The sequence below is a fragment of the Schistosoma mansoni genome (assembly GCF_000237925.1).
Source record: "Schistosoma mansoni, WGS project CABG00000000 data, supercontig 0041, strain Puerto Rico, whole genome shotgun sequence".
Classification (NCBI taxonomy): Eukaryota; Metazoa; Platyhelminthes; class Trematoda; order Strigeidida; family Schistosomatidae; genus Schistosoma; species Schistosoma mansoni.
In genome coordinates this window covers 969806-1041894 of record NW_017386027.1, presented here as the reverse complement: position 1 = coordinate 1041894, position 72089 = coordinate 969806, and the positions used below count along the sequence as shown (strand labels likewise).

Here is a 72089-nt window from a genome sequence, read left to right as displayed (position 1 = left end):
TGAAATCATGACTGACAGTCACCCCAAGATCCTTGTGAGACGGGACAACGGGTACAGGCACTTCCCCTATGTTGCACCTATCTACTTTTGTGTCCCCGAAGTGCATGTAGACACACTTTGCCGCGTTGATAGGCATCAACCACTCCCTAGATCAGTTAATCACAATATTAGCGTCTGGCTGAGGTGCGTATGTATCTGCATCTGCCGCTATTTCTCGCCAGACTTTAACATTGGGGACTCTACTATACTTTGGAGATCATATACATACAACATGAAAAGTAAAGGACCTAGTACAGAACCTTGAGGTACCCCACTAAGTACTGGTCTTCAAGTGGAGTACTTCGAATTTATTCTTACTTTCTGTCTACGACCTACTAGGAAATCCTTAAGCTATTTTAGGAGAGGTCCGGCAATACTAAGGTTTTTTGGCTTCAATAGCGGTCCATTAGTTGGCACCTTGTCAAATGCTTTGCTGAAGTCTATGTGAACAACATCTACTGATTTTCCGTTTTCTACGGCCTTTATCCAATGCTCTCTTGCTACAAGGAGGTTTGTTGTGCAAGATAAGCCTTTTCTGAAACCATGTTGTTCACTGTTTAACAAGTTGTTGGTTTCCACAGATGTCATTATGGTCTTTTTGACTATTCTTTCCAGTAGTTTAACTAAAAAACTGGTGAGTCTACTGAGAGGTCTTTAGTTCGGTGGAAGTTGTATTGTTCGTTTTATGTATGGGAGTGACGATTGTGTCCTTCCAGTTCGTGGGTAACACACCTTGGTCAAGTGACATATTGAATATCACATTCGGTGGTGCTGTGATATATTGTGCAATATGTCCCGAGATTTTGGGGTGTAATTCATCCGGTCCTGTTGACTTTTCCATATTTAAAGTTCTAAGAGGTGGTTGTTTGTGTCAGACTATTTTTTTAAATAGCTGGTTTACCAAGTTATGGATACTTAGATTTCTTGTTTGGTAGGGTTGTTTATGTTTTTGAGGAGGGGAATATTTTACAGTAGTAAGATACTCTATACAACCGTTTGATATCATCAGCTTCAGATTTTGAAGTTGATAAATTGCGTGTTTACTAGGTTATTGAACCTTACCCACCACTGATGTAAATTATGTAAGTTTAAAGTATCCTGCGTTATTTTCATGATCTGTGATAATACGTGACTTTTGGTCTTTAATTTACAAAAGAATCGATTCAATCATAAATAGTGGTAAATACATGTGTCCGACAGCAAGTAGGCTTAAGTTAGTCAATATGTCCAAGTTCGAACACTATTTGATTATTCCAAAAGCTGTAGATAAAAATGATTTGTTAGATAATATACTGCCTAGTTTCTATGCATAATTTCTCCAGAAAGACCAATTTTTATGGGTACATGGAACGTCCGGACATTGTGGGAGACCAGAAGAGTCTTCCAAATTGCTGCAAAAATGAGGAAGTACAACCTGGGGTGTTTGGGAGCAGTGAAACACATTGGACAACAACGAGTAGCTTCAGGGGGGTTTCTGTTATACTCCATTTATGAAGAAGAAAATATGCCCCACATACACAGGGAGTTGCATTGATGCTATCCAAACAAGCACAAAGTGCACTTATAGGATGTCAATCTCATTGACCAAGGATCATCAAAGCCTCCTTCAAAACAAAGAAAGAGAGCATTACAATGAACGTCATCCAATGCAATGTGCCTAACAACGATTACAATGAAGACTTTAAAGACCAATGCTATAATAGGCTGCATTCGATCGTCGAGAAGTGCCCAACAAAGGACCTGACCATTCTGATGGGAGGTTTAAATGCTAAGTTTGGAACGGACAACAGCGGATATGAAGACATCATGAGACGACATGGACTGGAAGGAAGGAAAAATATGGTGAGAGGTTCACAAACCTATGTGCTTTCAATAAACTGGTCATAGGCGGAACTATATTCCCACACAAAAGCATTCACAAAAACACATGGATTTTACCGGATCACACTACGCAGAACCAAATTGACCATATCTGCATCAACAAAAAGTTCAAGGGGACGATGGATGATGTGAGAACCAGGAGTGGAGCTGATACACATCAGATCATCACTTACTGGTCGCCAAGATGAAATTAAAACTTAAGAAGCACTGGACAACGGCGCGGACAACATCACAAAAATTAAATTCGGCTTTTCTTCGACATACTGACAAACTCAACAAATTCAACATGGACCTCGACAATAAGTTCCAGGCCTTTCATGGTCTACTCAATAGGGAGGGAACTACTATCGAGAGCAACTGGAAAGGGATAAAAGAGGCAACCATTTCAAAATGTCAGGAGGTTCTGGACCACAAGAAGCACCATCACAAGGAATGGATCACTGTTCTTACACTTGATATGATTGAAGAAAGGAGGAACAAGAAGGCTGCAATCAATACCAGTCGAACAAGAACAGAGAAAGCCAAGGCACAAGCTGAATACATAGAAGTAAACAAGCAAGTGAAGAGGAACATCAGAACCGACAATCGTAAATATGTGGAAGATTTAGCAATGACGGTGGAAAAGGCTTCAAAAGAAGAAAACATGAGACAACTGTATGATACAACAAAGAAACTCGCTGGAAATTACCGTAAATTAGAACGACCAGTGTAAAGCAGGTTAACAACTGAATAAGATCTTAGCAAATGTGAGATACACAGAGACATCGCACTACTGACAATACTGGGAAAACTTTCCAACACAGTTTTGCTGAACCGGGTGAAATATGCAGTAGACGCTAAACTTCGAGATCAGCAGGCTGTATTCAGTATGGATCGGTCGTGAATAGACTAAATTGTGACATAATGGATTATCGTTGAGCAATCAGTTGAGTGGAATTGTGAAATGAAATAAACCAACTTTCAATTGAGAAGGAAATTAGGAAAAGACATTGAAGGTATATATGACACATTAAAGAAATCATCGAACTGCATCACGAGGCAAGCGTTAAAATGGAATTGTCAAGGGAAACGGAAAAGGGAAAAGCTCAGGAACATACTACGTCGGGAATTTGAAGCAGAGATGAAAAGGTTGAATAACAACTACAAACAACTGGAAAGGATTGCTCAGTACAGGGTTGGATCGAGAATGCTGGTCACTGCTCCTCCGTGGGGGGTAACAGGTGTATGTAAGTAGATAAGTAAGGGGTGGTAGTCTAGATACTGGAATGTACTGATTCTAGTTCATTTTGGTTAGACTGAATTAAGATACTTTTCAGGATTTGCATTGTTAATTGAAATATTACTTATTTACTTATATACCTACGCCTGTTTCTCCCAACGGAGCATAGGCTGCTGACCACCATTCCCCAACCCAGTATGTTCTGGGCCTTCCTTTCTCGTTCTGTCCAACTATTGTTCATTCTTCTCATGTCTGTCTCTATTTCTCGGCGTAATGTGTTCTTTGGTCTTCCTCTTCTCCTTTGGTTTTCAGAATTCTGAGTGGGGGCTTGTCTTGTGACGCAGTTGGATGATTTCCTCGATGTGTGCCCCATTCACTTCCAGCTCTTCTTCGTTATTTCTTCCACCCCTGCAATCTGGTTTGTTCGCTCTCAGAGTAGATTGTGGTTTATGGTGTCTGGCCAACGGATCCGAAGTATCTTGCGTAGATAACTATTGATAAACACCTGTATCTTTTAGATGATATCCTTCGTAGATCGCCAGGTTTCCGCCCCATACAGTAGAACTGTCCCGACATTCGTATTGTAAATTCTGATCTTGGTGTTGGTTGACAATTAATTTGAGTTCTAGATGTTCTTCAGTTGTAAATATGCTGCTGTTGCTTTGCCGATCCACACCTTCACATCTGCATCAGATCCACCGTGTTCATCAATGATGCTATCCAGATATGTAATGGTTTTCACATCCTCCAAAGCTTTTCCGTCAAGTGTAATTCGATTGGTGCATGCTGTGTTGTATCGGAGAATCTTGCTTTTCCGTTTGTGTATGTTGAGACCTACTGTTGCTGAGGTTGCTGCTACACTGGTCGTCTTCTCCTGAACCTGTTGTTGCGTGTGTGATAAAAGAGCCAGATCATCTGCGAAGCCCAAATCGTGCAGCTGCATCCCGGCTGTCCATTGTATCCCGTACTTCCCACCAAATGTTGATGACTCCATAATTCAGTCGATCGACAGGAGAAAGAGAAAGAGTGGGAGTAAGCAACCTTGCTTAACACCGATCTTTACCGGTGTCCTCCATACACGATTTTGCATTTTAATCCATCATAGGAGTTCCGTATGATATTGACTATCTTCTCAGGCACGCCGTAGTGTCGAAGAGGACTCCATAGTGTTGTCCTGTTCACGCTATCAAATGCTTTCTCACAGTCAATGAAGTTGATGTAGAGTGATGGGTTCCATTCAATTAACTGTTCCACAATGATCCTTAGAGTTGTAATTTGGTCTGTACACGATCAATCCTTATGGAATCCAGCCTGTTTGTCTCAAAGTTGGGCGCCCACGGATTCTCTCATTCTGTTTAACAATACCGTGCTGAAGACTTTTCCTGGTATTGAGAGAAGAGTGATGTCTCTGTAGTTACCCCACTTTCTGTGATCTCTTTTTTTGGTATCTTGATCAGAAATCTTGTTTTCCAATCTGCTGGCACTTGTTCTTCATTTCAAATCTTGCTGTAAAGACTGTCTTTGCAATGCTGCTACATCTGCTTTCAGTGCCTCTTCTGGAATGTTGTCTGATCCTGCTACTTTGCCGCTCTTGACTTTTCCGATGGCCATGCTTATCTCTTCAATTTTTGGTGGGAGAAACATAGATTGGGAGGTTCATGGGTTCTACTTCGATGTTGGGTGGGTTCAGTGAAGCTAGTCGATTCAGGAGTTATTTGAAGTGTTCTACTCACCTGTTCCGTTGTTCTTCAATGTTAGTGACTGTCTTGCCTCCCTTGCTTTTCACTGGTCGTTCTAATTTACGGTAATTTCCAGCGAGTTTCTTTGTTGTATCATACAGCTGTCTCATGTTTTCTTCTTTTGAAGCCTTTTCCACCGTCATTGCTAAATCTTCCACATATTTACGATTGTCGGTTCTGATGTTCCTCTTCACTTGCTTGTTTACTTCTATGTATTCAGCTTGTGCCTTGGCTTTCTCTGTTCTTGTTCGACTGGTATTGATTGCAGCCTTCTTGTTCCTCCTTTCTTCAATCATATCAAGTGTAAGAACAGTGATCCATTCCTTGTGATGGTGCTTCTTATGACCAGGAACCACCCGAAAATTAAAAATACTAACTGGGAAATTTCCTGACGAAGCCAGTATGTATTGTATTCGTTGAAAGTGAGTCAGGATAGAAGACGGAGGACAAAAGTGAAAACTCGAGCCTCATGTTGTGTCAACCATCGTAGAATATGCTAGTATGTGTAACATGCACTCAATAAGTGGGCAAGAAAATGATTGATGGTTTACGGGTATTAAACATTGATACGTGTATGCACTACAAATTCACAAACGCGTATCCAAATCCTACAGAGAATAGACTTTGATTAATCACATTGAATTTAGAATAGAGCTGTTAGTTCTGTTCGAAGAATTATTATCTCATTTCAATACTACACTTTAGGTCTGAATTTCCGTGTTTTCTTTCACGTCTTCTCCACTGATTTGTCTAGTGTCTATCGGACTACCATTGATGATGAATCGCTATAATCTATGATAAGCTCATTGGAAGGAGGGTGGAATTAGTGGTCAGAATGCATTGATGATAAATACGACGACTTTAGTCCCTTCATGTCGAGTTTGTCCCTTGAAGAATCCTAGGAATTTGATTGAACCATGTCAGTCGGTAACGAATTCCAGGAGCTGGCTACTCGTGAACAGTTGGAATCGTGTGTACAATTTAGTTTCTGTCATTTACCTCTAGTCGTCGGACATTACTACCAGGAGTTTTGTTAGAGCTAAGATAAAGAATGTGTTTTAGAGGATACTCACGAGTATCGAGAACGCCATTAACCATCAAAGGTCACATCACAGCCACTTATGCTTCAATGTATAAATAATCAGTGACTTAGGTCGATCTCTACAAACTGTAATCTTTATTCATCGAACTGACTTTCTGACTCACCCTTGAACACGTTTCATTGAACGTCGTAGCAGCAGTGGGATCAGTATAAGTTTTCGATGAATCTGTAACAAAGTGCGAAATTGTCAGCTACTGATATCATGGCTATAACTTCTCGGTCAAGCACTTCTCAATACTCGTATAGGGAATTTAGCGCTTGCTGAAGTCATGACAATTTAAATCCTCCACACTGTTGTCATCCAGAATAATTCGTGTTTGCTTCTGCAGGATACACGAGCGAACCTACGCCCATATGTTTGCTACAGGATGCGTAGGTAGATTTGAAATGTGTATTTGAGGTGTGCACATAGTGTATACTCGGACAAATGCTGTCACAAGGGTTTCATTTATGCAACGTATATGCTTTAGAATGCATAGGCCTTCACTCAGGTTTTTCAGATCTTCACATATTGTGTACTTGCTAAAATAAAAAGTTAGAAGCCCATCTTACTCTTGTAGCAAATCATCGACAGACATTTATCCACACTTAAAATATATCCCTTCCCAGGTATGTGTGCAGCTAGAGCAAATGAAGTCTTATCCAGGTAGGCAATATGCTTATCAAATGGGTTCCACTAATCTTCGTGGCTAGAACAGGGATGTAGTCCACCAGATTAACGTCGAAGAACTAAGCAGTTGAATTCGAAAGTGTTGTCTCCGAAGTAAGAATAAACAGACGATAACTTTCATGAATTATATATGTACTATCATTATGTATATACCTTTCGTATAATTATTGAATAACTAGGCCATACATGTGTATATTCCTATTATCATAAGCTTTTCATTTGACTTATGATTAATATTAACTTCATTCAATATTATATGTTTGGTACAAAATAGATTTGTCATCACAAAGTGCTTCAGCGAGTTTCCGTTTCTTGTTTCTTGATCGACATTGACGATGATGTCAAGTGTTCGCTAGTTAGATGTTAACATTTCAGAAATCGACATCTGCATGATGTTCATTCTTTTCAATCTATGTTACCAGTAACCACGATGTCTCTGAGTGTACATTTTTGTAACTTGTATCGCAAAAGATCGTAAACGTTTCACAAACGTACCTGAATAGGTTATGAAATTAATTTACATAATGATCTGTTGAAGCAAACGAGGAAACAGATAATTTGTTGAAACATCTAGGTGGCACGAACAGGTAGTCCAGATATTCAAGCAAGCCACCGTTATACGATTTGTCGCTTTTGAATGTTCGCCAATCTACTAGTTATAATCTTCTATACTCATGACCACTTCGGGTTTGATCTTATGTAATAAATATTTCTCAGTTTATGGTGCGATGCGGTATGGTCTACTTGTATGTAATCCGCGAATATCTGAAATGTGTGATTTATATAACGAAGGTTGGTATTGGTGTTCTGTACTGAAGTGGCAGATGTCGAAGGTAAAAGGACAGTTAAGGACGCTAGGCTGCTCATACAGGTTGAACGCTATTGGTTTGTCACAGTGCTAAGATTGTATAAGTCGTATTCCTATTAGCGAACAAGTCAAGTGATAATAAGCCGGGCTTGAAGACAAAAAAATCTATCCTTGAATTTCAGTAACTGGCAACTTCTTCCATTGTCGTTGCTAGTTCTTCCACATATTTCTGCTTGTCGGCTCTAATGCTCTTCTTCACTTACATGTTTGCTTCTGTGAATAAGGCTCGTGTCTCGACTTACTCTGTTCTTGTTTGGCTGTTAATTGCCATCTCCTTGTTCTTCCTCTCTTAAATATTATTCAGGGTTTCGACAGAGATCCTTTTCTGATGGTTGATGATGCATCTTGCGGCCTAGAATCTCCTGACACGTTGTAGCTAATGCTTCTTTGACCCCTTTCCAATTGTCCTCCATGGTAGTTTCTTTTTCTCTCAGTAGATCCCGTAAGGCTTGGAACCTGTTGTTGAGAGTTATCTTGACTTTGCTGGGTTTGTCAGTATTTCGAAGGAAGACTATAATGCTGTTTGTCCAGTTTTTCGATACTTCTTTAGCTTCAGTTTCACGTTGGCAAGCACCAGGTGGTGATCCGAAGCTATGCTAGCTCCTCTCCTAGTTCTCACATCTTCCACTGACCTGAATTTTTACTGGCGCAAAAATGATCTATCTGGTCCTCCATGATGTGATCTGGTGGGGTCCATATAAAATTGTGTATGCGTTTATGTGGGAATACTTCACCGTCTATAACCAGTTTGTCGAATATATATGGATCTGTAAATTTCTCACCATTCTCATTCCATTTTCCCAGTCCATGTCGTCCCACGATATCTTCATAACCGTTGTTGTCCATTCCGACTTTGGCGTTTAGGTCTCCCATCAGGATTGACAGGTCCTTTTCTGGGCACTTCGCTATGATCGATTGCAGCCTCTCGAAGAACTGATTTTTATCGTCGTCATTGCTATCATTGGTGGGTGCACAACATTGGGTAATATTCATTGTAATTTCCTCATTCTTTGTTTTGAATGATGAGTTGATGATACTGGGTCCATGAAATTCCTATTCTATAAGTGCTTCACGTGCTTCTTTGGACAGCATCACAGCAACTCCCTGAGCGTGCGGAGTATTTTCCTCCTCGTGATCAGAGTTGAGCAGCATCTTTCTCGTACCTAACGTTTGCTATCCAGTCTGGGTACAATGGGTTTCGCTGATTCCAAGAACCGTCAAGTTGTATATCCTAATTTCCGTTGCTCTTTGACCGGTCATTCCAGCTCCCTGCGTTGTCCGAACATTCCATGTACCAATGTTGATCGTTGCTTTGGTCATAAGAAGAGGCATCAGTCTCATGACTTCCAAAGAATCTTGGCTTTCATCACGAGACGTCACAATTCTCCCCCCAGCTGGGAGGACAGAGCTCAAACGGTTTAAATTGTTTATTCTGGTTAGCGTTCTTTCAGTACGTTTTTCTCAACGGGATGTAGACGTCGACCCTATGCCTGAAACTCCTTCCTTGCCCGGGTTTGGGACCGTTAGCAGCCCTAGGAGAGCTACAGATGAAGTTACAACCCACTGGACATCATCAAATATCTAGAACCATATAGAAATAACAAGAAATTAGCGCGGATAAATAAACTGACTCATAAGAAAGATATCGGAGATATATTAAGATCCCTCACAGTAGCAATGTATTAACTGCGCCATATTAAGAAACTAACTTTGTTCAATAGTTCACGGAATTGGATACACAATAACAACTGGTTCTTAGTAAAAAATATGAAGGTTAAAAATTGTTCCATGTTCAACTATTTTCAACTCTCGTCCACGGACTAATCAATTTGTTCTAATGTTATAAAAAAATCACATCCCAATTGCCTCCCAGATAAGGTATTCGTCAAGTATGCATTAAATGATTATTCCTTCCGCTTTTCAGTGTGCTGTTTTTTCACATAGAAATCTTCGACTTTATAGCACAAACTGTACCGTCTGAGGTTTTAGCGGTAAACTGTTCCCCAAAATAAATACCTCGGTGAGTCTTTGAGATTGATTCTCACCTCGTTTGTATGCTGAGAATACCTTTTCTGATATCTCTTGGTCAAACGTCCACACTAAATCGCCACTGGGTACGCCGTCTTAGATGTCCCTTGCAACAATTAGCTGGCTTAGATAACATGCTTTTCGGCATATAGACGACCTTCCAAATCAGTCTTCAAACTCTATTCATGACTTTTGTTTCAAAAGAGTTAAGGATCCTCGATTATAAATGGGTTGCAGACGACAGCGTTGCCTTACGAGGTTTACCTTGAGGGCCGTGGCGAAGACGTCCTGGCAATGTACTCGTGTTGAAGTGGTTTGACTCACTTAGTAGTTGGTATCACAACATCAGAACACGGTTTAATATGCTGTAGCTCATCGTGAATAATCCTAGGTGTTGGAGTCTGTCCCCGTAAGATTTGTGTTTTAGACCCATCACCCACTTGGTTGCTCCTCTCTGCACTTGGTCTAAGGGACTTACGTCTCTCTTGAAAAGATGGGGCACAAAGACATTGTGGACTTTAAGATGAGGGTTTGAGTACGTTTGAAACAGTGCTAGTAACAACTCTGAGGTGGTTGTGCTAAGTTGTCTACGCATACAGTACAGTTGTGTTTGACTTGGTTGCATACCACATGTAGTTTGAGCTGGTACCTAAGCTCTCTTCAGTTAAGAGCCCAAGATCACTCTCTGAGGAGGCAATCAAGAGCGAATTTCCATGGATGCTGTAAGTGCTCTATGTCAAATGATGCAAAATGTCCATGAAGTAACATTCTGACAGATTAAGCTTTAACCAATTTTCTACTGACCATTCCTTATATATATATATTTTAACGTAAAGAAGCACTTCATTTTATGTACCCGTTATTTGTAATCAATATTGTTTTAGTTTACTAGGTCATCTGACGTCGCAAGGTTGTTTATCTCATGCGTTATGCATCTATCAACTTTAGGAAATGGAACGAATACTATCTCTCACAGATGACGAGTTAAGAGCTGAGTTATCAGAAAAGGGATATTTCCCACCACCTATCCAAGGTTTGTCGCACTATTGCTACGTCTTAAGTTCACAAAGATGATGTGACTAGGAGAATATTGCGCAAAAAGCTGGCACTTTTAATTGACCGTATGTCCTATTTCTTACCATTAATGACGCTGTACGTTTTCCAGCTTCTCTGGTGATTGAAGAGCCGTAAGTGTCTAACAGAAACTTTAACATCATATAAGAGTTCAAGATCCAGATTCTTCAGATAATAGCGATACGTCTGATGCAGCTAAAGATACAAGTGTTCGTTCGAGAAATCGTGTCAGGTTTTCTGAACCTCAAGAAACTGTGTACGAAGTTATTGACAACCACAAACGTGGTTTCTTTTGGTACGCAATATTCTTGCTTACTGCGTTAGTCGTTGGATTTCTTGTGATGAAAAACATGGATACCATTTCGTTGTTTATTAAAATACTGGTTTATTCCCTATCCCAGTGATCAATAATATGTTTTGTTCTTATGGTTGTTCGACATATATAACATCTGCATGGGACTCAAAGGGGGAAAGAAATAAGGACGTACCCTCAGTATCTATACAAGTGGACCCACTCAGAGGAACAACTAAATGACACGATATCGTAATGGCACAATGATTTTTCTCCATGAACTCGGGACAACTGCCTCATTTTTACGTGGTTTTCGACCATTGATATGATATTCAGACATTTTTCTTAGCACATAGGTGGTTACTTTTGCCCCTCATCATCATCAATGAACAGTTTACAAATGTTTGGTTTATCAAATCTTGAAGATTATTAATTTTAAAATGTTTTTGGAAGGTGTCTAACGGTTTAATTTTACGCAAGAACTCCAAAGATTACAGTAGAATGTTCATGATAAGGGCCTTCACAATGTTCGTGAATCCCCAACATGAAACTTTCAAATACTTGAAAGCCTGGTTTGGAGCCTAAATGGCGAGTTAGATTGCGCACTCAACACAGTGCTTTACCCACTAAGAAGAACTCACTAAATAGAAACCAATATCCCGTTGTAATTATTTGGAAGTATTCGGTCGTGAGTGTAAACCAAACTCTGGAGGCCTATAGAAGAACCACTGAGTAGGTGATGCTGGTGTGTCCATGCAGTAGCCTTAACCAGTAGGGTCACAATCGGGTCTAGTCGTGCAGATGTGTTTCATTCCCGCCTGCCACCACAATTTTGTATACTACGTGGCCCCAGACGTCCTTCTCACTAGTTCCATTTGCTAGAAACCTATTCGTATTACTGCCGCGACTCCCTTATTATGAAAAGTCTTATCCCTCACTATAGCGTAGTGATGTGGCAATATAGGCCTAAGTTAGTGTGACCCTTCTGTAATTGTTACTGATTGGTATGGAACGTAAGACACTCGGTAATCGTTAGTTTGTGAAGTAACATCCTTCCAGGTGGTTCGTTTATGTCTATTCTGTTCACAGGCTAATGCAGGTGCTAATCTTAGTAACGTAGGAGTAGATTTGAAGAATGTTATGGGTCCCCAAACCAAGATACGCTACTAGTCTATGAGGTCAAGGACTGTCGCCACAACCGTACTGGAAGCTGCGGATTCGCTGACCTGGGAGATAAACAGTATATGTTAATGAGGACAGTAGGAAAATTCGAAGTCCATTTGTTCTTGCCCACCTTAATATTATGACCATGACTCTTCTGATGGTTTTATTCGACGGGAGTCCTCCCATATTTTATTTCATCGTTGTTGTTCTTACGTACTTTTTGTCTCTTCCTGCTTTCTTTGCATTTTACTGTCCTGGATCTATAAATATTTGGAACAATTGGTCTGCAAATGTTTCAGGTTATGATGGCGTAGTGGATCTATCTGTTAAACCGCGCTTCACATAGTCCATGTTATAGGTCCCTACAGCGTCTTTATGACAAAGCCCTTTTATGTATTCGTAAATGTATATGGACTCTTCATACCACCGTCGGTAACTAGGAACATCTGTCTCGTTTGAATCTAGTGTGTTTATGTGATTATGAGTTATTAACCTGGCGAAACGTTCTTATCAATCGATTTTTCCGTCATTCTGCCCGCTCTACTTGGCGACATGTCTCTGACTAATTATTCAAAAGAAGACTAAGTTATTTGCAGTTATCGTAAAAAGATCGTTCTCCATGTATTTCGCGGTCGTCGAATGCTTATAAGTGGCAACGATGTTTTTGAGTAATATTTTGGATCTGTAGTATCTTTTCAACTTCTTAGTATTTTGCTCTTAAATCCAAATAGTAGACTGTAACACTCCAATAATTGAATAAACATTGATTCTATGGCTAAATAAAAAAATACACTATAATCATTATCGTGAACTTAGAGTCTGGGAATTTAAATGTAGATGTGGATTAGAACTTAAAGAAGTGTCGGATAATTTGACCTAGTTATGTGTAATATGAGTTCATTTATTCCATTCTAAGCAGTGAATTTCGCTGTAGATCGATTGAAGCAAATAAATTACACACATATATCTCTAGTGCTAATCATACCTGTTGTAGTAGACTGAAGGTAATACAATCATTCGTACGGAGCTACCATTGAGGCATGGGGAGAAGTTCGACTTATTTCTCATGATGACAAAATGTTTGCGAGAAGAGAAATCTGCTGCGACAAAGAGATGGCCGTGTTATATATTTGTCTTCAGAAGCTGTATTCTATGACGGTATAAGTCAGTTGAATTCTGTTCGCAGAGTGTAATCTGTTACCTTTTTTGTTTACATGGTGTAGAGTTATTTGATTCCCTAGCGTCGTTGCGTCATTCATTTCAATAGGGTCGCAGAGTTTTACAAGTCATTCTTGAGACTAAAAAATTCTTTTAAGAGGTCACAAAAAACATAATAGTACATGTAATACAAAGTAGTCGTCAGTATACCTTCGACGCGGCCTCGCGAGGTGTAGGTATGCAATTTCAATGTAGTTTATAATGGATTATATCCACTGATGAAAATGTATTATAGTGGAAAATAGATATATCACAGGCAAGTTAGATTGTACATTTCAGTGGAAACACAGGAAGACATTGATTAACTCAAATGACTGTAAGTATAAAAGTTAAAAGTAGAAACATTTTGTCAACCTCAAACAAATGACAAGAAGGGCATTTACAAAGAAAGGGCATGTTAAAAGTAAAATCAAAAACCAGGAGCTCCCCAATCCACAAGCTATTTCTTTTGTGTAATGAAAAAGAACTTTGATAGAGAAAATCATTTCTGCGTACACAGAGTGTTCGACAACCTGGATAAATAAAATATGATTTTTAATAAAATAGATAGTATGTTATTAGCAATAATACTGTTAAATAACTCTTTTACTTCCATATAATATGTATATTCTACCAATATAGATTGAATTCGTTACTAAACAATGCGACCAGCGAATCTATTAAGTTGTTTACTTGGTATCGACAAAAACGAGGACACGTTAAGTATGTCGAGCCACCAGTCTTCCATATTTTAACTTTCAAAAGTGATTAATGCGTAATTCAACTCCCTACGACATGGCTTAGAATATTCTGAAATGGGCACGTGCATTCATTCTTTGTCTTCCGAATTTCGAGATTCTAAATCTTCATAACTTTCTCGTCTTCATTTCATTATTTATATTGTTTTCCGGATTGTATCTCCGATGCCTGGTTTTCTCTTATTACCATGGATACTGCTACCACCTCTACTATTCTGGTATTTGGTCTGACAACTTCATCTCTGGATGAAAATGGGATATGAAAACTTGAACCGATGTACATACGTGCCAGGTGCTACTTTATGGCTGACTGACTAAAATGTTAAGAATGAACAAACTGCGACATGATATGGACTCACAAAGATATTTACTATGGTCACCTATCTAATTATATAAAGGTTAAGTATATTACAAACTGTGTATAAAACGCTTAGAGGTAACGATGTGTCGCAGTCACGAAGTACGATACAACTTTAAGTTGCATTGCTTGTATTAGGGGTGTAGTGGTGAAGTAGGCGGATTGAAATTCAAAAATGCAACTTGTTGGTTGAGAGCCGATTGCTCAAATCGTCAAACCACCACTGCAACTGTGTAAATTCTCCGTGGTACAACGTCTATCAATTTTTTTTTTGATAGTTTAAGAAACATTCACGCCTTGAAATCAATGTGAATAAAATATCTTCAGAGATAAATGCTTTACGTTTTATAGAAGCAGTACTATTTAGAATGTCCGACTCAGTTTAGCTCCGCTCCTTTTGCTACATGTCTTAGAGTCAATTAACCACGTGAGAAAACTTTTTGTTTACAAATTACCAACTCAATAAATAGTATCATTATGTAAAAAAGCGTCTTATGAAATCTGAAACCTTAATACAAACGAATAGGTTTGATTATCAGCGGATTTATGGTAAAGCATATATAATCTAAACGGCTGTATATGTGAACCAATAAAAGGCATATTGTATTATGTTGACGAATACAATAGTCATCGTAGCTTTTGACTAATAAACGTGAGTAGTTACACAAAGTTAACAATCTAGTGCACAATGAAATGCAATTAAGTTTTAAAGTAGAAACGTCTAGGGAAATATCTAAACTAGTTAACGGTATTGATTCGACGGAATTAGTTGGTTGACTTGATTATTTTTAAAGTGTCATAAAGTGTACTCAAGTCCATTCTGTTCTACTTTACGGCTGTGAAACATGGTCATTAAGAGTAGAAGATACTCGTAAGTAGTATTTGACCACAGATGTCTTAGAAATATTGCTCGCATCTGCTGGAATCACCGGGCAAGTAATATTAAGGTTAGATACAGGGTATCAGGGAATGATGGTAAATCAGTTGATGAGGTCATGAGTCGTCATCGACTGAGATGGTTGAGCCACGTGTTACGTATGCCTAAACACAGATTACCACGATGCGCTATTCGGACTAGTATTGGGGATGGTTGGAAGAAAGGAGCGGCCAAACCAAAATGTGGCATCAGAGCTCGAAGTCACTAATTTCTAGTCTGAGCCATGTTGGTCGATACAGACTACTTGGTTGGGGTCCGCGTGACTATCGTAACCTATGGTTGGAGACTGTGTGACATGGCTCAGAATCGATCAGAATGGCGCAGGTGTATACACTCTTTATCTTCCCTTAAACCTTGAGATTAAAATTGCTTCATATCTGTCTTCGTTCCTATACTATATCCTTATATACAACCTTTCTTTTATATATTACCACCACTAAATTAACTACTTCTATGAATCCGGTGTTCATCTTGTTGTGCTAACGAGGTGTGGCAACTTGGACCGATGCTTATATGTGCCTGGTCCTACATTGTAGCTGACTGACTGACTCAAGTCCTGAAATATGAGCGTAGTCTCACTCATTATCACATGTAGAAAGATAACGAAACTTGAAGAGTTCATTGGTAACACCTTTAACTTGTAAAATGAATGATCCAAGTTTGAATGTTATATAGAGCATTAATTTCGATAAGATTATAAATATAACTTGCTCTTGACAAGTGACAACTAGCGCAAAACCCAATTTAAGTAGGTGGGCCATTCAATTCATCACCAGCCAACTAATATCTTACTATATACATCTCCTGTTTACTTATTTACCAAGTACAATTACATTTTATTCGCTTCGAGTTACGCTCCAAGTACGAAGGCTGGTGATACCAACTAGTTCTTCAAAGTTAAGTACGTGGGGCGCAAGGTTGAAATATATGGCTTAGTGGTTAAGAGTCAAACATCTTAACCACTCTATGTAACCATAAGGAATATAGATTTAAAGCAAAATTAATTATTCATTTTATAATAGAATGAATAAAACTCACCAATCCATGGCTTCTTCTAATCCTTCACCCTTTAATGCAGATGTTTTAAATAATTGGTAACGTCTATTTTTAATTGCAGCTAAGCCAAGTGATTGTGCTACTTCACTGATAGTCATACAACCAGATATATCTTGTTTATTTGCCAATATCACCAGTACAGCACCACGAAGCTCTTCCTCCTGTATACCGAGACAAATTAAGTAACGTTATAAAGTTTCTCAAGTATGAAAGTATATTTAGTTGAAAAGAGTTTTTTGATGTCTGGAAATATCTGTCATCAGAGGCTCATGAAACTGGGAACTCTTAGTCTAGTACGCAATAGAGTTTTCATGGAAACATCCAGATGGTTGTCACGTTTTGGTTGAATAATTACTTACATCGTTGCTATATTTGGCGTTTCCAGAAGTTTCTAAAAGGTTAAAGTGATAAGACGCCATAAATGCACTTGACTTTTTGTGCATAACTATGAAACAAAGCCCTCACATTTCGTGTCTTTTCCTATTTTTCGAGTTGAGATGTACAGCTGTTCTGGGGTTATACGTAAACAGCTAGAAAGTTAGTAACAAGCGTCCAAGTAGCAAATTTCTCAAGACTCCCAAAGATTATGTAGACACAATATGAGAGAAACTCATCTTAGAAATTTCTATAGTTTCCAAACAAAATTGTATTTCTACATTTATAAACTTCGTTCTAGCTCCTTCTTTGGAAGATTATTTGTTGTTTTCAACTTCCTCACTCTTGTACTTATTTTTGTCAAACCGAGTGAAGAATACTAACCTAGGAAAGAGTGAAACAATATGAGACAAAAGTAAGATTAACACATTAATCGGTGGATATAAGTTAATGTTCTATCGTCTAGTCCTCCCTCCTTATGTGTTGATGTAATTCTACTAATTAATCTTTTAAAAGTTCATTAGATGATTTAGTCAAGTTCTTTGATGTTAAACGAATGGAGGATAAAAGTTTTGTGTTGGTTGGGATTAGGAGGTCAAGTGATTAGTAAAAGAATCCAATAGATACTATAGACAATACAATGAAGTTGGGTTTTATTCTGATCATTTAGTAGTAATAGTGGCAAAATAAATCGAATGTATGTATTATAATCTTTATCAGGATTGCAGATAGATTACGCTGATAAGTTTTAGTCAGTACTAAACCAATGGTCTATGGATTCCATCTGGGTTATATTATTCATACAAAACATCAAACGAAACGATGTCATTAGTGACCGCATGAAAGATAGTAAGTTTATGTAAACTTATTTATATTATCGGGAAATGAATGTCCGGTGCTTTAACCGGGTTGATAGACACGGAAAGTCCACCTAGGGAAGTAGAAAAACCCTTATTCCAAACCAATGGTGCACATGGGCTCCAGTATCCTGAAGGAACAAATGGCGTATGAATCAATCGTTGATCACCGGCTACCATGGGACTGCATCTCCTCATGATGCTCCACTGCCTTGTTGATCAGATCTTCAGGTCAAAGGCTCCGGGTGTGGTCCCCTAAGAAAACCATCTGCTTCAGTTTGTGCACCTGGGCAGTATCACAGCCCTCACATAAGTCAAATGAGATTTGTGTCGCGCATATATATCTGGTGCTTCCTTGTACCAATATTTATGTGTTTAAATAAATCAATCATAGTGTACAAGTTTAACCTCAGTCAATTCACGATATTAGTAGGCCATATTTCATAGTATTTGGTAGGTGACTTCCTTACACCCAACACGGTTGAACTCCACTGGTCGTGTCCTCAGGTTTTCAATAGTTCTCTCTAACCTTGATCGGTTCGTGATCGAAATAAAACTGAACGACAGCCCCATACTTACAACTGTAAGTCATCTATTAGTTAAGATATGAATTAAGTTAAAATTTAAAAATTTACCTCAAGCATAGAAAATAATTCTTGTTTGGAAATTCCAACTCGATCTTTATCCATACTATCCACTACATAAATAATAGCATCAGTATTCGCGTAATAACAACGCCAATATGGTCGAATACTAGTTTGACCACCTAAATCCCATACTTGAAATTTAAGATTTTTGTGAACAACCGTTTCTACATTGAATCCAATAGCTAAGATTTTGAAAAAGAGAATATGAACATCAATAATTCTAAAGAATTTTACTGGGCTTTGTTTTAAAAAAAGAAGTTATACTGATATCTAGTGATTATCTCGATGATAATAATAATAGTAGTATTATCCAATACCATACATTTTGTCATAGTAAGGAATTTTAGCACCAATAGTATAATTTCGCAACAAATATCTGTTTATAGGGTTGAGATCATAAGTCAATTGAAGCTAGACCATCGTCGAAAACCTGGAAGCACTGGAGAGCCGTTTTGTCCTATTGTGCAACTCCTTAGCCATGCGCATCCACGATCCCGCACTCGCGAGATTCGAACCCAGGACCTATCAGTTTCGCGCCAGAGCACTTAACCTCTAGACCACTGAGCCGGCACCCAACGGCGTTAATGTCTAACTTCAACCGATCCACGAAATTGAGTAACCATTGACCAATGTCATCAGTGAGTTGATATCTCCCAACAGACCTGGTTGAACTCCACTGGTTACTGTTTAGTTTAGTATCTATTCAAATTTTAATTATTCAGGAAAAGGTTTATCAAATTTTTTAAATAGACAGTATCTGTCATTTATTTTCAATCACGAGTATATACAGTTAGCATTGAGACTTAAAAAATTTAAAATAATTGATCCCAAATGTTAGAGCAGACCCAGTAATTTACCTAATAGCTTCTAAAAACAGAGCTAAGAACTAATAACAGACGGGATATTGGACAGTTACTTTATTCATACTTCGAACTTTTTAGTATTTAATTCAAATGATCTCTAGAAATGCATCTAGAAACTTTAACATTTGAGTCAGAACTCAGTGCTATTTATATTCAATGACTCAGTTCTTGGATTGAAACTCTTATTTAGACCAGCCTTTTACTATTTATAGAAGAGAGCTTGGAATAATTCTATGAATAATAATTAATTTATGCTGATAGATAACGGTAAATATCTCACATATCGGTGTGTGTAACTGGTGTCGGATCAACTTACATACTCTGGATGATATCAGGGAGATGGGTGCGTTATTAGAATGTTTGTTTGCAATACACTTTTCGACCACATGAACTTTAAACCTGTTTCCAAACTTAGATTCACTGTTACAAATCGTTTTTTGATTAAATACAAGACAGAAATGAAGGTAGTTTCAAAAGCTTCAAGTGATTTCTTCAAAATAATTATATTTTAAGACCTCGGGACAGTAATAGATATACATTGTCTCTTCATACGACCGGAAGTATACAAAAATGTCTTGTTATATGGTACTAAATATTCATCTATTAAACTAGTAATCATTAAATTCGCTTGCCTGCATCGGAGATCCATCTGAAATTATATTCTCGTTTTTTATTTAAGACCCTCTTCTGCTGATTAGTTTGGCAATATTAGTTTTAATAACTAACTGAGTATACTCATATTTTATAAGAAAGCAATGAACTAAATATACAGAGAAGCACTCCCATATTGAGTTAAACTGGTAGAGAATAAGTGTTATACGCTAAAGAGCATACTTTTTTCTCTTTTATGCATAGTTTGTACTAAGCTACCAAGAGTATTTTCATAAAATACATTTATATAAATCATTTTTACAGCTCAAATTAATTTGGAATTGACAGATTCCAATCATAAAAAACTAGAACTTTTGTCATAATTTATGCTAAGATTTTCTTACAGTCTAAAGATTACAATTATGGGGATTTAAGTGTATTTTAATCCTATTAAATGTACGTTACTTATATGATAACCAATAACAGGTGCTGTTTATAAAGAATCTATCGAAGATTAAAGACTTACTAGGGATGGTTGTTACCACCTCACCAACTTGTAACCTATAGAGAATTGTCGTTTTTCCGGCTCCATCTAAGCCTAAGATGAGAATTCTCCGTTCTTTACTTCCAAAGAGTCGAGAAAACAGACTAAATATACCACCTGAGATCATAATGATTGCGTTTAAAAGAATGCTTACCCATTTATATGATAGCTTACTGTTTTGTGTTTGGAATAATTATTCAAGACTTTGGTTTGATGAAGTGGAACTGTGTGGTTCCTATAAATTACGATAGATGATAATATAATCCTATATAAGTTGGGAAAAAGATCAATTAACTATTTAACAGATAACACGGTAAGCAAAAAGCTATCATTTATTAGAAAACCATTTTTACATGCTTTAAGTAAGACAGTTGAATAATATCTAAACATCGGTCTAAAGATATCGCTGTATAGTCTCTTCTATTAGCACTAATACTGTAACTACTTTTACTGCTCTAGCATATAGCTTGGTAATACAACCTTACTGTGCTAATAGTGTGGTAGCTTGAACCCATGCACACGTGTCGGACTCTACATTCATTGATCGGATGATCACTGAAAGTCTTTCTTTATATCAAACACCTACGGACGAATCTAGTTCTAATGGTGATGCACTCGGAAATTTTGAATGTAAAACGTGCAGGCTTTGGTGTGATTTCTAAGTAGATGCGCACATGAGGCTTTTTATAACTTGTTCGCGCCAAGCCATAAGAAAGCTACAAAACGACTTAATGACGAAGATAAACTTGTATGTTATTGTTTCATCACATGTGAAAAACATATATTTCAGGGCTTGACAATACTACAAAGGATTTAAAGGACAATGACTTTGGGACGAACGACAACATAAATAAAGGAAAATAAATGGTATATGACTTGAGTGATTTCGTGGATTTTTATGTAACATGAATAAAGAAATTACAGGGCCACTGGAGGGGCTCGATAATATCGTCATGAAACATGTCTCAGAATATGATCAACCTGTATATACAACATAGGATCTAGTACATAAACGACTTTGTGCACCGAAACTATTTGTTTGAATGAAAAATTAGAAAGGAGAATAATAGAATTGGGGTGGGGAGACAGTCCTTTCGTGGTTAACTACTTCGAAATACCTATAAACCAGCCTTCTCTTAAATGCTACATAAATTACCGACGGAGAACACTTTTTCTCTTAAAGTGAACTAGGAACTAATATAGTCTACAATTTAAACTCTTCTATGTAAGTTCAACTTATTGCTTTTACATTTATCATAGGATTATCAAGCAGGGACACAAGTTGTTTTCGGACTCGCAGAAATAATTGTTCTCGTGTAAAAGGAAACTGGATAAATATATTAAAATGCCATTATCCCCACCTCCTAGGTATTTCATGCACCAACCTGCCCTTATGTTTACGTAATATTTCGCAAAACAAACCGATACAAGTTTCTAGGAGTTAATTAGGACAAGCTTCCTAGACACGTAGAACTATGTAGTTTACTAGTACGGGAACAACACGGTTCGTACCGGTCGTTAACGCCCGCTAATAAGTTTGAAATTCCCTAATAATAACTTGGGAGCAAAGTAGCACGTCATGCTCAGAGTTCATCTTCGATGTCATATCTGCAGATCGTTTAATAAGGATCTTTACATAGGGATAGAGCAGTGACTTTAAAATCTCATAAAAGGTATAGGGGAATCTTAGTGTGGAAATCCCGTGATCGTCGAACAAGAGTAAATACAATAAAGAGGCTCTGTGGGTAAATGCTTGAGAAACATGATATGCTGCTGGATCTTAGGTCGACTGACCCTACAATGCCAGGAAGAACTTTCGAGTCCTCAGATATTCATCACTCTTAGTTGTGAATCATCGATACCAAATACCTGGAACCGTATCGAAACCATACAAAGAGTAAAAATATCGATTAATTGACATTGTATAGACAAACAGGTCTATACAAGCACGTGACAAAGCTGTTGAGTATTAGAACGGATAGACAATTTCATGTCAATGTAGTGGAATTTGTTTATCTGAGGGGTGATTGGACTATCTCATAAATCACAATACAACCGAAACCTTAACAATTACACACAAACCCGTGACCAAAGCTACCACTTGTAGCCCAAAACTTGAATAGAATTCATTTAGTGTCTAATGTTCAAATGGTTCAAATGGTTGAGGACGGAATATAAGAAGATTTCGCTTAACGGGCTTACGTGTCTAGTAGCAGTGGATCACCAGTACCTCCAGGCAAAAACCTAGGTATATGAACGATAATAGAGGAAAAAAAAGAATTTGGTAAATCATAATAATATGTTATCCTTAGTCCTTAAGAATAAGTCATGTTTCCTCTTAAAGGACTCTTGAGAAGTCGCTTGGACTAGCTCAGTCGGCAGAGAATTCCAGCACTTGACAACTCTAACGGAGTAGAAGTTGTGTCTGCAGTCTGTTCTGCTATATAGGGTCTCCAATTTCTGGGTGTTACCTCTTAGGTTAGTGTTATGACTAAGCTTAAGAAGATGTTTAAGGGGATGATCAGAAGTATTAAGGATACTGTAAGTCATAAGAAGGTCACCTCTAAGACGCCTGTACTCTAACGGGTAAAGGTTCAGTGATTGGAGGCGCTCTTCATAAGGTTTGAATTTGAGTCCCCGAACTGATTTCGTGGCTCGACGTTGTATACGTTCCAGAGTGTCCTTATCCTTTTGGAGGGAGGGAAGAAATACTATGTTTCCGTACTCTAAATGGGGACGAATAAAACTGTTGAAGATTATGTGGAAGGTTCTACCGTCAAACTGGCCAAAAATGCGCTTCAATGTTACCAGTGCAAGGTTTGCTTGAAAGGCGTTTTTGTCACAGTTCGCATACGATTTCAGGTCATAGGGTACCAACACTCCTAGATCTTTTTCGACTTGGGAAACTTCTAGAGGGGAGTTACCTAAGTTATCACTATAGTCTGCAACATGTCTCAGATGGACTACTTTGCACTTTGAAGTGTTGAAGATAAGTCCGTTGTCGTCTGCCCAACTTTGAAGTCGGGTCAGATCCTCCCTGAAGAACTAGTATATCATTATGATTACGTATCTCTCTCCAAAGTTTCACATCATCAGCAAAAAGCAATAAGTCAGATGAAACTTGTTGAGGAAGATCGTTAATGTAAATCAAGAAGAGAAGAGGTCCTAGTATTGAGCCCTGGGGGACCCCACTAGGACATTCCACAGCCCGAGAGAGAGTGAAGTTAACCCTGACCTTAAAGTGTCGATTTTCTAAATATGAAGAGAGCCAATCAATCAAAGGGGGTTTTATACCCAATCGTCTAATCTTCTTGATAAGACATATATGGTTGACCCTATCAAAAGCTTTTGAGAAGTCCAGGTAGATGACGTCAACCTTCCCCTTGCGATCAAGGATGGTTGTCCATCTATCCCTCGCAGTCAGCAGGTTGGTCATACAAGAATGACCATTTCTGAAACCATGCTGTTGAGGTGAGAAGAACTTTGAGGATAATAAGTATTCTAATATACCGTCGTATATTAGGGATTCCATAATTTTGGAAGGTATGGAGAGAAGGGCAACTGGTCGGTAGCTTGAGGGTTCACTGCATCGACCTCCTTTGAAAATTGGTGTGATGTGGGCCGGCTTCCAAATTTCTGGTAGTTTGCCTCTGCTTAGCGAGTGTGCAAACATCACGCTAAGTGGTGTCGCCAGGATTGAAGCTGCTTCCCTCAAAACAGCGGAATGAAGCATATCCGGACCAGGAGAAGTGTCTTTTCTTAGGTGCTGCAGTTTACGGAGCACCAGGTCAGCACTCAGATCCACTTCGGAAAGTCCTGTACAGGTGCAAATGAAGCTTTCGTCAGTATGGTTGATGTGGGTCAGCTGGAATGTCTGGGAGTATTGTTCAGCCAAAAGGTTAGCGGCGTCACTGTCGTTATTGGTCGGGCCATTAGGACCAAGCAGTTGGGAAACTCCAGTTTTGCCTTGTCGAAGAGAAGCTGCGTAACTGGATAAGCTTTTCGGATTGGAGATGAATTTATCGATAAGCTTGGTCTGGAACTGAAGCCTGTCTTCTCTTATTGCCTTTGGACATATGTTCCTTATGCGTTTATATTGCCTGTATGCGTCGTTATTGTCATTTCGTTCATATTCAGCCCAACAGTGCCTTTTGCGGCTTAGCAAACGACGAGTGCGGTTCTTGATGATTGGAGGTTGTTTGTAGCTTTTTGGGACCAGTTGAGGAACTGAATGCTCAGTAGCACATAAGATCGTGTGCAGTAAGAAATCCCAATGAGCATCCACTTCAAGTTGAGGGTGAACATCCCAATCCACCTGTTGTAGATAGTCCTGTAAAGCTAACACATTCAACCGTTTGAAGTTCCAGCGCTTGTTGCTAGTAGGATATCTTAGCTCCGTTTTGCTGACAAAGCTGAATGATAAGACGGCGTGATCACTTTTCCCCAGGGGAGCCAGGATTGAGAGGTTGTAAACTAGGAATTCTTCATTTGTGAATACCCAGTCTAAGCGCGACGGCGTCTGACTGTTTCTCCAACGAGTTGCCGACTTCACATTTTCGAATAATCCCAGGTCACCGATAAGGTTGAAGAACAGAGCTTCAGTAGAGTTGTCATCTCCAATGTATGTATGTTCCACGAAGTTGATTCTAGGAAGATTGAAGTCCCCTAGAATCAGGATTTGAGAGAATCCGAGACGCGTAGAGCGAGTTAATCCTTCCAGCAGACGTTTGTCATACTCGATCTCGGCAGTGGGCTTCCTGTAGATGACCCCAACTACACACTTCAATGTGATAGACAATCTTACTTAGCACCATACTAACTCATCAAGATTGAGAAACTCTTGGTTGTGAAGTTGGTGCGCATCCAGGCATGACCGTATGTATAGTGCTACCCCACCCCCCATTCCTGTTTTTCTGTCGTTGCGAAATAAAGACATTCCAGTTATTGCTAGCTCCTGGTCCGTAAACCGAGACGTTATCCAAGTTTCGGATATTCCTATCAGATGGGCATCATTAGCGTTGCTAAGTTCACGTAGCTCATTCATTTTGTTCCTTCGGTGAGGTTCGGAATTTTAGATGAAATATATCCTATATCCATAAGATGGGGTAATTTTCACTGGTTAATTTCTTCGCTTCTTATTGTCATTTTGGTAGAATGGCCTCATAACTGAGAGATCACTCGTTTAATCTTGTAGACTTTCATAGTCGTATTTTACAGTTTCAGTTTGGAAAGGACAGGAGGCTTGATGGCCTGTGTTAGTCCTGGCAATGATGGTCTCTCAGCTGATCCAACTTTCCTTTGAAGGTGTCGACGGATGGAGCCTCAACCACGTGCTGAGGTAATGAATTCCACTCATTGATTATTCGATGGGAAAGTCGGTAGTCAGCTGACAAGTAATTCGTTCTGGGCTTGTGAACTTTTTTGGAGTGTCCTGATCATACTGAAAATAGAATGACTTTGTAGATGCGATCTGAAACTAAAATGTTGGGACTTATTGAAGTTGTTTAGTATGTAGCAGAAAATCAATTCTCAAAATAAATAAATAATTCTCAAAAAACTAAACAAATAAATGGTTCGACATGTCTTAGGCATCGAATCTGACGTCATTTACCTAGCCGGAGATGCTGTCGCTGGATTCGCTCGTTCACGCATCCTCACCATATCACCATTGAGTATGTCGTTCAACGCATCCCTTGCAGCAGCTAATCAGCTTAGATAACTTGCTTCTCTACAAACAGGCTAATTTTCAAATAAGTCTTTGAATACTTTCATTTTTTACATTTGATTCGTTTAAGTTTCGGATCCTTAGTTCATAAAGAAGTCGCAGATGAAAGAGTTGTCGAGCCCTGAACATCCGTTATACATTAGGACTAACAGTTTTGATCTAGAGTGGTGTGACTCCTTGATGTTCAATGCTTTAATTTGAATTCAACAATATTTTGTTGGTCCAAAACTGAATTCCTGGTAGTTAGGGAAAACTCCGACTAGTTTTGAGGCCAACAACAACCATAACTGATTTTATTGTTCTAAAAGGTTCTCTAAAGTTAATTTGGGAATAAGTTACTCCTGACCACCCTTAGATTGACTTTTATTGATCACAATGGTAAACGATGTTTTGTTTGTTTTTTGAAAAATTTAATGACATTCTATTAGAGTTCCAATCCAGATATTTTTAACTCATGAACTGTGCCAAACTGCGAATTTTCAAGATATTATGTGTGCCGTTTACTCGAGAAGTGTTGGATATCACTATTGTTTATTTTAAAGTTGTCAACTTTTATCAAGATAATCTCACTGTTTGTGGCTTTGATAAAGTGTTTCATAGCTATAGAACTGAAGCTTCGGTGTTCACTCTACTTCGGAAGAATATGTTGTAAATTCAAATCAGTGTCAAAGTCGGACGCATGGAGTAATTTTCGTGGCATTACTTCAAGAGCCTTATTGGAAGTTTTAATCATACTTACGAGTGATTCATTTCCAGAAAATCTCACTCATTTTAGCAGATGCTCTTCACCATTATCTCATTTCCATTCTCAATTTTTCTTGTCATATATAAACATTCAACTATCCCAAGTTAGGTGAGTGAAAAAAGCCTTACTTGTTGTTATATCCAATGGGTTGCCAAGTAACACATGACAAAGCTTCCAGTCTGAATACTGACTTCCATGGCCTCGTTACTGTGCTATATCAATGACTCGCCAACCGAAAGGCATCCGCGAAAATTCGTAGAGTTCGAAGAGAGTTATGATGGCGGTTTTAGGAATATCGTCAGTAGCCATGTTGATTCGGTTATGGGCTTTAACCAAGTCGACTTTCGAAAAGAAAGTTGTGCCTTTCAATGTGGCCGTCAAATAATGAATACGAGGCAATGGGTAACGATCAGGAATGGTTTTTGCATTGAAACATCGATAATCACCAGTTGGACGCCAATCGTCGCTGCCTTTCTTAGGGACCACATACAAGGGAGATGCCCATGGGGTGTTTGACAGTCGAATGATTCCTAACTCTATCATGTGTTCGAATTCGCTTTTGGGGATTTGTTAACCGCTGCGCTTTGATACTAGATACGGGAGCATGTTAAGCTAGAGCTTCTTCTGTTACTTCCAGAACCATTTATACAAAAACATTGGATATAAGTACTACCTTATCATTCTGGGACTACCAACCCCTACCACAATAGTGAAAATGAAATGGTTCCACTTGGCGTCATGCAGTTATTTCCAAATTCTGATATTGTGGTAATCTTTCCAATGTACTAGTATTGTACCTTCAACCTTGACGGTAACTAAGTTTGATATTTACGCAATAGTATGAAAAACCCTTAGGAAGATCGGAAGCTTGTTTATTTATCAACTTTATCTCTATTTAGGTTGTGAGCATAATTATACGTAAGTATAGCCAGAGTACTGAACATACATCCCCTTCATTTTTTCTAAATGACACTATCATATGTTATCTCTAGATTGTTGACCCTTTGTAACACAGGTGATTACAGTGCCATCTGTGGTCCTTAAAACGTTTAAGAAATTTCTGTTCGCAAGCTAAATTAAAAACTGCATCTAAATGTGTAGATGGGGCTGTCAGGCAAACGACACAGTATCTTACAATCGTTTCAAGTACTGAATGATAATTAATTATTAAGACATACATGTGCAAATGGTGTGGAACAAGATTTTGCAAGGTTTGTCTGGTCGGAGACTTTCAAGGGAAAATGAAAGCTGAAGACCACTGTTTTGTTTGCAATCAGGTAAATTTCTAACACTTTACATAGTTTTATAAGAACCTGGAGACATCTGTCTATCTCAGCTACTATTAACTTATTTCATATGGATGTAAAACCCACAAACTAGCCTTACTCGGGTCTTATGCAATTGTTACAAGGGGAAAGGTTAGGCGAAATTTAGTTAACCTTGATGAACGGAGTCAAAAATCTTGTTCATGCATTTAGATAATACTGGTTTAATTAGCAGCTCATTCAGAAGTTAAGAATAGGTCTTATTTTGAGGTACATCTTAATACTTATAGTAACATAACTGATGTTTATGCGCTGAATGTATAAATAGATAAATTTGCACGAGGTAAAAACAAGTGGCGCAGTGACATATTCCAATTCTTGTCTAACAAATAAATTTTTATGAATTTGGATTAGCAATGATTTGGGGATTTATCTGTTTTTGAAGTGCCAAGATCTATCCGGTGATAAGTCATTAGTTCCAGATTTATAGCGCATAGTTACCCCAGATATTTTTCACGGATAACACGAATACATTGATTTTCATATATAAGATAGTAGCGCCTAAACAGTGAATGCAAATCTGTGATTATTATTGATACACTTCTTCCCACAAAAAATATAACGACAAGTAATCGAAACTAACTAGGTGGTGTAAAATTTAACCGTACAATTCACTTGCGATGTCAATTAGCTTCAGAGGTACTCTCTCAACTAGCAAATAAGACGGAGGACATGAAGTAGCATTGTTGTATTCTGACTTTACAGGAACATTTTCTACACATCTCTCAATATTTCCATCTAGACTAAGGACTCATGTTGAATGTCAGACATTTTTGTGTACCACAATAAGCAAAATCATTAGCTACGAGTTCAGCAAACATATTAGTGGTCAAATGAGATAGAAATTCAACTTAAGTTTATAGTTGCAACACTATGACAGATATATTAAGGTATAGTGTTAAAGAAATTCTCCAACCAAACTTCAGTGTGTCTGCTGTAAAGTACTAATTATAATCGGTAACCATAAAGTAACTGCGATTTGTAAGACTAATATACACTGGTGCCCTACGTAAAAATGATCGGAAATATGTAATGCGATATTATCAGTCACTAGCACAAAGACCAAAAGAAACAAAATATTCTCGTAAAAATGACTCTTATCAGAAACATTTAAGATATGAATAGTAAGACAGTCACCGAGTATACAACAACATAAGAAAAAATCTCTATATTACTTTCGACACCCCAAGTGACAAAGTTTTACATGATGTCAATCCTTATCTTACAGTTTTTTTATTATTTCCAAATCGGTTTTTAGTTAAGGTGTATTGGAAAACGTGTTGAATATGTACCGCTTACAAAGAAACTAGAAACAAAACCCTTAAAAAAGGGAGGGGCGAAAAAAGGCAAAAAGAAAACAGGAAAAGGTATAAAGAAGACTGGGAAGGGTAAAAAGAAGAAAAAGTAGATACAACATTACATTTTCCGATCCACAAAAGCATAACCCGAGTTACAACTACGAAATTTTATTTAAAGAACGTACATCTTGAGAAAAGTTTAAACAGTGTTCCAGTAGACGAAATGTTTGATTAGCTACATTATAGTTTAATAAACACAAGTACTCGGTACATTATTAGAAAGTGGTACAGTTATAAACTGAAATACATTGTTTATTATGAGATATTACTCGTCTTTCACTTTAGTTGCTAGCTTTAACCAGGGTGAAATAAATTAAAATTTGATGTTTACAAATTCCTGTGATCCATCTAATTGGATTTCGTCTTAGAGGAGATAAACTATTGAATAGTTAAGTGATTACGGTCATATTATTGATTAGTCAAATGGTTGTGGTGAGCGTATTACAAACTGTAATAGATTTCAACTAGTGAAATAATACTAGATTAGAGGACCGTAATTTAGCAACAATGCAACTCATGTTAAAACTATGAGACTGCCACAAACATACATCACCATTCTCCTCAAGTTTTAAAACGGGACGAATATTAAGAAAGTTGGAACTTTCGGAATAATCTTACGAACTATTACTATTATTTATATTTTTATTGTATAATTAGTAGATAAGTGTATTGCTGCAATTCTATATTCACCTTATTGTATGCTTTCGGTTGACCTATTAACTGTCATTATACGGTTGACTATTCTTTAGTCACTGCTAATAAACTACCTATTGTTCGCTCCACACTCTACCACTTATAATATGATTGTGTTCAAAGTGTGATTTTTTATTCGATGTGCTATGTAGTCAGTCACTCCAGGTATATTATTGTCTGAGTTTTAAGCCACCAGTGAGTTGAGTAAAATAGAGAATTAATATGCTTCTACTGTCGTCGTTTGATTGGCTACTGAGTTAGGAAGAGCTTGAGGACCAATAAACGTTACCATATTAGCTGTTATTTATTGGTATATCGATGAGGGTCATACTAGGAATCTAGATGAACTAATCGATAACCGGAAATATGCTTGGTAAATCTAGCGAGTGATATCAATTAGAATCTCAAGCCTGTGCAATCAACTGTTAACAAGGATGAAAAATCAGTCATTTAAACTAGTAAAAGTTTATTTCCCCAGTGTGTAGTGAGAAATGAGGAATTTTTGTAGTAGAAGACTGTCATTTGAGCTTATATACTGCTCTAGTAACGAAAGTTTTAAAAATATTCGATTTCTGAAACCATTGTAGCCTAGTTGATTTAATAATCGAAGATAAAATTAGTCTTGTTTAGATCAAAAAAGACAGTTGAAATGATTGTATTAAAAATATTGGCAAGACTCAATGCCAAAATTCCAATTCTTTCAAATAATGGCTAAAGTTCTTAAGTGAAATGGTTTAAAATAGATTATAATAACCCAGGTCCTTCCATTCCTTATCTGTTCTTAGATCTTCAGATTCACCATTATTTCATAGCTTTTATCCTGTGAAGTGATTTTTTTTAATGCCCATTTCTATTCAGTTACAGACACTATCACTACTACTACTACTACAAACTCTTCGGTATGAATCACTTTTCAGTGTTAATTTGGTTTGGCAACTTCAGTTTATACACATTTGTGCTACAATCTATATTGACTATGACTAAAATACTTGTACCACAAAATTGATTGCTGAAGGACTCAGGAATAAATCGTGACAAAGCTAGTAAATCATTGCGTTCTTCAGACATTTAAATTAACATATTAAGACATATAGATAGAGCTTATAGTTTTACACACTCTTGTTTTTTATGATTTCAAAAATCTGTTTAGATAAGAAATACTTGTTCTTCAATTTATGATTGATTCCGGAAACAAAATTACTGACTGACCAATAAAGTAAATTCCTTATAATTTCTGAGTCTTTTGCCCCCAAATGACCTGGTACGGCCGAGAGTGGGGAAAGTCCGCTCTCTTTCTTGAAATGCTCTCACATGGCCACGCGTATATAGCCTCTGCCAAGGAAGTCCTACTCACTGCTTTCTTACAGTGGCGGGGGTGTTGTTTACGAAATTGAGAGGACGAAAAGCGAATGCCTGGCGCTTTAATCGGGTTGGTGTACATGGGAAGTCCATACATACAGTGGCAACACCATGTTAGTAATGCAGAGGTTCGGCATCGTGTGTTCGGGCACAGAGACGATAATTCAATTGGTGTCACCATCTTGAAACACCGAATTCGGTGGCTCGGACATGTTTTACGAATGTCGTCCCAGAGACTTCCACGTCGTGCATTATTTGCCGACTCTGGGACTGGTTGGAAAAAGCGGAGAGGAGGTCAGTGTATGACATGGTGTCGTGGCATGAAAGAAAGCTGCAAAGGGCTAGCTTCTGTTGGTCCTTCACGACTCCCTGGCTGGGGTCCGAGAAATGGTGTAACACAGTGGCTAGAGACGTTATCGAATATGGCTCAGAATAGAAGCCAGTGGCGAACCTGCTGTAACCTTCTTTTACTTTCTACATAAAGAGTGGTCCTAACTTTCTTAACTGAAAGAGTCTTCTGGTTGTACATTTCAGTCCGCCTTATCTTTTCATCCTTTCTCTTTCTACTTTCATTATTTTGTGTGGCGCATATGTACCTGGTGTCCTTTTGTACCAATATATATGTGTTTAAATAAATAAATAAAATAAATACTGTGCGTATTGCCCCGATATAGCCTTAATTCACAAGCATTGTAAGTAAAGATGGATAGTGGCTAGCAGTGAAATCCAGGACGCGCGCTTCGTCCTATTTGGGACTCGTCAGCTGGATGTACCATCCTCGCTTACAATGTTCGTTAACAATCAATAATATATATGAAGAGGTGGCAATACGTAATGTAGCAGAAGCGAGATTTTTTTGTAACAATGTAAAACTATTGCATTAGTTCTAGTTGAAAAATCGTGAAATGCAACCAGAAAAATCTGACAGGAAGAAAAGATATAAATTGCGAAAGAATAATAGTGACTACTGATTTTTATTATTTAAGACAAACTTATTACACTACAAGCACGATGCAACAAAAGAAAACTGAGTATATGACAAAATACTGATATATTACATGTAATACCTCCCATGTGAGGCTCTAATCTGTGAAACTGGTCGTTTAGGCCTTGATAAATATCAATACTTCTGAAATATATTTACCTCTAAAATCGAGACGCCAAAGTTCAACTTCTTCATTAAAGCTCCACAACTGTATATTGGATTCCTCCCCTTAAATTTACAATCGACTAGGAAAAGAACTATGAATAAATGTTATACCTAGACACAATCAGTCTGTGGTCTTTGTTTAGATGTCGATCCAGTCCCCAAATGCCATGGTACAGTCGAGGGTGGGGAGAGTCCGCTCCCTCTCGAAATGCTCTCACACGATCACGCGTATACAGCCACTGTCAGGAAAGTCTTACTCACTGCTTTTTCGCCACAAGGGCGTCGTTTACGAAATTGAGAGGACAGAAAGTGAATGTCCGGCACTTTAACCTAGTTGATTGATACGGAGGATTCACCTAGGGGAGTCGAGAAACCCTGGTTCCAAACTAATGGTGTACATGGGCTCCAGGGTCCTGATGGAAAAAATGGCATATGAGGCTATTGTTTGTCACCGATTATCATGGGACTGCACCTTCTTACATTGTTCCACTACCTTGTAGATTAGACCTTTAGGTCAAAGGCTCGAAGAGTGGCCCTCTATAAAAACCACGTCGGTTTGGGCACTCAGACAGTATTACAGACCTCACACAAATCGAATGAAGTATGATATATATATATATATATTATATATGGTGCCTCCTTGTACCAATGTTTATGCGTTTAAATAAATAAATGAACCAGTTGGACTCCTACTACTTACAAATCAGTTTCATTACAACCTCACTAACTGATCCTATGTAAGTAAATCCTTGAACCTCGCCATTAATAAAGAGCAACAGATATGTTCTGAAGCTATGTGATTACTTACTTTCAAGTTTTTTTTTAGTACTATCTTGGGAATCTATAACACCGGAACCGTGCATTGCTCCATTATATGTCATCTGTTCATATATTTAGTCAATTTTATCAGTGACATTATCTAAATTATAGCCGGTCTTTTCGTACGTTCAAGGCATACACTATTTTGTTTAAATGAACTTATATAAGGCTCCATAAATACACAAAATACGAACGTAAAATTCAAAATTACTATATTTTTAGCAAAATAATAAATTTATATTAGTTCTTGATTAAACAACTCATCGATGGCAAGCTCTCCTGACTGCTTATCTTTAAGATAATTTTGAAAGCCAGAGGTTTGTTTAAATTTGTTGATTAGTCGTTCTATCTGTTTGGATGTCAACTGATAAACATTCTTTGGATCTCTGCTCATAGACTACAAAAGAGAAAGAATTATATCTTAAGTTAACACACTCACTTCAAAATCATCCTCAGCATACATTTCTAAGTTGTATATGCAAAACAACTGATCATCTTCGGATACAAACACAGGTTTTTGTTTTTTATGTTTGGCCAACTCTTCTAAAACTATAATCGAGTAGTGTAGAACATATTGAATAAACAATGAATAATCTCGCCTTTTACGACATTAGTCTTTTTCCGTTGTCGCATATTTTTTGTGACTGCATCATTATTATCATACTCGCCATTTGTTAAAACCTGTATTTAACAAAAACAGAACTAGTTAGATAATTGTAACAACACTACCTGATTTCCAAGTACTTCATTCGCATCGTAAGCTAAACCCAAACGGTCAAAATTTGATTTGACAGATAATCCATGCTTCCAAGCCGAATTAATGACTGGACTGATATGAAACATTAATTATTAAATAAATATTAATTCAAAGAGACAGTTTGTATTCAATAAATGTAAATGAAACACAAATTTAAAAAGAGTACGTAAACCTAGTGCAACATCATGACCGTATCAAATACCTAACAGCCTATAGTTAAAAGACCAGTCACCGTACTTCAACAACAACTTTACTACTGCATAAATAAATTAAAGATATTCAAAGTCATTAGCACTATTCAGCTTAAATACTAGGTCAGCTGGATTTATATTAAAGATAGGAAAAAATGTTTTCAAATGTGATAAATACAAGACGACTATAGTTTCATGTTTAGAATGTGAAATAAAAACTGCCCACATTTTAAAAAAATTCGCAAAGATTAATACTGGTTAAGGGAGATAAATGACAGCAACGTTATTGAATGTGAGTGGTATAATCATTTTATACAAAATACTTTTGAAGACCAAGGAAGATACAAACGTAACGAGGGTATCAAATCGATTTGGTGCTTAGACCTAGTCGACTTTTAACCAAGCTCTGATACTAAGTAGATAGAAATTATGAGTGTAAAATAAAATAAAATCCTTCACTTAAAATGACCTACTTTCTAATTTTTAATTTTGCCTTCTCTTTTCTGCCTAATCGCTTTCGATTTCGAGAATAACTGAAAGTGTGCTTTTTTCCCATTTGCAAAGACGGAGGGAGTGATAGTTGTCTGAAATGTTTAAAATGAACACAAATAGTAAAGAACAAAGATATAACACGCTTAAGGTAATACACCTTCTGAAACATTCCGTTTGTCAGTATTCTAAACAACCCTGAATCTTCAGATTTTTCATAGATATGCAATATTCTTCTGCGCGCTATTTAAAAAGGACAGTAGTATTTTTCCTCGTTGAGTAAATTCTATTGTTTTGATCGTTATTAACGTATCAAGACTACTGTTTTATACTTTGATTGAATTTCTTTCAGTTAAAGTATTCGACTAGAGTATCATTTTTGGTATCTTAAATAGTTTTATCGTCGGTACTCCAGAGTACCTTGTTTTTCTATTGTATCTGTTAGTACTTTGGTCCTAACTATTTATAGTTTTTTCTACTTTTAGTCAAAACTCACTTTCTCATCCTAAAATGACTGGAAGATGCAACAAAAGCATTTGCCACCGCCCAGGATGTCGATATCCCGTTGACAGCGGCATGCAGTGCGATGAGTGCAAAGGTTGGTACCACGAAGTTTGCACGAATCTAACGCCTGCAGCTTTTAAGCGGTTCAGTAAAAATGGATGCATATGGCTATGTCAACAGTGTTGTTTGGATGCAAATAGCCTGTTAACCGAGGCCATCTCAATGGTAAATGCCGCAAAAAAGTGTCTCGGCAAGCGCGATCGGGACACATCGGTCAGAACTCAATCTGTCGACACGCAGATTGACACAAGGCAGGCCCAAGTGAGTCCAAAAAATGCTGACCCACACTGTCCAAAGGAGGAAGGACATCCTCCAAAGAGGTCTGTCACAACCAGAAACTCGAGAAAAAAAGTCTCTTCTGTCCCTCGTATCAAAAATGGTACCCAGAAGGGAACTTCCGGAACCCAAAATCGCAAGGCTCGATCGGTTTCCAGCGCGAAAGATGACCCAACCTCCCAAGTCGTCCTGAACCTTCCGGAATCCCACAGTACGCCTGACGCGACTGTGGTTACTACTCCAAAGAACGTTGGCGATTGGGTACGGGTCGTAAGGAAAAAACGGCAAAATGACGTAAAAGGGAATCCTACCCCCACCAAAAGGGTCGACAAGCCGAGGTCTGATCACAGCGACAGATCAGTCATTTTTCATATAGTCAAGGAGAGTGACAGCTCAGAACCGAAAGCTCGTTTTGAGCATGACATTGTGTTGATAAAACAACTACTCAACCAAGTTATGCCCCAAAACATCTCCGGAGTCACCTTGCTAAAGGTGTATAGACTAGGAAACCTAGCGCATCTAAAGCCAAATCAGTCTAGACTACTCAAAGTCGTTTTCAAATCCCCAAACGAACGCGACTTAATCTTAGAAAATGGACACAAATTAAAGGGTTCAGGAGTTTTTCTCCGTAAGGACTTACCGTTGGCGGACCGTGTAAAAAGACGGGAAGCCGAAAAAGAACTACAGCTCAGATTAGGCGCTGGCGAAAAAGACCTGAAAATTGTAAATTTTCGGGTTGTGAGGCTTCGACAGAGGATGATGCCGAAGCCACTCTGAGTGAAGCACGAGGCCACCTAAATAGGCTTCGGATCTGTTATACCAATGCCCGGAGCTTACTCAATAAGCTACCGGAACTAGGTGTACAGATTGACTCAACTAGGCCAGACATAATCGCAGTCACAGAAACATGGCTGACGCCGTCTATAGATAGTAGGGAACTTGATTTCGAGGGTTTTACATTAGTAAGGGCCGATAGAATACAAACGCGCAAAGGAGGGGGAGTAGCTCTATTCATTAGGAATGCTATTCCATTCACTATTATCGACAGTGTATCCCATGAGAGTGGGACGTATGAATGTTAGCTGCCGCCTGAAATGTAGGGGACAAGAGTTGCTGCTTAGTTTGATCTATCGCAGTCAGCAAATTCCTTCGAACAGGAACTAGTTGATGCGGTAATCACATGTGCCCTAGTGCAACACGTGAAGGAAGCAACTAGGTACGACCCGGGTTCTGCATCATCCTTACTAGATCTTATATTGACTCATTATGAGGATGACGTTGCAAACCTGGATTACATGCCACCCCTAGGCAAAAGTGATCATGCAGTTTTAAGCTTTGACTTCTATATAACTGTCGATCACGAGCACGCCTCAGCTCAATCCAGACCTAACGTCTGGAAAGCAAACATACCAGACATCATGAAATCAGCATCATCAGTAGATTGGAAAATAGACCCAAAGTCATCAATCGAAACGGCTTGGGACGTATTCCGGAATTTATACTTAAAAGTTACCGCCCCCCACATCCCTTGGACTACACATAAGGGGCCGAGAAACTCCCCACCGTGGTTCAGTAGAGAGGTTCGCATCCTTCTCCGTAAAAGAAGGAAAATGTGGGATAGATTTAGGTTACTGGGGACTGACGAGGCAAAATCTCAGTATCAAAAGGCTCGAAATACCTGTGCCTCGACCCTCCGTAGGCCAGAAAGCTGTACGAAGAGAAAATCGTTAGGGAATCCATAGAATGCCCTGAATGCTTGTGTTCGTATATAAACCAAAGGACAAAAAGAAGAAATGTTCCTTCACTATGGGGAGACAGTACTGCCTCATCACTAGTGGAGGACGACTTTGGCAAAGCTCAAGTATTCTCTAAATACTTTAGCGATGTATACACCATAGAAACACCCTTCTCACCAGTCCATGAAAATCCCCCCACACAAGCACTGGACAGCGTGACCATTAAAGAACTCGATGTCTTCGGTCTGCTAGTTAAGCTTGACATAGGTAAATCCACTGGACCCGATGAACTGCATCCTAGGTTACTAAAGGAATTAGCTAACTTTGTTGCGAACCCTTTAAGTGTATGTTTTAATCTATCCGTAACCCATGGTCGTCTACCAAAAGACTGGAAGAACGCCATAGTAAGTCCAGTCTTCAAAACAGGTACAAAACATAAGCCTGAGAATTACCGACCAATTAGCCTAACTAGTGTGGTTATTAAAATCTTAGAAAAGATTATTCGGAAGGAGCTGTTAAAGTATCTCGATGAAAACCGGATCCTCTCGGAAAAGCAGCATGGTTTTAGAACAGGTTACTCTTGTCTCACAAACTTATTAGTCGCTCGTGAAAGCTGGTGCGCTCTTAAGGACCAAAAATTACCTATAGACATAGCTTACATCGATTTCAGCAAAGCTTTCGACAAAGTTCCGCATAACCGGCTATTATATAAGCTAAGGAATGTCGGAATAACTTCGCTTTTCCTACAAACAATGGAAGACTTCCTGGTTGGGCGTCAACAAAGAGTAAGGGTGAACTCCAAGTTGTCTAGCTGGGAAACTGTGCTTAGTGGAGTCCCCCAGGGTACAGTTTTGGGGCCAGTGTTATTCCTCCTGTACGTAAATGATCTCCCTCGTCTACTATCGTCATCGGTCTTACTCTATGCTGATGATGTCAAGATATGGAGAGCGATACAAAGCAAGGGCGATAGCTTAGAACTTCAAAATGACCTAGAGAGATTATCTGAATGGTCCCAAACCTGGCAATTGCCGATAAACACTTCCAAGTGTATTGTGATGCATATTGGCCACCAGGGTACAGATACATACACGATGAATAACACTGAGTTACCTATTGTCCAGGCACACAATGACTTAGGCGTCATCGTTAGTCAAGACTTAAAGACTACTGCACACTTCCGTGCAATAGCCGCCAAAGGTTTTAGGACTTTATGGTCTGTACGCAGGGCTTTTAGGCATCTCGACGCTAAAACGTTTTTGACTTTGTATACAGTGTTCGTACGCCCTAAACTTGAGTACTGCATACAAGCAGCTAGCCCCTGCCTAAAAAAAGACAGTGAACTCTTGGAAAGGGTTCAGAGAACAGCAACTAGGCTGATTCCCGGGATAGCGAAGCTCCCGTATGGTACTAGACTGACCAAGCTAAACCTATTCACGCTGTCATATAGAAGAATCAGAGGCGACTTGATTACAGTTTTCAAATTGCTTAATCACAAATTTGCACCTGATATGCCCTCATTTTTCTTGTCTCCCGAAACAGAAAATCTACGAGGACACTCCAAAAAAGTTCACAAGCCCAGAACGAATTACTTGTCAGTTGACTACCGACTTTCCCATCGAATAATCAATGAGTGGAATTCATTACCTCAGCACGTGGTTGAGGCTCCATCCGTCGACACCTTCAAAGGAAAGTTGGATCAGCTGAGAGACCATCATTGCCAGGACTAACACAGGCCATCAAGCCTCCTGTCCTTTCCAAACTGAAACTGAATATACGAAAGTATATAACGGAATTTTTCTAGTAACTACATAAGCTGATAATTTCCAATTCATTCTCAGAACAATCAACTCAGTAACCAAGTAAAACTTCGTACACTTTGCTTTTAACTGACTATCCAAACCAAACTCGGCAGGTAGTCTTGTAGATAAATGTGTAACAGTTTACGTTCCCGTCAAAACATCACTATGGAGATAATATTTTTTGACAAGAATCCTACATTGCATTACACTTCAAGTCTGGGGAAGGACAAAAGACATTTGTGCTCTCACTTTATCAGAAAACGGTTCAGTCTTTCAGGATGATCACGGTGAAAAGCCCAGTTAGACGGCTATTATTCCGGTAAATCCGGAAAGCGCTATCCAAAGAAGCGGTTGAAAATTCACTTAAGCACGCTGATTGGACACTCCAACAGGAACTTTGTTAATTGCTTATTTCATCAATCCATTAAAAAGGATGTCAGACATCAACATAACTATACTCGAGGAAGATTACCACGAATCATTTGCACTTTATCGCAAATAAGGCTTAGAACCAAGCCAATATAACATTAAATCCGGTCACAAAAGCATTCCTAAGATGATTGCTAGGTTTTCGGCAAGAATAATGCTCAGTGTTGTAGAAAATATACTGACTACTACACACAACACATGAATGGAACTAAGTGGTTTTCCGGTGCTGAAAACGTGACCTACAGGTTAGGATTCGAATTATCCCGTGGGTCATCGATGTTCAATATCTCTAGGGGTTTCACAAAAGGTTTCTAGTACTTTCGAGTGATTTGGGATAGAATAAGAGAACCAAGTAAAGTATTCTCGTTTTAATAATTGATAAACCACTTATCTTCAATGTTTGAGTCTGCTGGAAGGATTAACTCGCTCTACGCGTCTCGGATTCTCTCAAATCCTGATTCTAGGGGACTTCAATCTTCCTAGAATCAACTTCGTGGAACATACATACATTGGAGATGACAACTCTACTGAAGCTCTGTTCTTCAACCTTATCGGTGACCTGGGATTATTCGAAAATGTGAAGTCGGCAACTCGTTGGAGAAACAGTCAGACGCCGTCGCGCTTAGACTGGGTATTCACAAATGAAGAATTCCTAGTTTACAACCTCTCAATCCTGGCTCCCCTGGGGAAAAGTGATCACGCCGTCTTATCATTCAGCTTTGTCAGCAAAACGGAGCTAAGATATCCTACTAGCAACAAGCGCTGGAACTTCAAACGGTTGAATGTGTTAGCTTTACAGGACTATCTACAACAGGTGGATTGGGATGTTCACCCTCAACTTGAAGTGGATGCTCATTGGGATTTCTTACTGCACACGATCTTATGTGCTACTGAGCATTCAGTTCCTCAACTGGTCCCAAAAAGCTACAAACAACCTCCAATCATCAAGAACCGCACTCGTCGTTTGCTAAGCCGCAAAAGGCACTGTTGGGCTGAATATGAACGAAATGACAATAACGACGCATACAGGCAATATAAACGCATAAGGAACATATGTCCAAAGGCAATAAGAGAAGACAGGCTTCAGTTCCAGACCAAGCTTATCGATAAATTCATCTCCAATCCGAAAAGCTTATCCAGTTACGCAGCTTCTCTTCGACAAGGCAAAACTGGAGTTTCCCAACTGCTTGGTCCTAATGGCCCGACCAATAACGACAGTGACGCCGCTAACCTTTTGGCTGAACAATACTCCCAGACATTCCAGCTGACCCACATCAACCATACTGACGAAAGCTTCATTTGCACCTGTACAGGACTTTCCGAAGTGGATCTGAGTGCTGACCTGGTGCTCCGTAAACTGCAGCACCTAAGAAAAGACACTTCTCCTGGTCCGGATATGCTTCATTCCGCTGTTTTGAGGGAAGCAGCTTCAATCCTGGCGACACCACTTAGCGTGATGTTTGCACACTCGCTAAGCAGAGGCAAACTACCAGAAATTTGGAAGCCGGCCCACATCACACCAATTTTCAAAGGAGGTCGATGCAGTGAACCCTCAAGCTACCGACCAGTTGCCCTTCTCTCCATACCTTCCAAAATTATGGAATCCCTAATATACGACGGTATATTAGAATACTTATTATCCTCAAAGTTCTTCTCACCTCAACAGCATGGTTTCAGAAATGGTCATTCTTGTATGACCAACCTGCTGACTGCGAGGGATAGATGGACAACCATCCTTGATCGCAAGGGGAAGGTTGACGTCATCTACCTGGACTTCTCAAAAGCTTTTGATAGGGTCAACCATATATGTCTTATCAAGAAGATTAGACGATTGGGTATAAAACCCCCTTTGATTGATTGGCTCTCTTCATATTTAGAAAATCGACACTTTAAGGTCAGGGTTAACTTCACTCTCTCTCGGGCTGTGGAATGTCCTAGTGGGGTCCCCCAGGGCTCAATACTAGGACCTCTTCTCTTCTTGATTTACATTAACGATCTTCCTCAACAAGTTTCATCTGACTTATTGCTTTTTGCTGATGATGTGAAACTTTGGAGAGAGATACGTAATCATAATGATATACTAGTTCTTCAGGGAGGATCTGACCCGACTTCAAAGTTGGGCAGACGACAACGGACTTATCTTCAACACTTCAAAGTGCAAAGTAGTCCATCTGAGACATGTTGCAGACTATAGTGATAACTTAGGTAACTCCCCTCTAGAAGTTTCCCAAGTCGAAAAAGATCTAGGAGTGTTGGTACCCTATGACCTGAAATCGTATGCGAACTGTGACAAAAACGCCTTTCAAGCAAACCTTGCACTGGTAACATTGAAGCGCATTTTTGGCCAGTTTGACGGTAGAACCTTCCACATAATCTTCAACAGTTTTATTCGTCCCCATTTAGAGTACGGAAACATAGTATTTCTTCCCTCCCTCCAAAAGGATAAGGACACTCTGGAACGTATACAACGTCGAGCCACGAAATCAGTTCGGGGACTCAAATTCAAACCTTATGAAGAGCGCCTCCAATCACTGAACCTTTACCCGTTAGAGTACAGGCGTCTTAGAGGTGACCTTCTTATGACTTACAGTATCCTTAATACTTCTGATCATCCCCTTAAACATCTTCTTAAGCTTAGTCATAACACTAACCTAAGAGGTAACACCCAGAAATTGGAGACCCTATATAGCAGAACAGACTGCAGACACAACTTCTACTCCGTTAGAGTTGTCAAGTGCTGGAATTCTCTGCCGACTGAGCTAGTCCAAGCGACTTCTCAAGAGTCCTTTAAGAGGAAACATGACTTATTCTTAAGGACTAAGGATAACATATTATTATGATTTACCAAATTCTTTTTTTTCCTCTATTATCGTTCATATACCTAGGTTTTTGCCTGGAGGTATTGGTGATCCACTGCTACTAGACACGTAAGCCCGTTAAGCGAAATCTTCTTATATTCCGTCCTCAACCATTTGAACCATTTAAGTATGTGGAAACAAGCAGAAATGTGAAAATTTTAGTAAATAAATGAGTAAATAAATTCATAGACGCTGTATTGAGTCCTTGAGAAAATACCAGTTATTCTAGAAAACGTTTCTGGTAAAGTTACCCAAATTGATTCATGGAGCAGAGAGTTCCAAGACTTGACTATTTTGATGGAATAGAATGCTTAACGTCAACTAAATATATGTTGAAATTCTAAATTGCAAGTGTCTAGTCTAAAGCCATTATTAGGATGGAAATCAAGAGAGTGTTGTATAAAAGGTAACCAGTGTACTTGATTTTATGAGTTATTATTGGATCATCCATGATTATTTTACACTCAAAGGTCTGTAAATCATGTATTTTCAGGAGATTCTTATGAGATTTGAAAACTGGATAAATCTGGAAGCATTTACATCCTTTTGGAGTGGACAGAGTAGTGCGATTGTCCCCTGCCATTCGTAGTACCAGACGATTCTGTTGAAAAACAGAAGAAAAATCCTACTATCAAACTGACTTAAAATTGAATGAAAGACATTCTGACAAGAAATAGTTTTAGATCATTGCGAGTAAACTACTATATTCGTTATGTATATTCTCGAGGACCAAGGAGAAATGGATTAGGTGAGGACTAGAATACAAGTGCTTCTGAATATTTATTTAGCTAACTTACCAGTTTTACTTGCTCGGTTGCAACGTCGTGTTAGACTATTCGAATTTCCTACATATCCTTACCTAAATATAATTTAGACTCAATTGTGACTTAATGTTTGTCGATTTAGGCCTTTTGATAGGACAGTAGTCACTGTTCCAACCAAAAGTTTTATAAAATTCTGGATACTGTACGTCTTTCTGCTCTTCAAACTAAATTCAATTGGCTTATTCATTCTCTAGAGTCAACAAATTTGTGGTACGGGTGTGGGATTTTCTGGAATCATGTCGTTGAAGTATATAAGGTACACTATAAGAGATAATCTGGTATATCAAAGCTGATTAAAGTTTAAACACGGACTTCATCGTGGTACCATTACGTTTCTTTAAAAACTTAGGGTTGTCATCAGAAACACACGTTGACAATCGGTAAGGTTCCGTATTTTGGACAAGATGATTGAGTGAACATCCACCTCTCTTGAAAATTCGACAAAACAGCTTGTCAAGCAATTTTTTCCTGTGAATGTGATGTACTAGTGCCGTCAGATATTGCGGCCTATGGCTTATGGCCCTTAAGAGACCGGAGATTTACGAAAAGTATAGTGGTTGTTTAGTTAAAGCAATAACTTTGTGTCGGAAAAAGTTGTGTTCTTTGGACTAACATACGTGAAACTTGTTTCTCAAAATTTTCGGAATGTCCCACAGTATTTTGTTGTAAGTAGGAGTGTGTAGGTTCACCGTCATAAGCATTTTACAGAATGTTTATCGAATCAACACAATAATGTGCTGAAAAAAGATCTATGTTGAATGAAGAGGTTTTAGTGACTGTGTTTCTTTGTTTTTCTTTGTACTAGTAAATAAATTTCCAGAGTAAATAGCAAAGTAAATCTCCGAAATTGACTCTGACTGTTGGTTTTACTAAACATACCCATAGCTTGGGGTTCATGTTTAAGCATATGCAACAGATAACGTTTCAGTACGTCGTACTACTTGTAGCTGTAAATAATTCCCCAAAATCAATAGCTTCTTAAGTGTTCGACATTGGATGCTGACCACATTAGTTTGAGTGAACTTGTTTAGCTGAAGGCGTTCGGTCATGCATCCGCACCAGGTCACGTTACAGCACAGAGTGGGAAACATTTCCTACGATCACTAGCCTGGTTAGATCAATCGCTCCCCGATATATTGATAACTCATCAAATATATCTTTCAACCTTTTCGCTTCTGACTTCTGATTTTAACTGAGTGGGACACGATTCGACAATAGGTGTTACTGGTTAATAGTTGCCAAACTACAATACTGGTCGTATCTTCATACTCATATCTCGCAAAAACCGATCAGCTTAGATTGCGTATACCTCGATACATAGAACATTATTCAAAAGTGTTTTCTCACTCCTTTATCCTCGGCTTCCAGTTTTCAACTTTGGTGCCTTTGCATGGGGGGAAATTTCGGGAGGCATCATTTTGAAGTCAACCAATATCCAAGTCAGAATCTTCAATATGAACGTCATGACAGTCCTACTGTATGAAGCCCAAACGTAGGGAACTACTACAACCATTATCAAAAAGGTACGAGTATTTAGAAACAGTTGTCTATGAAGATACTCAATATCGGTTGACCGGATACCATCAGCAACAACTTTCTATGGGAGAGAAAAAATTAATTTATATCTGAAGAGGAGATTAGGAAAAGATGTTGTAAGTGGATGGGATACACATTGTGTGAATCACCAAACTGCACCATAAAGCAAGATCTAACTTGGAACCCTAAAGGGAAATTGAAAAGTGGAAGGCCAAAGAATACGTTGCAACGGGAATCAGAAACAAATATGAAAGCATGAATACCAACCGGGAAGAACTGAAAAGGATTGCCCGGGATAGAGTTGGATTGAGGATGCTTTTGAGCGGCCAGTGCTCCTCCGTGAGGAGTAACAGGCGTAAGTAAGGAAGTCAGTGAGACCTTCAACAATTTATACAATTACAAGAAGTAAAGTGGGAAAAGGGTTTAAAAAGAGACAATAAGATGTTGTTGTACTAGGTTTTTTCAAGACTATGTAAAACGGACAACAAAGTTGTCTGATACTTCACATTTTCGTGGCTTTTGTAAAACTTCTGGATGCTACCTTATAGATGACATTTGTGAGGTGAGGCATTTTTTCTTCCTTCCAAATCGTCCTGAATAGAAATTGAAGCATGTTGGCAGTTACTTCTGTACCTGACTTTAGTACTACATCTGGTATATTGTCAGGTTCTTCTGATTTCCTGCTCTTTATTTGTCTGATGGCCATCCTGATTTATTACGCCGTTGGCGGAGTGGCATCCATAGGAATGTCTGTGTGCATTGTATCGGTTCGCGGTGGATTAAATGCAGCTGGCCCATTTGAGAGTTCTCCAAAATGTTCCACCCATCTATTCCTCTGTTTTATATCCTAATGAGGATTATATTACGAGTAACTTCTCAGAACTATCAGTGGGTTAATATTACATATATACTTACTGTATACCTATTCAGTAACTAGACTGAATATATTAATACTCCTCTTATTACAAGTTTTATTTTGACTGATGGATTATTCTTATACGATTTACTATCCTTAAATTATACTCAGTTTAATGATTACAGTCTCCCACGTTCACAGCCACTTATTGATTAATCTTGTATAAACGTTATTTCCGATTTTACGGTGTGATATGATCCGTTTGGCATGTATATAAACCAGGTATGTTTGAAATAAATGTTTCGTATGATGGAAGCTTGTACTGGCGTTCCAGAATCAACTGGCAGAGCGAGGAGGGAAGAGGACAAATAAGGACGCTGGACTGCTCATACAGGTTGAACGTCATTGGTTTGTCACAATGCTAAGATTCTATAAGTTGTATTCCTATTAGCGAATACATCAAGTGATAATCAGCCAGGCTTGAAGACACAACACTTTATCCTTGAATTTCAGTTACTGGCTTGCCTTCTTTGTCTTGGCCGGCCTCTGGTCTCTAGTTTACCATAATTCCCTGCTAGTTTCTTCGTTGTGTCATATAGTCGCCTCATATTTCCTTCTCTTGCAGCTTTTCCGTCGTCGTTGCTAGTTCTGCCACGTATTTCTGCCTACCAGCTCCAATGCTCTTCTTCACTTGTTTGTTTGCTTCTGTGTATTCGGATTGTGCCTTGACTTACTCTGTTCTTGTTTCGCTATTGTTAATTGCCGTCTTCTTGTTCTTCCTCTCTTGAATTTTGTTCAAGGTTTTCGTAGAGATCCATTCCTTATGATGATGCTTGTTACGTTCCAGAACCTCCTGACACGTTGAAGTTAATACTTCTTTGACCCCTTTCCAATTGTCCTCCACAGTAGTTTCTTCTTCTCTCAGTAGATTCTGTAAGGCGTGGAACCTGTTGTTGAGAGTTATCTTGGATTCGATGAGTTTGTCAGTGATTCGAACAAAGGTTATAATGCTGTTTGTCCAGTTTTCCAATATATCTTTAGTTTCATTTTCACGTTGGCAACCACCAGGTTGTGATCCGAAGCTATGCTCCTCTATTGGTTTTCACATCTTCCACTGACCTCACCAATATACTATAGAAAGGGGACTCCAGCAAGTATAAATACTGCAGAAGCATCACACTACTATCAGTACCACGAAAAGTTTCCAAAAGAATACTACTGAACCGAATGAAATACGCCCGACTTCAAGATCAACAAGCCGTATTCCATCAGGATCAGTCGTGTACAGATTATCAAAATACTATCTAAACCTTTAAAAAAGACTTGTTACTTTAAATTGTTTTGTATTCGTAACATTCATCTTTATCCTACATTTGAGATTTTTACCAGAGCAGTTATATCTGGAAACAAGTAAATTAACGGATACTCTGTCTGTTACCTACAGTTCAACAACAGAAGTATTTTCCTCTTCGTGATCAGAGTACAGCAGCATCTCTCCTGTACCTGACCTTTGCTGTGCAGCTTGGGTTAAATGGATTTCGCCGAATTCCGAGAACCGTCAAGTTGTATATCCTCATTTCTGTTGCAATTTGACCGATCCTTCCAGTTCCATACGTTGTCCGAACATTGCATGTACCTATTTTGATCGTTGCTCTGGTCGTTAGAAAGGGCATCGGCCTCGTGACTCCCAAAGAATCTTGGCCTTCATCATGAAGCATCACAATTGTTCCTTCAGCTGGGAGGGCAGAGCCTAAATGGTTTAAATTGTTTATTCTGATTGGCGTTTCTTCGGCAACTTTTTTCTACGGGATGCGGTTGTTGACCTCGTGCTCGACACTCCTTCTTTACCCGGGCTTGGGACCATTAGTAGCCCTAGAAGAGCTACAGGCAGAGTTATTGTTTAAATTCACATTATTAGTAATTTCGTGGCACAAGCAATCAACTTATATGACTATATTTTTGTTGATCTCCATAATTACTTTTGTTTACTGTGCTATACTACAATTCATCAATAGTAAATAGCTTGAATTTCTCATCATGTATGATGCTACTTAAATACAATCAGTTGTGTCTGCCATTGATGAAGAACGATGAGTGCTCCTGTCCTTTAATGCTTTAAATTCGATTTCTGGGTTATGATTATCTCAGCGACTGGATCTAGTTTCACCAACGCAGTTTTTTTCTGATCATGTTTGCATGTAAACTTTTGTTTGTTATCAAGTGCTCACCTATTTTGAAGGTTTTTCTGGAATTTCATTGATTTTCTTTCATTAAAAAAATAACATTATATGTTTACATTCATTCTCAGGATTTTAATTTTCTCTTTATTTATCTACACGAAAGAGAAACATGCTTCCTTATCCCAAGCTACGAGATCTGGTTTTTTATGGATGACTTTGGGAAAAAAACCTGATACTAAAGTAGTAAACGGGAAATTCTATGCAGCTGATCTTACACTGACATATTCTAGTAGACCAGTGATATCTACTCAAACATAGGATGTTACCTGAGTTTGCTTCTTCCATATACATCTAAAAACTCAGCTGCTTTTGAAGAAATAGTTGAGCTTGCCATCAGGCAACTGAAACAACGAATGAGTAAACATCTCCAAGCTTGGTACAGAAAGGGCCAGACAAACACAATATCCTGTCCTATCTTGGCACACCTAGTTGACAGTGGTTATGGGGTAGATAAAATCAAATCATCTTGAGTGATCTATCTTATACTTTTATCATTTCGGAATGAAGTTTAACCATGTCCCCTACACATGCCAATAGCTACGTAGATCAGAACCTATAACCTCAGCGTTGAATCTATCGAGGCGCCTAGGTCACCCCATTGAGATACACGCAAAATCGAAGTTCTCAAAACAATGATTTGTGCAAAACAGTGGTTCTTTATTGAATACTATACAAAACTAGTTGCAAACATCAACTTGTGAGGTGTCTGCTGCGTTTAACGCTTCATCTTGTCTGAAATGAAAAAGGGCTTCCTGCAATAGTAATATAAAGCACAATTACAACATACGTTAGTGTAAAAGACAGCTGTTAGCTCTGTCTAAAACTTGGTAACAGTTTATCAACAAGTGGAAACCGAACCAAGAGCTAACAATATAGAGACTGTTGAGTTTAAAGAAGGGTTAATGAAATATACTAAGTTATGAATAACTGCTTCAATGACTGAGATAAAGTCATTATAATAAGAAATACAGACTTGCGTTACAATATAAGCTTAAAAATTGCCAGGAATACAACTATTTACTGAATATAAATCAGTAGTATAAGACAATAGGCAAAAGTGTCGAAGGGAAGTGAATAAGGAGAGGGAATGAAAAACAGAAATAATACATAGTTTATATATTCAGAAGTAATTTGTGACACCCTTTGTGGTGTATGCTACTTGTATATGCCGATATAAGTAGTATATAACATCAGTCAGAAGTGGAATGTCTGTCAACAGAAGGTTAGGGAGATCGAATCGAAGAAAATAGGAAATTGTTATGGCAATGAAAAAAAAGATGAAGTTTAAAACTGTATTGATATACTTGCCTTGTATCGGAGTTAATGTGATTGATATCAAAGAAAAAATTGATTCTAGAGACTCAAAAGTAGGTATGGGAACCTCATCGAGTATTGATTTCATAATAGATGGCAAGACACAAAATGTATTAGATCTATCATAACATTTATTTCAAATGTCAAACTAACACTGACATCACAATCAAGTAATCAAGTTAATTTATTACTGAGATAAAAGGACAAGTGTTTGTCTTAGTATAAATACATTACCCTGAATCTATAGAAATCAATTAACTCATAAATGTGATGAAAATCAAAAAATTAATGCAAACAAAACAGTCATACTGGGGTGTGGTCTACTTATATCCCTATAAGTAGTATATGGTGATGGTTGGGCATTGAATGTATTTCAGTAGAAGATCGATAAGGAGAGAACGGGTACGGCACGCGATTTATACGAAAATGAATGAACAATTATAATCGGAGACTATGGACTGATATTTACAGAAGGAATGGTCAAGATTGAGATAATTGATTACTAGTTTGCAAATTAACTGTTTATGGTATGGTTATCAGATTTTAATGAGATATTCTGTAATGTTGTGCTAAAATACATTCAATTGTCCCCACTTGTGTTCTTGTTCACTACAATACGACAAGAACTATCTAACACAACAACTAATATCATTAAATGATTTTATACTACTAACCGTTTAAAAGTAGTTTAACAATATTTCAAAAAGAATAGCACGGAAAAGTAATGATATCAAAGTTATGGCACTTAAAAAGACAATGCGATAATAAGCAAAACAAAGTAAATCAACACAAATAGTCCCTAACATTAATCGTATAGAAATGTATCCAGATATAGGAATCGTAAAAAAAGAATAAACAAACAGAAAAAGAATATAAAGCAAATAGAAAACCTCGGTTAAAAAGGAATGTAAAGAAGATCAGAAAAGAATGAAACCAAAGAAATTATCGTAGAATAGTGTGAACATAATGAGCAACACATGAAGGAAATACCACTAAAACTCAAAAGACCAGGAAAGACAGAAAAACTAAAAGTAACGAAAATAAAGAGCAAAAAAAAAGAATGAACGATAACACATGAAAAGAAAAATGAAATACAAGAATTAAATGAAGCGAGAGAATCCAGAGAAGCAAAGTTCCTCATTCATCCCCTCGAAAGATGTCTGTCAAAATCCGTTAGCAGAGCGTGGTTTCGATCCACGGACCTCTGGGTTATGGGCCCAGCACGCTTCCACTGCGCCACTCTGCTCGATTTCGCCGACCACACACATATCACCACAAACCACTAGCAACAATCACTAACAATAACTCACTCACTCACACACGACAGTCATTCACTCATTCCTTTATTCCATCTCTCAATCAGTCAACCAACCAACAAACAAACAAAACAACCAACCCAACAAACAATCAATCAATCAGTCATTCTCCCAACTTCTCGCACACACACACACACACCACAATACTCGTGTCGATACACTACATCGTTCCTCACACACATTCTAAACCAATCACTCCCATGACATCCACTCGCCTATCCATCCTAATCTCAACAGCCACATCCTCTTGGTGTCGTCTACGACTGATCCGCCCATCCTTCTACCTACATGTCTCTTTCCACAATCACTCCGTACACTGACTCGTACCTCCACTTGTTCACACTCTCTTCTACTAAACACTATTCACCTTCGTTGCTCAACACTCCACATCGCTCCTGCTCATCTCTCTCAACACCTCTTCTGTTCACTGTGTTCTCGTGGACTGCATTCCATCAATGTACCTGTCCGTCGCATGCAATCTGACAGACGCATTCCCCCACATTCTCGTTCTCAGCTCCTTGGCTTCCCGACACTCCACCTATGTCATCTCTATCATCCCACCCGGTCAGACTGCCTCATTCATTCCTTCGAGCGTCATCAACACCAATCGCACTCACTCACTCACTCACTCACTCTCACCTTCTCTCTCGCTCACATACACGCGCACACACACCACACAAATGCTTGCGTGACACACTGTCTATCCTCGCCTCATTCAATCTCTGATCAGACACAAAAATTAACAATTGTCGTCTGATCATACAGTCCATGTGAGTCATCCATGTTGATAGGAGTATTGTAGTAGTCGGATTGATCACTTCTCAGTGAATATGGACACTGTTCTCACATTCATTGATACTCCTCGTGAAGACAACCAATGCAACAACAATACCACTACAAATACAAATACTGTTGGTGTGGTGGAATCTTGTGAAAGATGTGTCTTAGAGACGGAGTCGATAACGACTGATGAGCAGCAATGCACGTGTGCGACGATGCTGCACACATCCACCTGTGAGCAAGAGGTCGATATGCACACATCAGTCTGATTGTCAGTGTGGATCGAGACAAATGTGAAGTGAACAGCGGACACAGTGTCCATGTGAAAACAGTGTGACAAGTTGGTGCGGACTGGTGACGTGGATGATGCGTACACAGTGTGTACCTGACCGACCGGTCGACAGATAACACAGTCGTCAAGTTGCAGTGGTTGAGGCGGATGTTGAGCGTGGTGAGAGATGATTGGTTGTGTGATCGTGAGCAGTGGTGTGTATTTGTGTCGGCAGAGTGGACAGTGTGAAGGGATGGCTGTCAAAATCCGTTAGCAGAGCGTGGTTTCGATCCACGGACCTCTGGGTTATGGGCCCAGCACGCTTCCACTGCGCCACTCTGCTCGATTTCGCCGACCACACACATATCACCACAAACCACTAGCAACAATCACTAACAATAACTCACTCACTCACACACGACAGTCATTCACTCATTCCTTTATTCCATCTCTCAATCAGTCAACCAACCAACAAACAAACAAAACAACCAACCCAACAAACAATCAATCAATCAGTCATTCTCCCAACTTCTCGCACACACACACGCACACACACACACTCGTGTCGATACACTACATCGTTCCTCACACACATTCTAAACCAATCACTCCCATGACATCCACTCGCCTATCCATCCTAATCTCAACAGCCACATCCTCTTGGTGTCGTCTACGACTGATCCGCCCATCCTTCTACCTACATGTCTCTTTCCACAATCACTCCGTACACTGACTCGTACCTCCACTTGTTCACACTCTCTTCTACTAAACACTATTCACCTTCGTTGCTCAACACTCCACATCGCTCCTGCTCATCTCTCTCAACACCTCTTCTGTTCACTGTGTTCTCGTGGACTGCATTCCATCAATGTACCTGTCCGTCGCATGCAATCTGACAGACGCATTCCCCCACATTCTCGTTCTCAGCTCCTTGGCTTCCCGACACTCCACCTATGTCATCTCTATCATCCCACCCGGTCAGACTGCCTCATTCATTCCCTCGAGCGTCATCAACACCAATCGCACTCACTCACTCACTCACTCTCACCTTCTCTCTCGCTCACATACACGCGCACACACACCACACAAATGCTTGCGTGACACACTGTCTATCCTCGCCTCATTCAATCTCTGATCAGACACAAAAATTAACAATTGTCGTCTGATCATACAGTCCATGTGAGTCATCCATGTTGATAGGAGTATTGTAGTAGTCGGATTGATCACTTCTCAGTGAATATGGACACTGTTCTCACATTCATTGATACTCCTCGTGAAGACAACCAATGCAACAACAATACCACTACAAATACAAATACTGTTGGTGTGGTGGAATCTTGTGAAAGATGTGTCTTAGAGACGGAGTCGATAACGACTGATGAGCAGCAATGCACGTGTGCGACGATGCTGCACACATCCACCTGTGAGCAAGAGGTCGATATGCACACATCAGTCTGGTTGTCAGTGTGGATCGAAACAAATGTGAAGTGAACAGCGGACACAGTGTCCATGTGAAAACAGTGTGACAAGTTGGTGCGGACTGGTGACGTGGATGATGCGTACACAGTGTGTACCTGACCGACCGGTCGACAGATAACACAGTCGTCAAGTTGCAGTGGTTGAGGCGGATGTTGAGCGTGGTGAGAGATGATTGGTTGTGTGATCGTGAGCAGTGGTGTGTATTTGTGTCGGCAGAGTGGACAGTGTGAAGGGATGGCTGTCAAAATCCGTTAGCAGAGCGTGGTTTCGATCCACGGACCTCTGGGTTATGGGCCCAGCACGCTTCCACTGCGCCACTCTGCTCGATTTCGCCGACCACACACATATCACCACAAACCACTAGCAACAATCACTAACAATAACTCACTCACTCACACACGACAGTCATTCACTCATTCCTTTATTCCATCTCTCAATCAGTCAACCAACCAACAAACAAACAAAACAACCAACCCAACAAACAATCAATCAATCAGTCATTCTCCCAACTTCTCGCACACACACACGCACACACACACACCACAATACTCGTGTCGATACACTACATCGTTCCTCACACACATTCTAAACCAATCACTCCCATGACATCCACTCGCCTATCCATCCTAATCTCAACAGCCACATCCTCTTGGTGTCGTCTACGACTGATCCGCCCATCCTTCTACCTACATGTCTCTTTCCACAATCACTCCGTACACTGACTCGTACCTCCACTTGTTCACACTCTCTTCTACTAAACACTATTCATCTTCGTTGCTCAACACTCCACATCGCTCCTGCTCATCTCTCTCAACACCTCTTCTGTTCACTGTGTTCTCGTGGACTGCATTCCATCAATGTACCTGTCCGTCGCATGCAATCTGACAGACGCATTCCCCCACATTCTCGTTCTCAGCTCCTTGGCTTCCCGACACTCCACCTATGTCATCTCTATCATCCCACCCGGTCAGACTGCCTCATTCATTCCCTCGAGCATCATCAACACCAATCGCACTCACTCACTCACTCACTCACTCACTCACTCACTCTCACCTTCTCTCTCGCTCACATACACGCGCACACACACCACACAAATGCTTGCGTGACACACTGTCTATCCTCGCCTCATTCAATCTCTGATCAGACACAAAAATTAACAATTGTCGTCTGATCATACAGTCCATGTGAGTCATCCATGTTGATAGGAGTATTGTAGTAGTCGGATTGATCACTTCTCAGTGAATATGGACACTGTTCTCACATTCATTGATACTCCTCGTGAAGACAACCAATGCAACAACAATACCACTACAAATACAAATACTGTTGGTGTGGTGGAATCTTGTGAAAGATGTGTCTTAGAGACGGAGTCGATAACGACTGATGAGCAGCAATGCACGTGTGCGACGATGCTGCACACATCCACCTGTGAGCAAGAGGTCGATATGCACACATCAGTCTGGTTGTCAGTGTGGATCGAGACAAATGTGAAGTGAACAGCGGACACAGTGTCCATGTGAAAACAGTGTGACAAGTTGGTGCGGACTGGTGACGTGGATGATGCGTACACAGTGTGTACCTGACCGACCGGTCGACAGATAACACAGTCGTCAAGTTGCAGTGGTTGAGGCGGATGTTGAGCGTGGTGAGAGATGATTGGTTGTGTGATCGTGAGCAGTGGTGTGTATTTGTGTCGGCAGAGTGGACAGTGTGAAGGGATGGCTGTCAAAATCCGTTAGCAGAGCGTGGTTTCGATCCACGGACCTCTGGGTTATGGGCCCAGCACGCTTCCACTGCGCCACTCTGCTCGATTTCGCCGACCACACACATATCACCACAAACCACTAGCAACAATCACTAACAATAACTCACTCACTCACACACGACAGTCATTCACTCATTCCTTTATTCCATCTCTCAATCAGTCAACCAACCAACAAACAAACAAAACAACCAACCCAACAAACAATCAATCAATCAGTCATTCTCCCAACTTCTCGCACACACACACACACACCACAATACTCGTGTCGATACACTACATCGTTCCTCACACACATTCTAAACCAATCACTCCCATGACATCCACTCGCCTATCCATCCTAATCTCAACAGCCACATCCTCTTGGTGTCGTCTACGACTGATCCGCCCATCCTTCTACCTACATGTCTCTTTCCACAATCACTCCGTACACTGACTCGTACCTCCACTTGTTCACACTCTCTTCTACTAAACACTATTCATCTTCGTTGCTCAACACTCCACATCGCTCCTGCTCGTCTCTCTCAACACCTCTTCTGTTCACTGTGTTCTCGTGGACTGCATTCCATCAATGTACCTGTCCGTCGCATGCAATCTGACAGACGCATTCCCCCACATTCTCGTTCTCAGCTCCTTGGCTTCCCGACACTCCACCTATGTCATCTCTATCATCCCACCCGGTCAGACTGCCTCATTCATTCCCTCGAGCGTCATCAACACCAATCGCACTCACTCACTCACTCACTCACTCTCACCTTCTCTCTCGCTCACATACACGCGCACACACACCACACAAATGCTTGCGTGACACACTGTCTATCCTCGCCTCATTCAATCTCTGATCAGACACAAAAATTAACAATTGTCGTCTGATCATACAGTCCATGTGAGTCATCCATGTTGATAGGAGTATTGTAGTAGTCGGATTGATCACTTCTCAGTGAATATGGACACTGTTCTCACATTCATTGATACTCCTCGTGAAGACAACCAATGCAACAACAATACCACTACAAATACAAATACTGTTGGTGTGGTGGAATCTTGTGAAAGATGTGTCTTAGAGACGGAGTCGATAACGACTGATGAGCAGCAATGCACGTGTGCGACGATGCTGCACACATCCACCTGTGAGCAAGAGGTCGATATGCACACATCAGTCTGATTGTCAGTGTGGATCGAGACAAATGTGAAGTGAACAGCGGACACAGTGTCCATGTGAAAACAGTGTGACAAGTTGGTGCGGACTGGTGACGTGGATGATGCGTACACAGTGTGTACCTGACCGACCGGTCGACAGATAACACAGTCGTCAAGTTGCAGTGGTTGAGGCGGATGTTGAGCGTGGTGAGAGATGATTGGTTGTGTGATCGTGAGCAGTGGTGTGTATTTGTGTCGGCAGAGTGGACAGTGTGAAGGGATGGCTGTCAAAATCCGTTAGCAGAGCGTGGTTTCGATCCACGGACCTCTGGGTTATGGGCCCAGCACGCTTCCACTGCGCCACTCTGCTCGATTTCGCCGACCACACACATATCACCACAAACCACTAGCAACAATCACTAACAATAACTCACTCACTCACACACGACAGTCATTCACTCATTCCTTTATTCCATCTCTCAATCAGTCAACCAACCAACAAACAAACAAAACAACCAACCCAACAAACAATCAATCAATCAGTCATTCTCCCAACTTCTCGCACACACACACACACACCACAATACTCGTGTCGATACACTACATCGTTCCTCACACACATTCTAAACCAATCACTCCCATGACATCCACTCGCCTATCCATCCTAATCTCAACAGCCACATCCTCTTGGTGTCGTCTACGACTGATCCGCCCATCCTTCTACCTACATGTCTCTTTCCACAATCACTCCGTACACTGACTCGTACCTCCACTTGTTCACACTCTCTTCTACTAAACACTATTCATCTTCGTTGCTCAACACTCCACATCGCTCCTGCTCATCTCTCTCAACACCTCTTCTGTTCACTGTGTTCTCGTGGACTGCATTCCATCAATGTACCTGTCCGTCGCATGCAATCTGACAGACGCATTCCCCCACATTCTCGTTCTCAGCTCCTTGGCTTCCCGACACTCCACCTATGTCATCTCTATCATCCCACCCGGTCAGACTGCCTCATTCATTCCCTCGAGCGTCATCAACACCAATCGCACTCACTCACTCACTCACTCACCCTCACCTTCTCTCTCGCTCACATACACGCGCACACACACCACACAAATGCTTGCGTGACACACTGTCTATCCTCGCCTCATTCAATCTCTGATCAGACACAAAAATTAACAATTGTCGTCTGATCATACAGTCCATGTGAGTCATCCATGTTGATAGGAGTATTGTAGTAGTCGGATTGATCACTTCTCAGTGAATATGGACACTGTTCTCACATTCATTGATACTCCTCGTGAAGACAACCAATGCAACAACAATACCACTACAAATACAAATACTGTTGGTGTGGTGGAATCTTGTGAAAGATGTGTCTTAGAGACGGAGTCGATAACGACTGATGAGCAGCAATGCACGTGTGCGACGATGCTGCACACATCCACCTGTGAGCAAGAGGTCGATATGCACACATCAGTCTGATGTCAGTGTGGATCGAGACAAATGTGAAGTGAACAGCGGACACAGTGTCCATGTGAAAACAGTGTGACAAGTTGGTGCGGACTGGTGACGTGGATGATGCGTACACAGTGTGTACCTGACCGACCGGTCGACAGATAACACAGTCGTCAAGTTGCAGTGGTTGAGGCGGATGTTGAGCGTGGTGAGAGATGATTGGTTGTGTGATCGTGAGCAGTGGTGTGTATTTGTGTCGGCAGAGTGGACAGTGTGAAGGGATGGCTGTCAAAATCCGTTAGCAGAGCGTGGTTTCGATCCACGGACCTCTGGGTTATGGGCCCAGCACGCTTCCACTGCGCCACTCTGCTCGATTTCGCCGACAACACACATATCACCACAAACCACTAGCAACAATCACTAACAATAACTCACTCACTCACACACGACAGTCATTCACTCATTCCTTTATTCCATCTCTCAATCAGTCAACCAACCAACAAACAAACAAAACAACCAACCCAACAAACAATCAATCAATCAGTCATTCTCCCAACTTCTCGCACACACACACGCACACACACACACCACAATACTCGTGTCGATACACTACATCGTTCCTCACACACATTCTAAACCAATCACTCTCATGACATCCACTCGCCTATCCATCCTAATCTCAACAGCCACATCCTCCTGGTGTCGTCTACGACTGATCCGCCCATCCTTCTACCTACATGTCTCTTTCCACAATCACTCCGTACACTGACTCGTACCTCCACTTGTTCACACTCTCTTCTACTAAACACTATTCACCTTCGTTGCTCAACACTCCACATCGCTCCTGCTCATCTCTCTCAACACCTCTTCTGTTCACTGTGTTCTCGTGGACTGCATTCCATCAATGTACCTGTCCGTCGCATGCAATCTGACAGACGCATTCCCCCACATTCTCGTTCTCAGCTCCTTGGCTTCCCGACACTCCACCTATGTCATCTCTATCATCCCACCCGGTCAGACTGCCTCATTCATTCCCTCGAGCGTCATCAACACCAATCGCACTCACTCACTCACTCACTCACTCTCACCTTCTCTCTCGCTCACATACACGCGCACACACACCACACAAATGCTTGCGTGACACACTGTCTATCCTCGCCTCATTCAATCTCTGATCAGACACAAAAATTAACAATTGTCGTCTGATCATACAGTCCATGTGAGTCATCCATGTTGATAGGAGTATTGTAGTAGTCGGATTGATCACTTCTCAGTGAATACGGACACTGTTCTCACATTCATTGATACTCCTCGTGAAGACAACCAATGCAACAACAATACCACTACAAATACAAATACTGTTGGTGTGGTGGAATCTTGTGAAAGATGTGTCTTAGAGACGGAGTCGATAACGACTGATGAGCAGCAATGCACGTGTGCGACGATGCTGCACACATCCACCTGTGAGCAAGAGGTCGATATGCACACATCAGTCTGATTGTCAGTGTGGATCGAGACAAATGTGAAGTGAACAGCGGACACAGTGTCCATGTGAAAACAGTGTGACAAGTTGGTGCGGACTGGTGACGTGGATGATGCGTACACAGTGTGTACCTGACCGACCGGTCGACAGATAACACAGTCGTCAAGTTGCAGTGGTTGAGGCGGATGTTGAGCGTGGTGAGAGATGATTGGTTGTGTGATCGTGAGCAGTGGTGTGTATTTGTGTCGGCAGAGTGGACAGTGTGAAGGGATGGCTGTCAAAATCCGTTAGCAGAGCGTGGTTTCGATCCACAGACCTCTGGGTTATGGGCTCAGCACGCTTCCACTGCGCCACTCTGCTCGATTTCGCCGACAACACACATATCACCACAAATCACTAGCAACAATCACTAACAATAACTCACTCACTCACACACGACAGTCATTCACTCATTCCTTTATTCCATCTCTCAATCAGTCAACCAACCAACAAACAAACAAAACAACCGACCCAACAAACAATCAATCAATCAGTCATTCTCCCAACTTCTCGCACACACACACACACACACACACCACAATACTCGTGTCGATACACTACATCGTTCCTCACACACATTCTAAACCAATCACTCCCATGACATCCACTCGCCTATCCATCCTAATCTCAACAGCCACATCCTCTTGGTGTCGTCTACGACTGATCCGCCCATCCTTCTACCTACATGTCTCTTTCCACAATCACTCCGTACACTGACTCGTACCTCCACTTGTTCACACTCTCTTCTACTAAACACTATTCATCTTCGTTGCTCAACACTCCACATCGCTCCTGCTCGTCTCTCTCAACACCTCTTCTGTTCACTGTGTTCTCGTGGACTGCATTCCATCAATGTACCTGTCCGTCGCATGCAATCTGACAGACGCATTCCCCCACATTCTCGTTCTCAGCTCCTTGGCTTCCCGACACTCCACCTATGTCATCTCTATCATCCCACCCGGTCAGACTGCCTCATTCATTCCTTCGAGCGTCATCAACACCAATCGCACTCACTCACTCACTCACTCACTCACTCTCACCTTCTCTCTCGCTCACATACACGCGCACACACACCACACAAATGCTTGCGTGACACACTGTCTATCCTCGCCTCATTCAATCTCTGATCAGACACAAAAATTAACAATTGTCGTCTGATCATACAGTCCATGTGAGTCATCCATGTTGATAGGAGTATTGTAGTAGTCGGATTGATCACTTCTCAGTGAATACGGACACTGTTCTCACATTCATTGATACTCCTCGTGAAGACAACCAATGCAACAACAATACCACTACAAATACAAATACTGTTGGTGTGGTGGAATCTTGTGAAAGATGTGTCTTAGAGACGGAGTCGATAACGACTGATGAGCAGCAATGCACGTGTGCGACGATGCTGCACACATCCACCTGTGAGCAAGAGGTCGATATGCACACATCAGTCTGATTGTCAGTGTGGATCGAGACAAATGTGAAGTGAACAGCGGACACAGTGTCCATGTGAAAACAGTGTGACAAGTTGGTGCGGACTGGTGACGTGGATGATGCGTACACAGTGTGTACCTGACCGACCGGTCGACAGATAACACAGTCGTCAAGTTGCAGTGGTTGAGGCGGATGTTGAGCGTGGTGAGAGATGATTGGTTGTGTGATCGTGAGCAGTGGTGTGTATTTGTGTCGGCAGAGTGGACAGTGTGAAGGGATGGCTGTCAAAGTCCGTTAGCAGAGCGTGGTTTCGATCCACAGACCTCTGGGTTATGGGCTCAGCACGCTTCCACTGCGCCACTCTGCTCGATTTCGCCGACAACACACATATCACCACAAATCACTAGCAACAATCACTAACAATAACTCACTCACTCACACACGACAGTCATTCACTCATTCCTTTATTCCATCTCTCAATCAGTCAACCAACCAACAAACAAACAAAACAACCAACCCAACAAACAATCAATCAATCAGTCATTCTCCCAACTTCTCGCACACACACACACCACAATACTCGTGTCGATACACTACATCGTTCCTCACACACATTCTAAACCAATCACTCCCATGACATCCACTCGCCTATCCATCCTAATCTCAACAGCCACATCCTCCTGGTGTCGTCTACGACTGATCCGCCCATCCTTCTACCTACATGTCTCTTTCCACAATCACTCCGTACACTGACTCGTACCTCCACTTGTTCACACTCTCTTCTACTAAACACTATTCACCTTCGTTGCTCAACACTCCACATCGCTCCTGCTCATCTCTCTCAACACCTCTTCTGTTCACTGTGTTCTCGTGGACTGCATTCCATCAATGTACCTGTCCGTCGCATGCAATCTGACAGACGCATTCCCCCACATTCTCGTTCTCAGCTCCTTGGCTTCCCGACACTCCACCTATGTCATCTCTATCATCCCACCCGGTCAGACTGCCTCATTCATTCCCTCGAGCGTCATCAACACCAATCGCACTCACTCACTCACTCACTCACTCACTCTCACCTTCTCTCTCGCTCACATACACGCGCACACACACCACACAAATGCTTGCGTGACACACTGTCTATCCTCGCCTCATTCAATCTCTGATCAGACACAAAAATTAACAATTGTCGTCTGATCATACAGTCCATGTGAGTCATCCATGTTGATAGGAGTATTGTAGTAGTCGGATTGATCACTTCTCAGTGAATATGGACACTGTTCTCACATTCATTGATACTCCTCGTGAAGACAACCAATGCAACAACAATACCACTACAAATACAAATACTGTTGGTGTGGTGGAATCTTGTGAAAGATGTGTCTTAGAGACGGAGTCGATAACGACTGATGAGCAGCAATGCACGTGTGCGACGATGCTGCACACATCCACCTGTGAGCAAGAGGTCGATATGCACACATCAGTCTGATTGTCAGTGTGGATCGAGACAAATGTGAAGTGAACAGCGGACACAGTGTCCATGTGAAAACAGTGTGACAAGTTGGTGCGGACTGGTGACGTGGATGATGCGTACACAGTGTGTACCTGACCGACCGGTCGACAGATAACACAGTCGTCAAGTTGCAGTGGTTGAGGCGGATGTTGAGCGTGGTGAGAGATGATTGGTTGTGTGATCGTGAGCAGTGGTGTGTATTTGTGTCGGCAGAGTGGACAGTGTGAAGGGATGGCTGTCAAAATCCGTTAGCAGAGCGTGGTTTCGATCCACAGACCTCTGGGTTATGGGCTCAGCACGCTTCCACTGCGCCACTCTGCTCGATTTCGCCGACCACACACATATCACCACAAACCACTAGCAACAATCACTAACAATAACTCACTCACTCACACACGACAGTCATTCACTCATTCCTTTATTCCATCTCTCAATCAGTCAACCAACCAACAAACAAACAAAACAACCAACCCAACAAACAATCAATCAATCAGTCATTCTCCCAACTTCTCGCACACACACACGCACACACACACACCACAATACTCGTGTCGATACACTACATCGTTCCTCACACACATTCTAAACCAATCACTCTCATGACATCCACTCGCCTATCCATCCTAATCTCAACAGCCACATCCTCTTGGTGTCGTCTACGACTGATCCGCCCATCCTTCTACCTACATGTCTCTTTCCACAATCACTCCGTACACTGACTCGTACCTCCACTTGTTCACACTCTCTTCTACTAAACACTATTCACCTTCGTTGCTCAACACTCCACATCGCTCCTGCTCATCTCTCTCAACACCTCTTCTGTTCACTGTGTTCTCGTGGACTGCATTCCATCAATGTACCTGTCCGTCGCATGCAATCTGACAGACGCATTCCCCCACATTCTCGTTCTCAGCTCCTTGGCTTCCCGACACTCCACCTATGTCATCTCTATCATCCCACCCGGTCAGACTGCCTCATTCATTCCCTCGAGCGTCATCAACACCAATCGCACTCACTCACTCACTCACTCACTCTCACCTTCTCTCTCGCTCACATACACGCGCACACACACCACACAAATGCTTGCGTGACACACTGTCTATCCTCGCCTCATTCAATCTCTGATCAGACACAAAAATTAACAATTGTCGTCTGATCATACAGTCCATGTGAGTCATCCATGTTGATAGGAGTATTGTAGTAGTCGGATTGATCACTTCTCAGTGAATATGGACACTGTTCTCACATTCATTGATACTCCTCGTGAAGACAACCAATGCAACAACAATACCACTACAAATACAAATACTGTTGGTGTGGTGGAATCTTGTGAAAGATGTGTCTTAGAGACGGAGTCGATAACGACTGATGAGCAGCAATGCACGTGTGCGACGATGCTGCACACATCCACCTGTGAGCAAGAGGTCGATATGCACACATCAGTCTGATTGTCAGTGTGGATCGAGACAAATGTGAAGTGAACAGCGGACACAGTGTCCATGTGAAAACAGTGTGACAAGTTGGTGCGGACTGGTGACGTGGATGATGCGTACACAGTGTGTACCTGACCGACCGGTCGACAGATAACACAGTCGTCAAGTTGCAGTGGTTGAGGCGGATGTTGAGCGTGGTGAGAGATGATTGGTTGTGTGATCGTGAGCAGTGGTGTGTATTTGTGTCGGCAGAGTGGACAGTGTGAAGGGATGGCTGTCAAAATCCGTTAGCAGAGCGTGGTTTCGATCCACGGACCTCTGGGTTATGGGCCCAGCACGCTTCCACTGCGCCACTCTGCTCGATTTCGCCGACCACACACATATCACCACAAACCACTAGCAACAATCACTAACAATAACTCACTCACTCACACACGACAGTCATTCACTCATTCCTTTATTCCATCTCTCAATCAGTCAACCAACCAACAAACAAACAAAACAACCAACCCAACAAACAATCAATCAATCAGTCATTCTCCCAACTTCTCGCACACACACACGCACACACACACACCACAATACTCGTGTCGATACACTACATCGTTCCTCACACACATTCTAAACCAATCACTCCCATGACATCCACTCGCCTATCCATCCTAATCTCAACAGCCACATCCTCTTGGTGTCGTCTACGACTGATCCGCCCATCCTTCTACCTACATGTCTCTTTCCACAATCACTCCGTACACTGACTCGTACCTCCACTTGTTCACACTCTCTTCTACTAAACACTATTCACCTTCGTTGCTCAACACTCCACATCGCTCCTGCTCATCTCTCTCAACACCTCTTCTGTTCACTGTGTTCTCGTGGACTGCATTCCATCAATGTACCTGTCCGTCGCATGCAATCTGACAGACGCATTCCCCCACATTCTCGTTCTCAGCTCCTTGGCTTCCCGACACTCCACCTATGTCATCTCTATCATCCCACCCGGTCAGACTGCCTCATTCATTCCCTCGAGCATCATCAACACCAATCGCACTCACTCACTCACTCACTCACTCACTCTCACCTTCTCTCTCGCTCACATACACGCGCACACACACCACACAAATGCTTGCGTGACACACTGTCTATCCTCGCCTCATTCAATCTCTGATCAGACACAAAAATTAACAATTGTCGTCTGATCATACAGTCCATGTGAGTCATCCATGTTGATAGGAGTATTGTAGTAGTCGGATTGATCACTTCTCAGTGAATATGGACACTGTTCTCACATTCATTGATACTCCTCGTGAAGACAACCAATGCAACAACAATACCACTACAAATACAAATACTGTTGGTGTGGTGGAATCTTGTGAAAGATGTGTCTTAGAGACGGAGTCGATAACGACTGATGAGCAGCAATGCACGTGTGCGACGATGCTGCACACATCCACCTGTGAGCAAGAGGTCGATATGCACACATCAGTCTGATTGTCAGTGTGGATCGAGACAAATGTGAAGTGAACAGCGGACACAGTGTCCATGTGAAAACAGTGTGACAAGTTGGTGCGGACTGGTGACGTGGATGATGCGTACACAGTGTGTACCTGACCGACCGGTCGACAGATAACACAGTCGTCAAGTTGCAGTGGTTGAGGCGGATGTTGAGCGTGGTGAGAGATGATTGGTTGTGTGATCGTGAGCAGTGGTGTGTATTTGTGTCGGCAGAGTGGACAGTGTGAAGGGATGGCTGTCAAAATCCGTTAGCAGAGCGTGGTTTCGATCCACGGACCTCTGGGTTATGGGCCCAGCACGCTTCCACTGCGCCACTCTGCTCGATTTCGCCGACCACACACATATCACCACAAACCACTAGCAACAATCACTAACAATAACTCACTCACTCACACACGACAGTCATTCACTCATTCCTTTATTCCATCTCTCAATCAGTCAACCAACCAACAAACAAACAAAACAACCAACCCAACAAACAATCAATCAATCAGTCATTCTCCCAACTTCTCGCACACACACACGCACACACACACACCACAATACTCGTGTCGATACACTACATCGTTCCTCACACACATTCTAAACCAATCACTCCCATGACATCCACTCGCCTATCCATCCTAATCTCAACAGCCACATCCTCTTGGTGTCGTCTACGACTGATCCGCCCATCCTTCTACCTACATGTCTCTTTCCACAATCACTCCGTACACTGACTCGTACCTCCACTTGTTCACACTCTCTTCTACTAAACACTATTCACCTTCGTTGCTCAACACTCCACATCGCTCCTGCTCATCTCTCTCAACACCTCTTCTGTTCACTGTGTTCTCGTGGACTGCATTCCATCAATGTACCTGTCCGTCGCATGCAATCTGACAGACGCATTCCCCCACATTCTCGTTCTCAGCTCCTTGGCTTCCCGACACTCCACCTATGTCATCTCTATCATCCCACCCGGTCAGACTGCCTCATTCATTCCCTCGAGCGTCATCAACACCAATCGCACTCACTCACTCACTCACTCACTCTCACCTTCTCTCTCGCTCACATACACGCGCACACACACCACACAAATGCTTGCGTGACACACTGTCTATCCTCGCCTCATTCAATCTCTGATCAGACACAAAAATTAACAATTGTCGTCTGATCATACAGTCCATGTGAGTCATCCATGTTGATAGGAGTATTGTAGTAGTCGGATTGATCACTTCTCAGTGAATACGGACACTGTTCTCACATTCATTGATACTCCTCGTGAAGACAACCAATGCAACAACAATACCACTACAAATACAAATACTGTTGGTGTGGTGGAATCTTGTGAAAGATGTGTCTTAGAGACGGAGTCGATAACGACTGATGAGCAGCAATGCACGTGTGCGACGATGCTGCACACATCCACCTGTGAGCAAGAGGTCGATATGCACACATCAGTCTGATTGTCAGTGTGGATCGAGACAAATGTGAAGTGAACAGCGGACACAGTGTCCATGTGAAAACAGTGTGTCAAGTTGGTGCGGACTGGTGACGTGGATGATGCGTACACAGTGTGTACCTGACCGACCGGTCGACAGATAACACAGTCGTCAAGTTGCAGTGGTTGAGGCGGATGTTGAGCGTGGTGAGAGATGATTGGTTGTGTGATCGTGAGCAGTGGTGTGTATTTGTGTCGGCAGAGTGGACAGTGTGAAGGGATGGCTGTCAAAATCCGTTAGCAGAGCGTGGTTTCGATCCACGGACCTCTGGGTTATGGGCCCAGCACGCTTCCACTGCGCCACTCTGCTCGATTTCGCCGACCACACACATATCACCACAAACCACTAGCAACAATCACTAACAATAACTCACTCACTCACACACGACAGTCATTCACTCATTCCTTTATTCCATCTCTCAATCAGTCAACCAACCAACAAACAAACAAAACAACCAACCCAACAAACAATCAATCAATCAGTCATTCTCCCAACTTCTCGCACACACACACGCACACACACACACCACAATACTCGTGTCGATACACTACATCGTTCCTCACACACATTCTAAACCAATCACTCCCATGACATCCACTCGCCTATCCATCCTAATCTCAACAGCCACATCCTCTTGGTGTCGTCTACGACTGATCCGCCCATCCTTCTACCTACATGTCTCTTTCCACAATCACTCCGTACACTGACTCGTACCTCCACTTGTTCACACTCTCTTCTACTAAACACTATTCATCTTCGTTGCTCAACACTCCACATCGCTCCTGCTCATCTCTCTCAACACCTCTTCTGTTCACTGTGTTCTCGTGGACTGCATTCCATCAATGTACCTGTCCGTCGCATGCAATCTGACAGACGCATTCCCCCACATTCTCGTTCTCAGCTCCTTGGCTTCCCGACACTCCACCTATGTCATCTCTATCATCCCACCCGGTCAGACTGCCTCATTCATTCCCTCGAGCGTCATCAACACCAATCGCACTCACTCACTCACTCACTCACTCACTCACTCACTCTCACCTTCTCTCTCGCTCACATACACGCGCACACACACCACACAAATGCTTGCGTGACACACTGTCTATCCTCGCCTCATTCAATCTCTGATCAGACACAAAAATTAACAATTGTCGTCTGATCATACAGTCCATGTGAGTCATCCATGTTGATAGGAGTATTGTAGTAGTCGGATTGATCACTTCTCAGTGAATATGGACACTGTTCTCACATTCATTGATACTCCTCGTGAAGACAACCAATGCAACAACAATACCACTACAAATACAAATACTGTTGGTGTGGTGGAATCTTGTGAAAGATGTGTCTTAGAGACGGAGTCGATAACGACTGATGAGCAGCAATGCACGTGTGCGACGATGCTGCACACATCCACCTGTGAGCAAGAGGTCGATATGCACACATCAGTCTGATTGTCAGTGTGGATCGAGACAAATGTGAAGTGAACAGCGGACACAGTGTCCATGTGAAAACAGTGTGACAAGTTGGTGCGGACTGGTGACGTGGATGATGCGTACACAGTGTGTACCTGACCGACCGGTCGACAGATAACACAGTCGTCAAGTTGCAGTGGTTGAGGCGGATGTTGAGCGTGGTGAGAGATGATTGGTTGTGTGATCGTGAGCAGTGGTGTGTATTTGTGTCGGCAGAGTGGACAGTGTGAAGGGATGGCTGTCAAAATCCGTTAGCAGAGCGTGGTTTCGATCCACGGACCTCTGGGTTATGGGCCCAGCACGCTTCCACTGCGCCACTCTGCTCGATTTCGCCGACCACACACATATCACCACAAACCACTAGCAACAATCACTAACAATAACTCACTCACTCACACACGACAGTCATTCACTCATTCCTTTATTCCATCTCTCAATCAGTCAACCAACCAACAAACAAACAAAACAACCAACCCAACAAACAATCAATCAATCAGTCATTCTCCCAACTTCTCGCACACACACACACACACCACAATACTCGTGTCGATACACTACATCGTTCCTCACACACATTCTAAACCAATCACTCCCATGACATCCACTCGCCTATCCATCCTAATCTCAACAGCCACATCCTCTTGGTGTCGTCTACGACTGATCCGCCCATCCTTCTACCTACATGTCTCTTTCCACAATCACTCCGTACACTGACTCGTACCTCCACTTGTTCACACTCTCTTCTACTAAACACTATTCATCTTCGTTGCTCAACACTCCACATCGCTCCTGCTCATCTCTCTCAACACCTCTTCTGTTCACTGTGTTCTCGTGGACTGCATTCCATCAATGTACCTGTCCGTCGCATGCAATCTGACAGACGCATTCCCCCACATTCTCGTTCTCAGCTCCTTGGCTTCCCGACACTCCACCTATGTCATCTCTATCATCCCACCCGGTCAGACTGCCTCATTCATTCCCTCGAGCGTCATCAACACCAATCGCACTCACTCACTCACTCACTCACTCACCCTCACCTTCTCTCTCGCTCACATACACGCGCACACACACCACACAAATGCTTGCGTGACACACTGTCTATCCTCGCCTCATTCAATCTCTGATCAGACACAAAAATTAACAATTGTCGTCTGATCATACAGTCCATGTGAGTCATCCATGTTGATAGGAGTATTGTAGTAGTCGGATTGATCACTTCTCAGTGAATATGGACACTGTTCTCACATTCATTGATACTCCTCGTGAAGACAACCAATGCAACAACAATACCACTACAAATACAAATACTGTTGGTGTGGTGGAATCTTGTGAAAGATGTGTCTTAGAGACGGAGTCGACAACGACTGATGAGCAGCAATGCACGTGTGCGACGATGCTGCACACATCCACCTGTGAGCAAGAGGTCGATATGCACACATCAGTCTGATTGTCAGTGTGGATCGAGACAAATGTGAAGTGAACAGCGGACACAGTGTCCATGTGAAAACAGTGTGACAAGTTGGTGCGGACTGGTGACGTGGATGATGCGTACACAGTGTGTACCTGACCGACCGGTCGACAGATAACACAGTCGTCAAGTTGCAGTGGTTGAGGCGGATGTTGAGCGTGGTGAGAGATGATTGGTTGTGTGATCGTGAGCAGTGGTGTGTATTTGTGTCGGCAGAGTGGACAGTGTGAAGGGATGGCTGTCAAAATCCGTTAGCAGAGCGTGGTTTCGATCCACAGACCTCTGGGTTATGGGCCCAGCACGCTTCCACTGCGCCACTCTGCTCGATTTCGCCGACAACACACATATCACCACAAACCACTAGCAACAATCACTAACAATAACTCACTCACTCACACACGACAGTCATTCACTCATTCCTTTATTCCATCTCTCAATCAGTCAACCAACCAACAAACAAACAAAACAACCGACCCAACAAACAATCAATCAATCAGTCATTCTCCCAACTTCTCGCACACACACACACACACACCACAATACTCGTGTCGATACACTACATCGTTCCTCACACACATTCTAAACCAATCACTCCCATGACATCCACTCGCCTATCCATCCTAATCTCAACAGCCACATCCTCCTGGTGTCGTCTACGACTGATCCGCCCATCCTTCTACCTACATGTCTCTTTCCACAATCACTCCGTACACTGACTCGTACCTCCACTTGTTCACACTCTCTTCTACTAAACACTATTCACCTTCGTTGCTCAACACTCCACATCGCTCCTGCTCATCTCTCTCAACACCTCTTCTGTTCACTGTGTTCTCGTGGACTGCATTCCATCAATGTACCTGTCCGTCGCATGCAATCTGACAGACGCATTCCCCCACATTCTCGTTCTCAGCTCCTTGGCTTCCCGACACTCCACCTATGTCATCTCTATCATCCCACCCGGTCAGACTGCCTCATTCATTCCCTCGAGCGTCATCAACACCAATCGCACTCACTCACTCACTCACTCACTCTCACCTTCTCTCTCGCTCACATACACGCGCACACACACCACACAAATGCTTGCGTGACACACTGTCTGTCCTCGCCTCATTCAATCTCTGATCAGACACAAAAATTAACAATTGTCGTCTGATCATACAGTCCATGTGAGTCATCCATGTTGATAGGAGTATTGTAGTAGTCGGATTGATCACTTCTCAGTGAATATGGACACTGTTCTCACATTCATTGATACTCCTCGTGAAGACAACCAATGCAACAACAATACCACTACAAATACAAATACTGTTGGTGTGGTGGAATCTTGTGAAAGATGTGTCTTAGAGACGGAGTCGATAACGACTGATGAGCAGCAATGCACGTGTGCGACGATGCTGCACACATCCACCTGTGAGCAAGAGGTCGATATGCACACATCAGTCTGATTGTCAGTGTGGATCGAGACAAATGTGAAGTGAACAGCGGACACAGTGTCCATGTGAAAACAGTGTGACAAGTTGGTGCGGACTGGTGACGTGGATGATGCGTACACAGTGTGTACCTGACCGACCGGTCGACAGATAACACAGTCGTCAAGTTGCAGTGGTTGAGGCGGATGTTGAGCGTGGTGAGAGATGATTGGTTGTGTGATCGTGAGCAGTGGTGTGTATTTGTGTCGGCAGAGTGGACAGTGTGAAGGGATGGCTGTCAAAATCCGTTAGCAGAGCGTGGTTTCGATCCACGGACCTCTGGGTTATGGGCCCAGCACGCTTCCACTGCGCCACTCTGCTCGATTTCGCCGACCACACACATATCACCACAAACCACTAGCAACAATCACTAACAATAACTCACTCACTCACACACGACAGTCATTCACTCATTCCTTTATTCCATCTCTCAATCAGTCAACCAACCAACAAACAAACAAAACAACCAACCCAACAAACAATCAATCAATCAGTCATTCTCCCAACTTCTCGCACACACACACACACACACCACAATACTCGTGTCGATACACTACATCGTTCCTCACACACATTCTAAACCAATCACTCCCATGACATCCACTCGCCTATCCATCCTAATCTCAACAGCCACATCCTCTTGGTGTCGTCTACGACTGATCCGCCCATCCTTCTACCTACATGTCTCTTTCCACAATCACTCCGTACACTGACTCGTACCTCCACTTGTTCACACTCTCTTCTACTAAACACTATTCACCTTCGTTGCTCAACACTCCACATCGCTCCTGCTCATCTCTCTCAACACCTCTTCTGTTCACTGTGTTCTCGTGGACTGCATTCCATCAATGTACCTGTCCGTCGCATGCAATCTGACAGACGCATTCCCCCACATTCTCGTTCTCAGCTCCTTGGCTCCCCGACACTCCACCTATGTCATCTCTATCATCCCACCCGGTCAGACTGCCTCATTCATTCCCTCGAGCGTCATCAACACCAATCGCACTCACTCACTCACTCACTCACTCACCCTCACCTTCTCTCTCGCTCACATACACGCGCACACACACCACACAAATGCTTGCGTGACACACTGTCTATCCTCGCCTCATTCAATCTCTGATCAGACACAAAAATTAACAATTGTCGTCTGATCATACAGTCCATGTGAGTCATCCATGTTGATAGGAGTATTGTAGTAGTCGGATTGATCACTTCTCAGTGAATACGGACACTGTTCTCACATTCATTGATACTCCTCGTGAAGACAACCAATGCA

At 41.2% G+C, this 72089-nt stretch overlaps 3 protein-coding genes and 1 non-coding gene across 4 annotated transcripts; all 4 read right to left on the bottom strand.

Moving 5' to 3' along the window:
• Positions 1–13370: 13370 nt before the first annotated feature.
• Positions 13371–22370, bottom strand: Smp_086900 (ADP-ribosylation factor, arf, putative). The gene is made up of 6 exons (XM_018790680.1): positions 22338–22370; positions 20414–20494; positions 20242–20376; positions 18250–18443; positions 16365–16543; positions 13371–13806 (listed from the first exon to the last, which is right to left on the bottom strand). The coding sequence occupies exons 2-6, from the start codon at positions 20415–20417 to the stop codon at positions 13776–13778; spliced, it is 543 nt and encodes a 180-aa protein (XP_018646076.1). The 5' UTR covers positions 20418–20494; positions 22338–22370; the 3' UTR covers positions 13371–13775.
• An 11258-nt stretch (positions 22371–33628) lies between these two features.
• Smp_086910 (hypothetical protein) lies at positions 33629–34937 on the bottom strand (the record flags this gene model as incomplete). Its single annotated transcript, XM_018790679.1, has 5 exons — positions 33629–33830; positions 33873–33982; positions 34018–34114; positions 34163–34262; positions 34855–34937. The coding sequence occupies 5 exons, from the start codon at positions 34935–34937 to the stop codon at positions 33669–33671; spliced, it is 552 nt and encodes a 183-aa protein (XP_018646075.1). The 3' UTR covers positions 33629–33668.
• A 15540-nt stretch (positions 34938–50477) lies between these two features.
• Positions 50478–50548, bottom strand: Smp_tRNA_01718_Met_CAT.1.1. The gene has a single exon. It is a non-coding gene (tRNA).
• A 6836-nt stretch (positions 50549–57384) lies between these two features.
• Smp_204460 (unnamed protein product) lies at positions 57385–57591 on the bottom strand (the record flags this gene model as incomplete). Its single annotated transcript, XM_018790678.1, has 1 exon — positions 57385–57591. One exon carries the CDS (start codon positions 57589–57591, stop codon positions 57385–57387), a length of 207 nt encoding a protein of 68 aa, XP_018646074.1.
• Positions 57592–72089: the final 14498 nt, after the last annotated feature.

Coding starts and splice junctions, on each gene's coding strand:
- Smp_086900 (XM_018790680.1), bottom strand. Junction 18,444..20,241: donor GGTGGTAACAACCATCCCTA/GTAAGTCTTTAA, acceptor TCAAAATCTTAG/CTATTGGATTCAATGTAGAA. Junction 13,807..16,364: donor TTAGAAGAAGCCATGGATTG/GTGAGTTTTATT, acceptor TTATTTATCCAG/GTTGTCGAACACTCTGTGTA.